At 46.3% G+C, this 71,747-nt stretch overlaps 1 protein-coding gene across 1 annotated transcript; it reads left to right on the top strand.

Moving 5' to 3' along the window:
• The first annotated feature begins 23,328 nt into the window (after window positions 1-23,328).
• Window positions 23,329-70,096, top strand: DHCR24 (24-dehydrocholesterol reductase). Its single transcript, XM_030205636.1, has 9 exons — window positions 23,329-23,410; window positions 26,182-26,413; window positions 47,901-48,056; window positions 50,880-50,985; window positions 56,571-56,689; window positions 56,979-57,242; window positions 65,630-65,773; window positions 69,087-69,284; window positions 70,040-70,096. The coding sequence occupies exons 2-9, from the start codon at window positions 26,183-26,185 to the stop codon at window positions 70,094-70,096; spliced, it is 1,275 nt and encodes a 424-aa protein (XP_030061496.1). The 5' UTR covers window positions 23,329-23,410; window position 26,182.
• Window positions 70,097-71,747: the final 1,651 nt, after the last annotated feature.

Here is a 71,747-nt window from a genome sequence, read left to right as displayed (position 1 = left end):
TGCACGTGAGGTCAGAGAGATGGTTAAATATTATCTCAGCTAGGGTAGGAGTGGATAAACATGTCCTGCTACAGTATGTGCAGCCTGAGTCAATCCTTGTGTGTGTGAGTGAGACTAACAAGTTAGTTACTTCTTCCATCAAAGGCTTGGTTGAAGAGCCAAGCTTTCACCTGTCCCATTCAAGTTCCATTCTCTTTCCCCCCTCTAAAGCGCAGGGCTGCCGAGAGACTGGGCCAGGCCCAGGACAAGGCCGCCGGGCCCCCCCTCCACCCGCCACCGGGCCCTCTCTCCACTCCCGGGCCCTCTGCACTGACCTTAAGCGCCTCCTCACCTTCGAAGGTGCAGCAAGCAGCAGCAAACCACTCCTTCCTTCTGTGTCCCGCCCTCGCAGAAGTTACGTCAGGTGAGGGCGGGACACGGAAGGAAGGAGTGGTCTGCCGCTGCTTGCTTCACCTTCGAAGGTGAGGTGCTTAAATTCAATGCCAGGGAGCGACGGAGGGCGGGCGGGCCCGACTGCGGTGGCGGCGCCGCCCCCCCCCCCCCCCCGGGGAATTTTGTCCCCCCTGTCCCCCCCCCTCTCGGTGGCCCTACTAAAGTGAGATGGGAATCTATTAGAGTGCATTTTACTTCTTGTCCCCAGCACTTTGGAATTCCCTACCTCAGCTGCTCTAGTTTGAAACATTTTACACCTCTCTCTGTGTTCTTTTGAAAACACACCTTTTTCAACAGGCTTTTTCTATATAAGTACAGGTTGATCCTGCAGCGAGAGACCAGGAATGGTAGATGGGAAATGCATGAATAGTTATTTCTTTGGAATTAATTTAAGTATTTTAGTTTCTATGTATGCTTTCATTTTTCTTGTGTGAGTGATTCGTAGTTAGTTTTTCCTGCCATAAATTGACATTCCTATCTGTTTTTATTATATACATTGCTTTAGTGTAAACCACTTAATAAATGATAAACGATAAATGAAAAACTTAAAATTACTTTTATTAAACAAATAACTAAGGGGTCCTTTTACTATGGTGCGCCGAAAAATGGCCTGCGCTGGTGTAGACGCATATATTGGATGCACGCAGGTCCATTTTTCAGAGCGCCTGCAAAAAAGGCCATTTTTGGGGGGGGGGGGGGCCGAAATCGACATGCAGCAAAATAAAAATTGGGGAGTGTCCATTTTGGGTCTGAGAACTTACCGCCAGCCATTGATTTAGCAGTAAGGGCTCACGCTAAACGTGTGGTAATCATCTACATGCATGACGATTACCGCCCTGCCGCGCACCAGAACAAGAACTTTGAAGACCTCGGCGGCTGGCGGGGGTTGGGGTCCCCCGCCAGCTGAAGAATTGTTTTTAAAAGCAGGCGGAAGCGGACCTCGGCTGGCGGGGGTTGGGGTCCCCCGCCAACAAAGGTAAACAACGTCAGCGGGGGAGGGTTGGCGGCGGGAGGGGGGCTTGGGGGCCCTGTGGCCCCACGCAGATACGCCCCTGCTTGTGACTCTGGGTAAGTCACTTAACCCTCCATTGCCCCAGGTACAAATAAGTACCTGTATATAATATGTAAGCCACATTGAGCCTGCTATGAGTGGGAAAGCGCGGGGCACAAATGTAAGAAAAATAAATATTGCAGATTCTAGATGGAATGTTGCTACTATTGAGATTCTACATGGAATGTTAATGTTGCTATTCCACTAGCAACATTCCATGTAGAAGCCTGCCCTTGCAGATCAGCAACGCGGCCGCGCAGGCTTCTGTTTCTGTGAGTCTGATGTCCTGCACGTACGTGCAGGACGTCAGACTCACAGAAACAGAAGCCTACGCAGCAAGGGCAGGCTTCTACATGGAATGTTGCTAGTGGAGGAGTAGCCTATTGGTTAGTGCAGCAGACTTTGATCCTGGGGAACTGGGTTCTATTCCCACTGCAGCTCCCTGTGACTCTGGGCAACTCACTTAACCCTCCATTGCCCCAGGTACAAATAAGTACCTGTACCTACTACATAAACTACTTTGAATGTAGTTCAAAAACAGAAAGGCAGTATATCAAGTCCCCTTCCTGTTTCAAGTTCCAGCACTGCCCATAGCTTCCACACCTGGGGTGCTTCACATGTTCTGCAGCAATCATAGGCCAGGAAACATGCTGCCTGGACATGGTAAGGCTGTGGGGGGAGAAGAACACTTAGGGTAGGGGAAAATGTGAAAGGGGGCGGGGCATGTGTCCTCCTTTTGAGGGATAAAATATGGTAACCCTAACTTAGGGGTCCTTTTACTAAGGTGCGCTGAAAAGTGGCCTGCGCTAGTGAAGGCGCGTGTTTTGGATATGCGCAGATCCATTTTTCAGCGCACCTGTAAAAATGCCTTTGGGGGGGGCAAAAATGGACATGCGGCAAAATGAAAATTAGCACATGTCCATTTTGGGTCTGAGACCTTACTGCCACCTATTCACTTAGCAGTAAGGTCTTACACGTTAACTGGGCGGTAATGGTCAATGTGCGTTCAAATGCCATTTACCGCCCGCAGGCCAGAAAGTAAAAATATTTTCTGATGCATTGTGATAGTCACCTCCAGGATAGTTGGGTTAAGGCAGCTTCAGTCTGAACTACAAGTCCCAGAAGGCATTGCAGGCAAGGAGCCAGGGGGTGAGATGGAAAACCCGGACTGGACTCCTAGCTGCAATGGGGGAGGACATGGGTGTAAGCTAACAGGAGGTGTAGGTTGGCTACCACTAGGGGGAAAGAGAGATAGGAAACCCTGTGTGCAGGAGCTCTTCATTAGGCTCATGCTCAACTCAGCTGGTATGGGTGTGTAGAGAAGCTAATGAGTGGAGAATGATTGGTTGTGAAGGCAGAAGCCAGGGATTGATTAGGCAGGTGGGAAGGAGTCTCATTAGTTCTGTCCAGGAGAGAGAAGGGAGAAGTATTTGCAGGCTGAAAATCCTTGGGCAGGGAGGTCCCTAAAGTACTGAAGCAGGCTGAGATTCCTTGGGTGAGAGGAAGTCCCAAAAGTATTGAATTCATTGTGAAGCTGATGCAGGGGAAAACCCTTGGGTAGAAGGAGTCCCTAAAATATTGAACTCTCCTGAAGGTAAAGAGGATAGAAGGTAGAAACTGCTGCTTGGTGACTGAACTGAAAGAACTGTTTGTCTTGGGAACTGAATTACTGTTTATTGTGAACTGGATAAAGAGCCCAGACTGGAGCCTGTATTGAATCCTGGTATGTGCTATGCTGCTGTTGGAACTGTGTACTAGAAACCTGCATGGAATAAAAGTCCTTAAAATTGAAGTTACTGGTGGACATCTGTTTCTTCATTGTACCGGGAGCCTGTGGCTGGAGGAGATTGTTCTATCCTTGGCTGCACAAGAGAGGCGCCTGGTTACAACATGTAGCCAGGCAGTAATTCCAAATTGACGCGCATTGGGCGCACATAGAGGGGCATAATTGAACGCGAACCCCCATATCCATGGGCGCCTATCTCCGAGGATGGGTACACGAAGGGGCGGGACAGACCGTATTTTCGAAAAAGATGGGCGTCCATCTTTTGTTTCGATAATAAGGTTGGTGCCGGGGAAAATGCATTGGATTTGGGCGGATTTGAGCTGGGCAGTATCAGTTTTCACTGATAATGGAAACCGAAGGCGCCCAGCTCAAAAACGAACAACTCCAAGGCATTTGGTCGTGGGAGAGGCCAGGATTCGTAGTACACTGATCCCCCTCACATGCCAGGGCACCAATCAGGCACCCTAGGGGGCACTTGTAAAAAGAAAAAAAAATGTTAAATACCTCCCAAGTCCATAGCTCCCTTAATTTGGGTGCTGAGCCTACTACTACTACTATAAATAATTTCTATAGCGCTACCAGTCGTATGCAGCGCTTCACAATTGAACATGAAGCCCCCCAAAACCCACTGCCCACAACTCTACACCATTACCATAGCACTTATGGCTGAAGGGGGGCACCTAGATGTGAGTACAGTGGGTTTTGGGGGCGGTTTGGAGGGCTCCCATTTACCACCACAAGTGTAACAGGTAGGGGGGGGATGGGCCTGGGTCCACCTGCCTGAAGTGCACTGTACCCACTAACAACTGCTCCAGGGACCTGCATACTGCTGTGAAGGAGCTGGGTATGACATTTGAGGCTGGCATACAGGCTGGAAAAAAACGTTTTTAAAGTTCTTTTTTTTTGGTGGGAGGGGGTTAGTGACTACTGGGGGAGTCGGGGGGAAGTGATGCCCGATTCCCTCCGGTGGTCATCTGGGCAGTTGGGGCACTTTTTTGGGACTTGTTCGTGAAAAAAAAGGGTTAAAAAACGGCCCAAATTCTCGCTTCTGCCGCCTTTCTTTTTTCCATTATCGGCCGAGCGCGCCCATTTCTCCTCTGCCGACAAACACTCCCCAGCCCTGCCTTCACCACGCCTCCGACACGCCCCCGTCAACTTTGTTTGTTCCCGCGACAGACTGCAGTTGGAGGCGCCCAAAATCGGCTTTCGATTATACCGATTTGGGCGCCCACGGGAGAAAGACGCCCATCTCCCGATTTGGGACGAAATATGGGTGTCTTTCTCTTTCGAAAATAAGCTGGATAGGCACCTACAAGGCTTAGTAAAAGGACCCCTTAATGATGACAGATGCTGTGGTTGTGCCGGAGCTCTGGAATTAAATACCATTAGCCTTGCAGGCAGAGTGCTGTGTATATTGCATTTCAAACATATGTTAAAAGCTCACTTGTTTACATTGGCATATTCCACTTTAAGTTTGGGTTACTGAATGTTCTTGCTTTCTTATTTTTAGTAGTATTTAAAATTTTTTTGGAATGAATGACCTGAGTGCTGCGGGCTTTCCTACTTTATTGATTTATTTATTTAACACATTTATATCCCACATTATCCAGTGGCCTAGTGGTTAGGGTGGTGGACTTTGGTCCTGAGGAACTGAGTTCCATTCCCACTGCAGGCACAGGCAGCTCCTTGTGACTCTGGGCAAGTCACTTAACCCTCCATTGCCCCATGTAAGCCGCATTGAGCCTGCCATGAGTGGGAAAGCGCAGGGTACAAATGTAACAAAAATAAAATAGATACTATTGGAGATTCTACATGTAGAGGAGTGTGGTAGCCGTGTTAGTCCACTCTTAAGGTTATCAATAGAAATCAAACAAAATAAAACATGGAAAAGAAAATAAGATGATACCTTTTTTATTGGACATAACTTAATACATTTCTTGATTAGCTTTCGAAGGTTGCCCTTCTTCCTCAGATCGGAAATAAGCAAATGTGCTAGCTGACAGTGTATATAAGTGAAAACATTCAAGCATTACTATGACAGTCTGACAGGGTGGGAGGAGAGGGGTGGGTAGGAAGTATGCATGGGGACATCAAAGCATATCATTGATATTCTAACAGGGTGGGTGTGGATAGGTGAGGGGAGGGTGATCAACAGAGACATACAGCTTTATGGTTTATAATGGGCTAGGAACCCCAGATCCTTGTTAAGTCCTTTCTGTTGGGTGTTAAAATATTCAATCATTCTGACTTCAAAGGTCTTACGTTCTTGTATGGTTTTAAAGTTACCTTTGAGGATTCTCACTGTGAAGTCACTGGTACAGTGTCCTGGTCCTGTAAAATGTTGACCAACAGGGGTGGGAGCCCTACTGGCACCAGTATTGTTCATGTGATGTCTATGTAAATTGAATCTTGTGTTAAGCATCTGGCCTGTTTCTCCAATATAGCATCCTTCGTTACATTTTTTACACTGAATGATATATACCACATTGGAAGATGAGCAAGTGAAAGATCCCTTTATGTTGAATATCTTTCCTTTGAGGGTAACTGTGGGGTCCTGTGAAATATTTTGGCATAGTTTGCAACTGGATAAATTACAGAGATGTGTGCCCTTCTGTTCCTTTTCAGTCTGTGATGGAAGTTTACTTCTGATTAGCTTGTGTTTTAAGTTGGGTGGCTGTCGGAAGGCCAGTACTGGTGGGGATGGGAATATCTCTTTCAGTAATTCATCCTCCTGGAGTATAGGTTGTAGATCTCTTATGATTTTCCTCAGTTTTTCCAGCTCTGGATTGTATGTCACTACAAGCGGGATTCTGTCTGTGGATTTTTTCTTTTTGTACTGTAGCAGATTCTCCCTGTGTGTTTTGAGGGAGGAGGCAATATTCTTGGAGATTATTTTGGGGTTGTAGCCCTTCTGTTTGAAGGATTCAGTCAGGCTTTTAAGGTGTCTGTCTCTGTCCCCTGGGTCAGAGCAGATACGGTGGTATCTTGTGGCTTGGCTGTAAATGATGGATCTTTTTGTATGTGAAGGATGGAAGCTGGAGTTGTGGAGGTAGCTGCATCTGTCTGTGGGTTTCTTGTATATAGATGTTTGTATACAGCCATCACTGATTGAGACCGTGGTGTCCAAAAAATTGACTTTTTCTGGGGAGTAGTCAATTTTGAATCTGATTGTAGGATGGTATGTATTGAATGCAGAATAAAATTGTTTCAGAGTTTCTTCACCCTCCGTCCAAATCATAAAAATGTCATCGATGTACCGGTAGTATTTTAGAGGTTTGGTCTGGTGTGTATTCAGAAATGTCTCTTCCAGCTCAGCCATAAAAAGGTTGGCATATTGGGGTGCTGTCCTGGTGCCCATCGCAGTGCCCATTATTTGCAGATAGATATCATTGTTAAAGTGGAAGTAGTTGTGAGTTAAAATGAATTTGATTAATTTTGTAATAGTTTCTGGTGAGTATTGATGGTCCAGTGTGAATTTTTTTTAGGAGTCTTCCACATGCAGCTATGCCATCTGCATGTGGAATGTTGCTGTATAGTGATTCTACATCCATCATGACCAGAAGGGTGTTAGGTGGTAGTTGCTTGATATTTTTCAATTTATTCAGAAAGTCTGTGGTGTCTTGTATGAAGCTGTTAGTTTTGTGTACGAGAGGTTTCAGAATTCCCTCTATGAATCCAGATATTTCTTCCATGAGTGTGCCAATACCTGATATGATTGGTCTGCCAGGGTTTCCCGGTTTGTGGATCTTGGGTAGCATGTAAAATGTGCCCACGGAAGGTTGATTTGGTATGAGTTTCTTCAGGTGAGGTTGCGCTTGTGTAGGAAATGTTTTGATAAGGTCTTTCAGCTGTTTTGTGTAATCCTGTGTGGGGTCCTCACAAGACAAGATTCAATTTACATACAGTGGTGGAAATAAGTATTTGATCCCTTGCTGATTTTGTAAGTTTGCCCACTGACAAAGACATGAGCAGCCCATAATTGAAGGGTAGGTTATTGGTAACAGTGAGAGATAGCACATCACAAATTAAATCCGGAAAATCACATTGTGGAAAGTATATGAATTTATTTGCATTCTGCAGAGGGAAATAAGTATTTAATCCCTCTGGCAAACAAGACCTAATACTTGGTGGCAAAACCCTTGTTGGCAAGCACAGCGGTCAGACGTCTTCTGTAGTTGATGATGAGGTTTGCACACATGTCAGGAGGAATTTTGGTCCACTCCTCTTTGCAGATCATCTCTAAATCATTAAGAGTTCTGGGCTGTCGCTTGGCAACTCGCAGCTTCAGCTCCCTCCATAAGTTTTCAATGGGATTAAGGTCTGGTGACTGGCTAGGCCACTCCATGACCCTAATGTGCTTCTTCCTGAGCCACTCCTTTGTTGCCTTGGCTGTATGTTTTGGGTCATTGTCGTGCTGGAAGACCCAGCCACGACCCATTTTTAAGGCCCTGGCGGAGGGAAGGAGGTTGTCACTCAGAATTGTACGGTACATGGCCCCATCCATTCTCCCATTGATGCGGTGAAGTAGTCCTGTGCCCTTAGCAGAGAAACACCCCCAAAACATAACATTTCCACCTCCATGCTTGACAGTGGGGACGGTGTTCTTTGGGTCATAGGCAGCATTTCTCTTCCTCCAAACACGGCGAGTTGAGTTCATGCCAAAGAGCTCAATTTTTGTCTCATCTGACCACAGCACCTTCTCCCAATCACTCTCGGCATCATCCAGGTGTTCACTGGCAAACTTCAGACGGGCCGTCACATGTGCCTTCCGGAGCAGGGGGACCTTGCGGGCACTGCAGGATTGCAATCCGTTATGTCGTAATGTGTTACCAATGGTTTTCGTGGTGACAGTGGTCCCAGCTGCCTTGAGATCATTGACAAGTTCCCCCCTTGTAGTTGTAGGCTGATTTCTAACCTTCCTCATGATCAAGGATACCCCACGAGGTGAGATTTTGCGTGGAGCCCCAGATCTTTGTCGATTGACAGTCATTTTGTACTTCTTCCATTTTCTTACTATGGCACCAACAGTTGTCTCCTTCTCGCCCAGCGTCTTACTGATGGTTTTGTAGCCCATTCCAGCCTTGTGCAGGTGTATGATCTTGTCCCTGACATCCTTAGACAGCTCCTTGCTCTTGGCCATTTTGTAGAGGTTAGAGTCTGACTGATTCACTGAGTCTGTGGACAGGTGTCTTTCATACAGGTGACCATTGCCGACAGCTGTCTGTCATGCAGGTAACGAGTTGATTTGGAGCATCTACCTGGTCTGTAGGGGCCAGATCTCTTACTGGTTGGTGGGGGATCAAATACTTATTTCCCTCTGCAGAATGCAAATAAATTCATATACTTTCCACAATGTGATTTTCCGGATTTAATTTGTGATGTGCTATCTCTCACTGTTACCAATAACCTACCCTTCAATTATGGGCTGCTCATGTCTTTGTCAGTGGGCAAACTTACAAAATCAGCAAGGGATCAAATACTTATTTCCACCACTGTAGACATCATATGAACAATACTGGTGCCAGCAGGGTTCCCACGCCTGTTGGTCAACATTTTACAGGACCAGGACACTGTACCCGTGACTTCACAGTGAGAATCCTCAAAGGTAACTTTAAAACCATACAAGAACGTAAGACCTTTGAAGTCAGAATGATTGAATATTTTAACACCCAACAGAAAGGACTTAACAAGGATCTGGGGTTCCTAGCCCATTATAAACCATAAAGCTGTATGTCTCTGTTGATCACCCTCCCCTCACCTATCCACACCCACCCTGTTAGAATATCAGTGATATGCTTTGATATCCCCATGCATACTTCCTACCCACCCCCCTCCTCCCACCCTGTCAGACTGTCATAGTAATGCTTGAATGTTTTCACTTATATACACTGTCAGCTAGCACATTTGCTTATTTCCGATCTGAGGAAGAAGGGCAACCTTCGAAAGCTAATCAAGAAATGTATTAAGTTATGTCCAATAAAAAAGGTATCATCTTATTTTCTTTTCCAGATTCTACATGGAATGTTGCTACTATTGGAGATTCTACATGGAATGTTGCTATTCCACCAATGTGGCCGCGCAGGCTTCTGTTTCTGTGAGTCTGACGTCAGACTCACAGAAGCAGAAGCCTGCGCGGCCACATTGGTGGAATAGCAACATTCCATGTAGAATCTCAAATAGTAGCAACAGTGGAGGAGTGGCCTAGTGGTTAGGGTGATGGACTTTGGTCCTGAGGAACTGAGTTTGATTCCCACTTCAGGCACAGGCAGCTCCTTGTGACTCTGGGCAAGTCACTTAACCCTCCATTGCCCCATGTAAGCCGCATTGAGCCTGCCATGAGTGGGAAAGCGCGGGGTGCAAATGTAACAAAAAAAAAAAAAAATCCCACTTAGTTGCAGGCTCAATGTGGCTTACACAATACCGGACAGGTAGACTCTGGTTCAATAATATAAATACATAGTACAGTAGAAAGCATGTAACAAACATCAGTATAGAACAACAAGGAAATAAATAAATACCTGTAGCTCCTTTCTTTTATTTCTTTTATAATAACTGTATTGTAAACCGCTTTGATATTGTACTATGTAGAGCAGTATATATTAAATTAAATAAACTATAAACTATGGGGAGAGGGACTAATAGACAGAGGAGAGATGCTGGACACAGAGGTAAATAGCAACATAGAAGGGAAATGGTGGATATGGAGGGACAGGAAAACACTAGATGGAGGAGGGGGGGAAACACTGGATGGGAAAGGGGAAGGGGAGATGCTGACATGAAGAGAGAGAGGTGGTGAGTTAGTGTAAGACTGGGGAAGGAGAGAGATGGGGATCAGTGGCGTACCAAGGGGGGGGCGGTCCACCCCAGGTGCACGCCGCTTGGGGGGGGGGGGGGTACTGCGTTCCTGTCGGCTCTTCGTTTTCATGCTCCCTTTGCCCCGGATCAGGTTACTTCCTGTTCCAGGGCAGAGGGAGCATGAAAACAAAGAGCCGGCAGGCACACGGCACCCCCCCCCCCCTCCAGCGGCGTGCACCCGGGGGGGGGGTTCTTTCGCCGAGGGTGGGTGTCGCGCTGTTCCAGGGGGCGCTGCACCTGGGGGGCGGGGCGCATCGGCGATTCACCCCGGGTGTCAGCCCCCCTAGGAACGCCACTGATGGGGATTAAAAGGATTGGGGTGAGGGTTGAAAAGCTGTAGGTAGATGCAGTAAAAAGAGGGAAACAGAGGAGTGGTTGGTAAGAAGGAGGAGGAGTATTATCTAGATCAGGGCCGCCGAGAGGGGGGCAGGAGGGCAAGATTCCCCCGGGCCTGGCATCCAAGGGGGGCCCGGCGCCGGGGTCTGTCTCTCTCCTGCTCCTGATGGGACCCAGGTGATCGCGTAATGCAATCATCCGGGTCCCGACAGGAGCAGGAGAGAGACAGACTCCAGCGCCGCTGCCCCCCCCCCCCCTTAGAGGCAGGGGAGGAGCAGACACAGGATTGCAAATTGGGTTTGGCTTTGGGGCCTCTGGTTTGGCTGGTGGGGGTCCCCAAGCCGCACCAACAGAAGCCTTCCTCCAGCGCTGTTCTCTGCCGCATTACCCGCCCTGCGGCTGCTTCCCCTCACGTCACCCATGCTGGGTTTTGATGAAATTGAACATGCGTGATATGAGGGGAAGCAGCCGCAGAGCAGGCAATGCAGCGGAGAACAGCGCTGGTGGAAGGCTTCTGCTGGCAGGGATTGGAGACCCCCCTCCAACCAAGGTATGTAGAGTTGCAGTGGGGGGGGCAGGAAGGTATAGCAAAATGTGCCTCCCCCCTACTTTGGGCTCTGCCCCCCCCCCCCCCCCAGGTTTTGAAGTCTGGCTACACGGTATCCTGGGAGGGCGGCAGCAGCGGTCCTGCTTTGGGGGGATGGTGGCGGCAGTGGCAGCCCTGCCCTCTCGGTGGCCCTGATCTGGATATAGAAGCAGGAAAATAAATGGAAGAAATCAGAAAGATCAGTGTTAGAGATCAATGTAAGGGAGGAGATGAAAACAAGAGGCGAGAGAAGAAATAGCAAACGAACAGGACAAGAGACCTGGAAGCTGAGTTAAAAAAAAAAGATGGGTACGGAAACCAGCCCTTGTACTTACCATGCACTCAATTTTGATGTTAAAGTGTGGTAAGTGAAAAAAAAAATATATATATATATAACGCACTTTAGCAAAAGGTCCACGCTCTCATTACCTCTCGCCTTGACTACTGCAACTTACTCCTCACCGGCCTCCCACTTAGCCATCTATCCCCCCTTCAATCCGTTCAGAACGCTGCCACACGTCTTATATTCCGCCAGAACCGATATACTCATATCACTCCTCTCCTCAAGTCACTTCACTGGCTTCCGATCAGTTACCGCATACAATTCAAGCTTCTCCTCCTTACCTACAAATGCACCCGGTCTGCGGCTCCTCACTACCTCTCTACCCTCATCTCCCCCTATGTTCCCGCCCGTAACCTCCGCTTTCAGGACAAATCCCTCCTTTCAGTACCCTTCTCCACCACTGCCAACTCCAGGCTCCGCTCATTCTGCCTTGCCTCACCCTATGCCTGGAACAATCTTCCTCAACCCCTACGCCAAGCCCCCTCCCTACCCATCTTCAAATCTCTGCTTAAAACTCACCTCTTCAATGCTGCCTTCGGCACCTAACCTTTCGAGAAATATAGTATGCCCTATCAGATCGACTCTACACTTGTCTTTAGATTGTACACCTGTCTTTTAGATTGTAAGCTCCTTGAGCAGGGACTGTCCTTCTATGTTAAATTGTACAGCGCTGCGTAACCCTAGTAGCGCTTTAGAAATGTTAAGTAGTAGTAGTAGTAGTAATGTCATTTGTAATTCCAGAGTTCAACTAAAGCACCTTATCATGATGTAACTGCACTGCCGGATTCAATAAACCTCAGACCTAAAACACAAAAGCTTATATGAGTTCCGCAGTCTGTTTATATCTGCAGCTCTGTGAACGTCCTGACCGCAAGGTGACCTCGTTCCCTGACACAATCCTCCAAACCTCTTAATAACATTTACCAACGTACACCACTTGCTTTGCTTCAGCAGCTAATCTGGATTGTGCACTGATAATACATGAACACAAGAACTGACCCATCTTCATCACCTTTATCTGCTGTTTCAACACTGCGGGGCCTGTTTACTAAGCCGCACTAGGGCTACCGCATGGGTAGCGAATGCCAAATCGACCCTACCGCATGGGCACCCAGCAGTAATGCTGAAGTTGGTGCATGCAGTTTCCCACAGTAGAAAATCATTTTCTATTTTCTACCAAGGGGGGGGGGGGGGGGCGTTCACTGGCCGATTACCGCACGAGTAGCGCATGAGCCCTTACTGCCTTCTAAATAAGGGCAGTAAGGGCTCAGGCAGTAAATGGCCACACGCTAATTTTATGTTTCAACGCTTTTATTGATGATTCTGCATAAACAATTCAGATTCCATTTACATGAAATTAAGAACACAACCAGAACATCTGTCACCTCTCGTTTAGACTACTGCAATCTGCTTCTTGCTGGCCTCCCACTTAGTCACCTCTCCCCTCTCCAGTCGGTTCAAAACTCTGCTGCCCGTCTCATCTTCCGCCAGGGTCGCTTTACTCATACTACCCCTCTCCTCAAGACCCTTCACTGGCTCCCTATCCGTTTTCGCATCCTGTTCAAACTTCTTCTACTAACCTATAAATGTACTCACTCTGCTGCTCCCCAGTATCTCTCCACACTCGTCCTTCCCTACACCCCTTCCCGTGCACTCCGCTCCATGGATAAATCCTTCTTATCTGTTCCCTTCTCCACTACTGCCAACTCCAGACTTCGCGCCTTCTGTCTCGCTGCACCCTACGCCTGGAATAAACTTCCTGAGCCCCTACGTCTTGCCCCATCCTTGGCCACCTTTAAATCTAGACTGAAAGCCCACCTCTTTAACATTGCTTTTGACTCGTAACCACTTGTAACCACTCGCCTCCACCTACCCTCCTCTCTTCCTTCCCGTTCACATTAATTGATTTGATTTGATTACTTTATTTTTTTTTCGTCTATTAGATTGTAAGCTCTTTGAGCAGGGACTGTCTTTCTTCTATGTTTGTGCAGCGCTGCGTACGCCTTGTAGCGCTATAGAAATGCTAAATAGTAGTAGTAGTAGTACTGTCTCTAAACAAATGATATTCTCATCATCAACTTTTTAGCCTTTTCTCCCTCCCCATCCCATTCCTATATCTTCCCCCCCCCCCAGCCCCTTCCTATTCGAGATTACAAACATTCTGAAACGCTAGTTCTCTCACAATTTATGCCATTCATAAAGCATTGAGAATAAGACGTCTACTGCTTTGTGTCAAGTAATCCAGAAAATAACCCCAAGTCTTCAGAAAAATTTGTTTTACATCGACATGACCCTCTTGCCTCCCTTGCTTCCCAGGTCATTAATTGATGTATTTGATGATGCCAATGCCAGAACTCAGGCCTCGTCTCTGATGTCCAAGATTGCACAATGCATTTCCTTGCAAGCAGACAAAGTTTACGACATAACAGTATCCCGTCAGCGTTGAGACCTCCAATCCAACACCAGTTGACGTGGACTACCGACGATCCTACAAGACATTAGGGAAGAAAGAAAAGCCGCACGCTAATTTTAATATTAGCGCACAGCCGTTTACTGCGCCATTGTAAAAAAATGCATTTTTTCCCACCACGGTACAAAATGGCCCAGCGCGTGCCAATTTCATACGCCAAAACTAGCTCAGGCCATTTTTTACCACAGCTTAGTAAAAGGGCCCCTATATTACCTAGTTATAGGCGGTACAGACATTTTTTTTTTTTTAATAAATAAATAATCATGGTACAAAAAGCAGGATATCAGTCTGATAGAAAAATCCCTTACTCTGCACATTTCATTCTGCCTGGCTAAGGGCCACGCTGTTCATCCTTCGGGGGCTCATGTGTAGCACCTCGAATATTGTGTTCAATTCTGGTCGCCGCGTCTCAAAAAAGACATAGTGGAATTAGAAAAGGTGCAGATTCCTAAAATGAGCCATTAACGACACACATAGGTTACAGACTACTAGCACTTACATGCGTCGGTGCCAATATATTTACATGCATGCTAGGTGCTATTGCCAAATTTGCTTAATGCGTACCTACAAGGGGGAGACAGAGCATGGACGAGCCATGGGCATGTCCCCATGTGACAAGTGCAACTTATAGAATACTATCCATCGTGTGCATTGCACCGACCCAACATAAAAATACCTGGACACTTGCGACACAATGTAACCAAAGACCGTAACGGACATTATCTGACTCTTCTTCCCCCATTCCCTCTCTAAGTTCCCCCCAATTGTACCTCATTCTACCGCAATATCACTTTGTATTCATTCATACCATGTATTTGTTCAGACTGGAATCGGCTAACGCCATTAACGGTAATATGTAAGTCACATTGAGCCTGCAAAAAGGTGGGAAAATGTGAGAACAAATAATAATAATAATAATAATGGTACATTTAGATGTGCCAGCTTACATCAATCATTGACCTGCCATAGTGGGCGTGCTGAAATTTTAGTGTGCCAATGAGCCTATATGCTAGTAGTCTATAATGGCTTAGGTGCGCCTAAGCACTTATTTGCAGGCTCAATGTGGCTTACATAGTACCGTGAGGTGTTAGCCACCTCCGGTGATGAGACATATACAGAGTGATGTTGTTACAGTCACATTAGAGAATCAAGAGAAGAAGAGTTATATAATGTTCATTGCAAGTTTTGGTTTCGTTGTGTTGCTGAGTTCAGGCACTTAAGTTGGATCAGTAGGGTATGCCTTCTCGAACAGATCGGTCTTTAGTGATTTCCGGAAGTTGAGGTGATCCTGCGTTGTCTTTATGGCTTTCGGTAATGTGTTCCATAGTTGCCTGCTTATATAGGAGAAGCTGGATCCGTAAATTGATTTGTACTTGAGTCCCTTGCAGCTAGGGGTGGTGAAAATTTAGGTATGTTCGTGATGTTCTAATTGTGTTTCTGGTTGGTAGGTCTATGAGATCAGTCATATAACCCAGGGCTTCGTCATAGATAATCTTGTGGACCAGGGTGCAGATTTTGAAAGTAATACATTCTTTGATTGGGAGCCAATGCAGTTTTTCTCGTAGGGGTTTAGCACTGTCGAATCGCGTTTTTCCAAATATAAGCCTGGCTGCTGTGTTTTGAGCAGTCTGTAGTTTCTTTATGAGTAGTCCATTGCAATAGTCAGCATGGCTTAGCAGCATTGATTGTATCAGGTTGCAGAAGGTTGCCCTTGGGAAGAATGGTTTCACGCGTTTAAGTTTCCACATTGAGTGGAACATTTTCTTGATTGTAGAGTTAACTTGGGTCTCGAGTGTAAGGTTTCGGTCGATTGTGACACCAAGGATTTTCAGGCTATCTGAAACAGGGAGGGCGTAGTCCAAGGTGACTAAGTTTGTGGGTATATTCGTGTTGTATTGGGATGAGAGGATATGTGAAGGTTAAATGAAAAGTAATGCCTCCACTTCCATAATTCATCAACAGATGGCTCACTGAAGTGCTACGTGTTCACTTGTTCTATCTATCTATCTATCTATCTATCTATCATTTCTATAGCGCTACAAGGCATACGCAGCGCTGTACACCATACACAAAAGACAGTCCCTGCTCAAAGAGTCAAAGAGCTTATAATCTAGATAATAAGGGTAAGGGAATAAAGAGGTGAGGATAAAGGACAGGGTAAGTGAGTTAGGAGTCAAAAGCAGTGGTAAAGAGGTGGGGTTTGAGTTTGGACTGGGGAGCGGCAGAGTGAATGCACTTATAGGACGTCAGACTAGAACAAAGCCTTGTGCGGGATTGGGAAGAAGAGGACCTCGGCTCAGCTGGCAGGGGCTGGGATCCCCCGCCAGCAAAGGTAGGCGGCGGGGGGAGGGGGGTCATCGGCAGGGGTGTCTAGGGTCAAATCTACGGGGGCCCAGGCCCCCGTGGCCCCATATTGGCTACACCCCTGCTACATGGGTAGCATTTGCTGTTGAACATAAGCAGAAATACAGATCACCAAAGGGGCTTAATTATTAATCTGGGCTACAGTTAAGACATGTTATTTTACCACTAACTCATGCTATTTTAGCCAGGGGCGTAGCCAGCCTTCCGTGGGAGAGGGGTCCAGAGCCCGGGGGGAGGGGGCACATTTTAGCCCTCCCCCCAGCGCCACCCCCCCACCGCCGACATTGCCGCCCCCCCTCCCGCCGCCGCTGCCGCCTACCTTTACTTTTGCTGGCGGGGGATCCCACTCCCCGCCAGCCGACGTCTTCTTCTTAGTCGCTTCCTGCTCTTCAATTTGTTTGCTGACGTCCTGCACGTTGTACGTGCAGGACGTCAGACTCAGAGAACAGAACTGTTCTCTGAGTCTGACGTCCTGCACGTACAATTACGTGCAGGACGTCAGCAAACAAATTGAAGAGCAGGAAGGACTGAGAAGACGTCGGCTGGCGGGGAGTGGGATCCCCCGCCAGCAAAAGTAAAGGTAGGCGGCGGCGGGGGCGGGTTCGCCGGGAGGGGGGTCCTGGGGTGAATCTGCGGGGGCCCCGGCTCCCTCAGGCCCCACGTAGCTACGCCACTGATTTTAGCACATGGCCCATTTTATCAATGACATCTAGTTACTAATAACTAGGGTTAACAGTAAAATAACTCATCTTGATAGCAGTAGCATAGCCACAGGGGGGCCTCAGCAGCCTGGACCCCCCTCCCCCTCTTCACTTCGGGCTCAGGCCCACTCCAACACAACTCCAACACAGTTGCATCCAAAACATGTCTGGTAGAGGTGTTCAATCCCTTCCAGTCGAACAGTTTCCCTGCCAGAGCCCTGTCCATGCATTGGTGGAATGGGGCATTATGACATCACAATATCAGCTCCGGTTACCAGATTCCGAAACTCTTCACACAAAGGGGGGGGGGGGGGGAGTTATCAATGTGGGCTACTGTTAAGACATGTTATTTTATTACTAACTCATGCTATTTTAGCATAGGTCCCATTTTATGCAATGACATCTAGTTACTAATAACTAGGGTTAACAGTAAAATAACTCATCTTGATAGCGGTAGCATAGCCACAGGGGGGCCTCAGCAGCCTGGACCCCCCTCCCCCTCTTCACTTCGGGCTCAGGCCCACTCCAACACAGTTGCATCCAAAACATGTCTGGCAGAGGTGTTCAATCCCTTCCAGTCGAAGAGTTTCCCTGCCAGAGCCCTGTCCATGCATTGCTGGAATGGGGCATTATGACATCACAATATCAGCTCCGGTTACCAGATTCCGAAACTCTTCACACAAAGTGGGGGGGGGGAGTTATCAATGTGGGCTACTGTTAAGACATGTTATTTTATTACTAACTCATGCTATTTTAGCATAGGTCCCATTTTATGCAATGAGACCTAGCTATTAATAACTGGAGCTAAGAGTACATTAACATGTATTAACAGTAGCCCAATATCTGGCTTTTGAACTAATTTAGTACACTTGTGATGAGTTTTCCTTTGATCAGGACAGTGTAAAATAAGCTAAGTATGGTGGTTCCTGATCATACAGGTAAATTACTGTCATCAATCCTGCTGTCTGTATTTGGTTTGAGATCCAGTTTAAACTGGTAGACCTGTACTTTAGTAAAGGAGTCCCAGAATGCCCCCCCTCATAAATAATATTCAGATACATCATATTTTCAGAAGAGTAACTTCCACTATGTGCCGATACATCAACCCAGTGACGTAGGAAGGGTGGGGCGGTCCGCCCCGGGTGCACGCTGCTGGGGGGTGTCGGCGCCTCGCTGGTTCCTTGCTCTCTCTGCCCCGGAACAGGTTACTTCCTGTTCCGGGGCAGAGAGAGCAAGGAACCAGCGAGGCGCCGACACCCCCCAGTGGCATGCACTCGGCGGATTGGCCCTCCCGCCCGCCCCTCGCCGCCTTCCAGGTATGTTCTCATGGGGGGGGGGGGGTGTTGCGCTACGGAGGGGGGAGGGTGCATCGCGCTGCACCCAGGGGGGGGGTGCGCAGCGGCAACCCGCCCCGGTGTCAGCTGCCCTCGCGACGCCACTGCATCAACCCTAAGAATATTTAGGGTATATAAACTATGAGATTGGACAATTCCTCTGCAGTTCCAGGTAGTGATTTATAGAGGGGCATAATCGAACGGCGCCAGCCAAATAGATGGTCGGCCATCTTCGGGGCCTGCTCCGCAAGGGGGCGGAGCCAACCGTATTTTCGAAATACGGTTGGGGCCGGCTAAATCGATCACCAGGTTTAGAGGAGATGACCGGCTTCGTTTTTCAGCCATAATGGAAACTGGGCCCGGCCATCTCAAACCCGGCGAATTGCAAGGCATTTGGTTGTGGGAGGAGCCAGCATTTGTAGTGCACTGGCCCCCCCTCACATGCCAGGACACCAACCGGGCACCCTAGGGGGCACTTCTAGAAATTAAAAAAATAAATAAAAATAGCTCCCAGGTGCATAGCTCCCTTACCTTGGGTACTGAGTCCCCCAAATCCCTGCCAAACCCCACTCCCCACAACTCTACACCATTACCATAGCCCTAAGGGGTGAAGGGAGGCATCTACATGTGGGTACAGTGGTTTTTGGGGGGTTTTGGAGGGCTCAACATTAACCACCACAAGTGAAACAGGTAGGGGGGGGGGGTTGGGCTTGGGTCCACCTGCCTGAAGTGCACTGCACCCACTAAATACTGCTCCAGGGACCTGCATACTGCTGTCAGGGAGCTGGGTATGACATTTCAGGCTGGCAAAAACTTTTTTTTTTAATTTTTTTTGGGTGGGAGGGGGTTGGTGACCACTTGGAGAGTAAGGGGAGGTCATCCCCCTTTCCCTCCGGTGGTCATCTGGTCAATTGGGGCACTTTTTTGTGACTTGGACCTAAAACCAAATGGACCAAGTACAGCTGGCGAAATGCTTGTCAGATCCGGCCATCTTTTTTCCATTATGGGGTGAAGCTGGCTATCTCGTAACCACGCCCCTGTCCCGCCCCCACCCTGCCCCGCCTTCTGTACCCTTCCTTGAAGGTTGGCCGGCTCCGCGATGAAAAGCAATTGGGGTCGGCTAAAATCGGCTTTCGATTATACCGATTTGGCCGGGATAAGGAGATCGCCGGCCATCTCCCGATTTGTGTCGGAAGATGGCTGGCGATCTCTTTCGAAAATAAGCTCAATAGTAAGCTGGCGGAAGAGAAAGACCAACATGGCCTTTGCAGAACAAAGCGAGCACTGGAAATGACTGCATTTTAAATCCACTTCTTTTAAGAAAATGTAGCTAATCCCACATTTTAGCTTAAAAGTCTTCTTTGGTGAATTTGAACCTAGAAGTCGTACAGTCAATAGAAACACTGACATTTATCACCTGGTACGAACAATTCACTGCCTCCATCGTCTGCTCCGATCAAAACTATTTTCTTACTAATCCACCAAATGGTGGAATTCTCTCCCTGAACAGATAAGAGTAGCAACTTAACTATTTGATGTTTCAAAGATTACTTGTTCCCTGGCTGTTTCAAAGATTACTTGTTCCCTGGCTGCTTGGTAGATAGATCTGAAGTCCTTGAACCTAGGAGCACATCCTAACCAAGCATCTCCAAAATGTTCATTGCCAGTGAAGAGAAAATCTCCATCCCCTTTCTTCACTCTGCATTGTAGTAGGGTTTTAATGGGTCCTGTCCACTCAAGGCTGACTTCATCCTGCTGAAATACCCTGTTCTGCCTGTAAACTTGTTTTGCGCTGACTTCTACTTGAGACATTTGATGTTCGGAATCGTGAGTGACATTTATGATGGATCCTCTCACCACTAGACATAATCTTTTTGGCTACTGATGTCAACAGGATACTGGGCTTGATGGACTTTTGATCTGACCCAGTATGGCAATGCTTATGTTCTTACTTTGACTTAGTACTCTGAACACCACTAGTCGAATCCTTCATTTTCTTTCTAAGATGAACAGGTTCCTTTGTATTGGACTGTAGAAGTAGCCCGATTGTCTTGGAGAAGATAAGCCCAGCTTATCTTTATTCTCAGAGAAAGAGAGAAAACTTTAGTTAGGCGATATCTTGATTTGATGTTGCTAAGCATCCAAGTACCTGTTAATTTCCTCCATGCTTTGAGATTTAAGCAATTGACAGTGTTCAGATCATTCAATTAAAAAGGTTAAGCTTGTTAAACTGAATCAGAGCCACTGGTTCAGGCTGCTTTCTCTCTGAGATGGAGCCTATAAGACTGAAACGTCTCCTGCCACCGCCTGCCTTTTTCTTTTTTTTTTTTAAATCTGTGCAGCCACGCAGGCAGCGCTTCGCGTCTGCCCTGCGTGTGCTGTGAAAGAAGTAAATCGCCAGCGCTGGCTTCAGGCCTTCCCTCGATGTCCCGCCCTCTTGTGAGGTAACTTCCTATTTCCTCGAGGGCGGGACATCGAGGGAAGGCTCGATGCCAGCGCCGGTGATTTACTTCTTTCACAGCACACACAGGGCAGACGCGAAGCGCTGCCTGCGTGGCTGCACAGATTTAAAAAAAAAAAAAGAAAAAGGCAGGCGGTGGCAGGAGAAGAGGGCTCTGTGGCTCTCAATGGAGGGGGGACAGGACTGGGTCGGGGGGGGAGCTCAGAGGGGAGAAGGGGATTGGAGAGGGGTGGGGGAGTTCAGAGGAGGGGTGCTCAGAGGGGAGAATGGGGCTTGGGGAGGGGTGGGGGTGCTCAGAGAGGATTGGGGAGGGTGGGGGAGCTCAGAAGGGTACTCAGAGGGGAGAAGGGGATTGGAGAGGGGTGCTCAGAGGTGAGAAGGGGATTGGGGAGGGTGGGGGTGCTCAGAGGGGAGAATGGGGATTGGGGAGGTTGGGGGAGCTCAGAAGGGTACTCAGAGGTGAGAAGGGGATTGGGGAGGGGTGGGGGAGTTCAGAGGAGGGATGCTCAGAGGTGAGAAGGAGATTGGGGTGGGTAGGGGTGCTCAGAGGGGAGAATGGGGATTGGGGAGGGGTGGGGGTGCTCAGAGGGGATAAGGGGACTGGGGAGGGAAGTGCTCATGGGAGAAGGGGTCTGAAACTGGAACTGGGGGCTGAAAAGGGGCAGGGGCTGAAACTGTGGGGGCTGGGGGCTTTAAAGGGGACAGGGAGAACTGGTTGGGGCTGAAGCTCGGGACTGGTGAGAGAAAAGGGCTGGGTTGAAACGAGGGGCTGAAAAGGGGACAGGGAGAAGTGGCTGGGGGCTGAAGCCCAGGACTGATGGGAGAAAAGGGCTTGGGACTGGTGGGATAGTGGGGCTGAAAAGGGTGGCAGGTGGGAGATGTGGGCTGGAACTGGAACTAGGTGCAGGTGGAAAGAGGGGGCAGAGAGAGGGGACAGACCCTGGATGGAAGGGGGGGAGCATGAGGGAGGGCAGACCCTGGATGGATGGGAGAGGGAGGGCAGCGAGAAAGGGCAGATGGTGGGTGGAAGGGAGAGAGAAAGAGGGCAGATGGTGGATGGAAGGGGCAGAGAGAGAGGGCAGACACTGGATGGAAGGGACATTAGAGAGGGCAGACACTGGATTTCAGAGAGAGAGCGAAGACAGATGCTGGATGGAAGGAAGACAGTGAAAAGAAGATGAGGAAAGCAGAAACCAGAGACAACAAACTGTAAATAAAATATATTTTTTTATTTTTTTGCTTTAGGGTATAGTATTGTATCTGTGTTTGTGTTAATAAATGTTTATAAATAGAACATACAAATAAGGTAATCTTTTTATTGGACTAATTTTTAATACATTTTGACTTAACTTTCAGAGAACAAAACCCCCTTCCTCAAGTCAGGATAGGATACTATAACAGCACTATACTGTATTGACCTGAGGAAGGAAGTTTTGGCCTCTGAAAGCTAAATGTATTAGTCCAATAAAATGGTATTTTATTTTCTATATTTGTTTTATTTCTATTTGTTAATTTGTAAAGTGATGATCGGATTTGTTAGTTTTTTCAAATTTACATCCACTGTGTTTATATTTTGCACAGTACTAGGGGACATTTTCTGTTTCTGTGGTGTTGCATTGTATGCAGAGTCTGGCATCGGGGGTTCAGTTTAATTTTTGTCTAAATAGAAAGTTTATGATTACTTATTCTATAGTGGATTAGGGTGTATCTGTGTTTGTGAAAAAGACATGGCTTTCGGTTGGCATTGACTGTGCAGGATCTACGATCTGTACTAATCTGTCTGTTTTCGTTTTACAATAGGTGAATTGATGTTCTAGTGCTCACTGTAGCGTTTAAGATGCTTGTGTGAGTTGTAGAAATGACTGCTTATGGTATGGTAGAATTGCGCTATAGGTCCTGAGTGTTTTGTATTCTCGGCATGCCTAGTACTGGATTTGGGGGGGGGGGGGGGGTGTTAAAAAATGACCACCCCGGGTGTCAACTACCCTAGCTACGCCACTGCTACCAGCTATAATAATTTTAAGCTGTTTTTAGTGATATTCAATTTTTATTTCCTGATATTTATACCTAAATATGGGAAGCTTCCAAATAAATTAAAAAGTTATCAAATAAGTAAAACCAAAATCTTTTGTCCTCCACCTTTTAAGGCACGGCTTTCCGAATGGAACAGTTTTACACTTTTTACAGATGGACCACGCACGCTTTTGTTTTTAATAATCTTTCGCTCTTGTTTTCAATCACGTTTGCTAGCGTTTTGGGTGAACTAAAGCTCCGCCTACTGCCGGCAAGCCCCACCTACTGGCTTCAGCCCGTCTCCTGTTTTCCTCAACCTGCTAGGTGAGAAGTGTGTAGCGCTTAGATCTTGGGGTGACTGACTTCTCGTATTCCGGCACTTACCGCCACTGCTGAAGGGGCGGGAACGTCAAATCCCAGACCCCGCAGCTTGTGGTCCGATCCTTCTCTCGCCTTCCCATTGGGGAGCGCTGCTTTACGCATAATCTGGCCTCACTGATGGCTACAGGCCCTGGCCAATGAGTTCAGGGAATGGGCGGAGCAGGCGGCTGGGAGGTGAGTGGGCGGAGCAGGCGGCTTGGAGGAGGTGTGTGTGAGCGGCGGTTGGCCGGGATTCGGGAAGCTCCTGTAGCAGCCTGCTGTGCTGTGGGACTGGGCTCGAGGTCCGACTCTAGAGAGGTAAGCCGGTGCAGTGTGGGATATATTTGTTTGGTTTTATTGATTTGCTGGGATAGGGACATGTACCTAGGTGCAGGGCTGCCGAGAGACTGGGCCAGGCCCGTTGCATTGAACTCACAGCCTCAGCGCCTCACCTCCGAAAGCGCTGCAAGTTCAACTGCAAGCAACAACAAGAAGCAGTGTTGCCAGGTGGAAAATTTTTTTCCCACCCAATCTAGCACAAAACCCGCCCAAAACCCGCCCAAACTCAAACCCCGCCCCTGACACCCCCACCCCCGCGTCATCACCCCCGCCGTCATCAACCCCGCCCCCGCCGTCACCGGCCCCGCCTCCTACGTCACTAAACCCGCCCAAAAACGTCACTAACCCCCCCCCCCCCGCGGCCGAAAAAGCCGCACAAAAAACCGCCCTGAAGCCCAAAAAACAGCCCAAAAAACCGCAACCCGCCGCGGGCAAAAATTTCCCGCGGCGGGTCGCGGAAAACCGCCCACCTGGCAACACTGAGCAGCGGTAGATCACCTCCCTTCGAGCCCCCCCCCCCTCCTTCCCTCCCTGTGTCCCGCCCTCACGGAAATTACGTCAGGCAAGGGCGGGACACAGGGAGGGAAGGAGGCCCCAAGGGAGGTGATCTGCAGCTGCTTGCTGCGCTTTCGGAGGTGAGGCAATGCAGGGGGCCCGGCCCTTTGACAGTCAGTCGGAGCCGAGGACGGGCGGGACTTGAGCGCCGCCCCCCCCCCCCCCTCGGCGGCCCTGCCTAGGTGTGTGTGGATAAGGGCATGTAGAGTCTGTCTCCCCACCTTTTCTAAGAGTAGTTGCAGGTTCTCCTGCCCCCGGGGGGCACAAGATGCAAAGGAAATAGAAGCAAAACAAATGGAGTGCATCTTTGTGGGATTGCTGAACAAATAGAGGGTTTACAACTACTTAGCTTTTCGTACTTTCATGTTCACGAAATTAGTAATTAAATGTTTGATATCTAACTGGGCACATATATCATTCTCTATAGCAATCATGGCAAGGCTTACAAGCCTTTCTTGTGAAATACTTGATCGCAAATAATCCTATATAATAATTCTCACCTCCAACAGGATGTGCCTGGGACCGTGCCTCCCTCGGAGGTGGTCTGCTAGGCAGGCACGCACTGACGTCAGTGACAGCTGATACCAAAGCAAGGGGAGGCTACCCCTCCCCCTGTGTTACAGCCCACTGCACCCCCTTCCGCGACCCAGTCGACCCCCCCTTCTCGGCGAAAACCGTCCCCCGCCGCCGTCCAGTACCTGTGCTGACGGGGGACCCCAACCCCCGTCAGCCGAAGTCCTGTGCTGGCCTTCGCGCCTTTGCTTCTCCAATGATCTTCGATTCAAGTTCCTCTGCGTGCGTCTGACGTCAGACGCACGCAGAGCAACTTGGACACAAAATCATTGAAGAAGCAATGCCTCGAAGGCCAGCACAGGACTTCTGCTGACGGGGGTTGGGGTCCCCCATCAGCACAGGTACTGGACGGCGGCGGGGGATGTTTTTCGCCGAGAAGGGGGGGGGGGTTGATTGGGTCGCGGAAAGGGGGGTGAAAACGGAGGGACGGCAATGTCTGGAACAGCGAGGGAGGGAGGGTGAGGGATGGCCTTGCTATCACCCGTTTCCTTCCCTTTTGAAATGGGCATTTTTTACTAGTTTTTTTATGATTTTTAACCGTGAAAATGATCGCTCACCATTTGCCACACTGACAGGAATTGTCAGCAATATTCTTAGAAACAAATTGCTATACATTGCAAAATAAGATAGCAGATGTAAATCTCAAAGTGGACATATTCCAAACACTAAAATGAAAATAAAATGATTTTTCTCTACCTTTGTTGTCTGGTGACTTTCTTTTTCTGATCATTGATAAGCCTCTGACTCTAAAGTTTAGCAATTTCATTAAAGCAAAATATATTTTCACATATCACAGACTCTTCCTATCCAAGGAGAATCTTTTATATAAAAACAAACACCAAAAAAAAAAACAATCAGAATTTTCACTTACCAGCTATTATACACTACACGTTAGCTAAACTTCCTCTGGTACTGTTGGAACCACCAGCCAATGAAATGGTTTTCAGCTGTAGCTATCCGGTTACCTGATAATTATGCAGTCAAGCCCTCCTCTGGGTGTACAAGCTCAGAAAAAAACCCCAAAAACTTTGAACCACTTAAAGATTTTAACAATTACACTATTTCGTTTTTATTTCTCCCCAGTCTCAGTTGCACACCTTTCTCCAAACCTGGCTGTTCTCTTTAATTTGAATGTTGTTCAAGCTCACCCTGAATGAGGAGTTCTTTTTACACCAACGCATATATGGCACTGGGTGTATCCTTTCAAACAAGTTCAGCAGAGCCTGCCTGTCTCAGTGAGCACTGCTGTAGGAGAGGGGACAGCAGAGAAGAGAATCACAGCTTCAAGTCAAACATTTTGCAAGTGATCTGACCTCAGGAAAAAGGTGCCGGTAGGCGCCCCCCTGCGGTGCTTACCACGCTTACTGCATTGGCACGGCCCTGGTACTGTGCAGAGATTAAGTAAGGGAACAGAGAAGAAGGAAGGGAGTGATTAGGGTAGTTATAGAGGTGGGCTTTCATAACTGAGTGGGTAGATTTGCATCTGCAGATCTATTTGATGAATATTCATTGTAGATTTAGCTGAAAAAGAAACAGATAACGGGAGGACCCGATTGAGAGTCACTGACGGCCAAGCTGCTACTTGATTTACAGTGTGTGTCTCTCATATCTTTCTGTTGCAGCATGGACACTGCGCTGTACCTGGCAGGGCTCGGGTTCCTTTTCCTGCTCTGGGTGAAGGGGAAGGGCTTGGAGTATGTGATTGTTCACCACCGCTGGATCTTTGTCTGCCTGTTCCTGCTGCCACTGTCCCTTATCTTTGATGTCTATTACTACCTGAGGGCCTGGGTGGTGTTCAAGATGTGCAGCGCCCCAAAACTTCACAATCAGAGGGTGAAGCAAATCCAGAAGCAGGTATGATGGTGTGGCAGATCCTGCGTGAAACAATATTTTCCTAAACCACCTGCATTTTTCCATTTCAGGGTTTCTTTTGATGTCTATATGTGTTTGTGTCAGTGGCAAGCATGTGATACGGTGAACTTGCAGTATTAGCTTCAAAGACAAAAGATCTACATGAAATAATAACCAGATTATGCATAACTAGTGAGGTGTAAGGAACAAACACCAAGAAGATGAGTCATCACAATTGTTGAAAAGACTTTTATAGCTGAATATTAGCTGACAGTCGGAAACGGAAACAAACCAAAGAATACAAATATTTAGGTAGCCAGGGGGCGCTAGAGAGCGGTTGAAGAATGGCAGCATGATAAAGGAGCTCTTCACCTCCCTGGCTTAATAACATGATTTAACCTTCTTTTTCTACAAGTAAGAAGTATATATTTGCTTAATAACACTTCATTAATGGCTACTAGCAAACAATTGAAGAGTGAGTCGACTCTTACTATGGGTTCCAGCTCTAAACGATCAAAACTGGATCTATCATCGCCGGAGAAAGTTACAAGAGACAAGCCTGACGTCATTGCTACTTTTGCGTTAATAACAGCGCAACTTACATCGATAACAGGAATGTTGACTGAGAGTTCTTCAGATGTAAAATTTATCAAGTCAGAGGTGGCTCGCATCAATGTGCGTCTTGATTTGTTTGAAGGAAGAATGGATCAATTAGAACAACGCCTTAGCTGCATGGAAGATCAGGCCCTAGTATTTCAACATGCTACTAAAATGGTGCAGGATATACAACTAGACATGCACGACGCAGGGAATCGACAGCGTCGGAACAATATCCGTCTGCTAGGTCTTCCGGGAGCATTCAGAGGGGAAAAATCCCATTCAATTTCTTGAGGAATTTATCCCAAAGCTACTGAAGATCTCTTTTCAGCATTCTTTTGAAATAGCAGAATTCCATCTGGTAATTTTTCTGGCGGGAAAACGCCAAGCCCTAGTATAATGAAAATCCTTCGTTTTCCTCAAGTCTCCGAAATTCTGCAACTTGCTAAGAGGCAACAGAACATTAAGTGGAATGGTAATCACCTTCAATTTTTACCGGACTTCACCAAAAATTCAGTGGATCTTCGAAGGAAATTTCTAAATCTTTGTCCTTGTCTGAGGGCTTTGAATGCCCGATTTGGTCTTTTAAGCCCTGCTCGCATGAAGGTGACGCGTCTTGAAATCACAAAAAATTTTTTACTGTTATTTTGGAAAAATATATTACTGAACACGAAGGGGCCCGTATGCAAACAACTACGTGACTCATGTAAAGACGTTTTGTAATCTTTTTCATGAGATGGTATATGCGTGTATATCATAGGCGCCCCGTATAAGAGGCTTGGGGAGGCTAAGCCTCCCCAGCCCAACCCTGAGCATCTTGTGTTTCTTCTGCTGCCCGCTGTCTCCATCGTCATTTTTACTGCACTGAAGAGTTCTGCCTCGGCACCGGCAATTCAGTGTCAGCCTTCTGCCAGCATCGGGGCTTTCTCTTCAGGCATGTCTCACTCCCTCCCAGCTCTGCAGAAAAGAGGAAGTTACGTTAGAGTCCTGGACGCCCCTGAGGAGAAGCCCCGACGTTGGCAGAAGGCTGACTCTGAGTCTCTGAAATTGCCGGTGCCGAGGCAGAACTCTTCAGTGCAGTAAAAATGACGACCGGGGAGACAGCAGGCAGCAGAAGAAACGGGGAGAAAGATGCAAGACTCCCAAAACGAGTGGAAGTGAGCCTTTGTAGCCCAGTAAGTAAACAAGGAAGCCAATTTGGTTAATGTGTTTCCCCAGCATGACATCCTCACTGCCTTCAGCCCAAACAAAACAAACAAACTTTTGAGCTGTTGCATCCAGGTTGTTCTTGATTGTTGATCTTAACAAGGCTAAAGCTGGGGCACATGGAATCACATTTTAATGTCATCTCATTTGTAGGAATTAGCATTTTAGATACACAACTGGATTATTCTGTTTTTAGGCATGTTTCAGGGACAAGTGGTTTTATAGGTCAAAATAAAAATAAATATTTTTTTAATGCAGATCTCTTTTGCAGATCTCTTTTGTTTAAACATAACTAAATGGGCTATAAGCCCCTAATGGTGTATTAGGTTCTGCCCAGTGTAATATTTTTGGTACAGTAAAGTTCTGAGTGTGTTTTTCCACAAAGATGTGCATAGTGTTTTGCAGTGGAGCGATTATGGTTAGTATATACTTTGAGCAATCACTTTATTCTTTGACATATGATACATATTTAATATCTAAATTTAATAAAAGTATTGTGACTTTTATTTTTATTTATTTTTTTTCTGTGTGTTATCAGACAATTATGGATTTAAGCTCCACCCCTGGCCCCATCCCTAACTCCACCCCCTTTAGCCTCCCCAAACAGTTGGGCCACCGACCGCCTATGGTGTATATTATATATACCATGAGCTGTAAGTAGTCGTACACTTATATTTGAAGGTTAATAGTAGCTAATATTTCTCTTTTAGGGAGGGGGATGAGTTTTTTTTTTCTTTTTCATCTCCATTCACACTCTCACCTCCGGGAGACTCCTAAGGGAGATTTAGACTATTATGGTATACTCTTTTATTGTTATTTTTACATTTTTATGCCATGACTGTTCTGTTTTGTTTTGTTTTTTTGTGTTAAGGTCAATGTAATATCCTTTCCATATCATCAAGCTGATCAATCCATAGACTGGTGGGTTGTGTCCATCTACCAGCAGGTGGAGATAGAGAGCAAACTTTTGCCTCCCTATATGTGGTCATGTGCTGCCGGAAACTCCTCAGTATGTTCTCTATCTCAGCAGGTGGTGGTCACACACAGCAGCAGCTCTGGCTAGGCCTCCAAGCCTAATTTTTAGGTTTTGTTGAGTGCCTGGGGTTGAGGGCTCTTTTGAGCAAGTGCAAACCTGGTGGTGCCAGGTCCCTCCTTTTCTCCCCCCTCCCGCTGGCTCCGTTAAAAAAAAAAAAAAAAAAATTTTTAAACGTCCTTAAAGGCGTTTATTTCGACGTTTATTTAAACGTTCATTGCAGCTACTCACTGGGACACCAGTTCGTTACAGCTCGGAGCGGACAGCAGGTAATTTTTACCTTTTTATAGCGGGCAGGGGGTTCCCTGATTCTTCTCCTCGTGGCATATGGCGTCGGAGGGCGAGGGCGCAAAGGGTCGCTCCCCGGATCGCTTGAGCGCTTCTAGAGGGGATGCGGGGGTCTTACAGCCTGATTCGCCCTTGTTGGGTGACAGTTTCGTGACCGATGAATGTCCCGGTCCTTCCTCCGGCGTGGCGGTTTTTCCCGCCATAAACGCCCATCCCCCGCTCCTCGCATCCGCCATCTTGGCCGGCCACGCGGCTCGGACGGCTTCTTCGTGGGCCGCCCTTGAGGTTGGAGACATTAATGCCATGAACGCCCTTAATTTGGGCGACGGCACAAAAGCGGCTAAAGTTAAGCGCCGTTCTTCCCGCGCGGCTCCTTCGCGGAGTGTCGCGCCGGATGCCATTTTGGATGCGCAGCATGTCTCTCCCCCGCTCTTGCGAGCGCCGGTTGAGGGTGCGTCTAGGGCTGTTGCCCAGGCTGCGGAAGTGCACAGTCTGGGGGGTTTCTCCCCCGAGTTTGTTTTGCTGCTGCATCAGGCTTTCCTCATGCAAAACGCTGCCCCTGCTCCCTCGTCTGGTAAAGAGGTTGAGGTTCCCAGAGGTAAACGCCCTCGGGTTGATTCCCAGGCCTTGGAGGACTTTGTCTCCTCCGATGTAGATGAGGGCAGCGTGTCTGAGGTCTCCCAACGGTCCTTTGCGGATTCCTTGGAGGAGACGGATCCTCGCTCGGATGGAGCGGATGACCCCTCTGCAGCGCGGCTTTTTAGCCCAGAGGATTTGCCCAACCTGTTGTTACAGGCCATGGACACTTTGAAGATTTCCTCTCCGGAGGACGTCTCTCCCTCAGCCCCTGTTGGCTCTGCCATTATGCTGGGAACGAAGCGCCCGCCTAGAACCTTCCACGTGCATGATGCCATGCACACCTTAATTTCGGCTCAATGGGATGTCCCGGAAGCGAGCCTTAAAGTGGCTAAGGCTATGTCCCGCCTCTATCCTTTGGCTGTGAGTGAACGTGAGGCCTATCTGTGGCCTACCGTGGATTCTTTAATCACTGCGGTGACTAAGAAAACGGCGTTGCCGGTGGAAGGTGGCACGGCCCTAAAGGATTGGAGGCGGCCTTAAGGTCGTCCTTTGAGGCAGCTGCTTTAAGTTTGCAGGCCTCAGTTTGCGGCTCCTATGTGGCCAGGGCGTGCCTGACTATGGTGCAGCGGGCTTCCCCCTCGGATCATTCCTTGAGGGCTGATTGGCCGGCCCTGGAATCGGGCTTAGCCTATTTGGCAGACTTGCTGTATGATGTCTTGAGGGCCTCAGCTAAAGGCATGGCTCAGACAATCTCTGCGCGGCGGTGGCTTTGGCTGAAACATTGGTCTGCTGACCACGCCTCTAAATCCCGCCTGGCTAGATTGCCTTTTAAAGGCAAGCTGCTCTTTGGGGTCGAGCTGGACAAAATCGTGACCGATCTCGGCACGTCTAAGGGCAAGAAATTACCAGAGGTCAGGGCTCGGGCTAGTACTCGTCCCGGTACCTCCAGAGGACGGTTGCAGGAAGCCAGTCGGTACCGCCCGGGCAAGTCGGGTTCCTCTGCCCCCTCTTCCTTCAAGAGGAATTTCTCCCCCAAGCAGCATTCCTTTCGCAGAGACCGCCGTCCCGGAGGTGCTCCCTCCGGTCCTCCCCCAGGGTCTCGTACCCAATGACGGGGTCTTGGTCCACGCCCCAGTGCAGATTGGAGGACGGCTGTCCTCGTTTCTGGGCGAGTGGACCACAATAACTTCAGACGCGTGGGTGCTGGAAGTCATCAGAGACGGCTACAAACTAGAGTTCTGCCGACCCTTAAAAGACGGGTTTGTACTCTCTCCCTGCAAGTCTCCGGTCAAAGCTGTGGCAGTGCAGCAGACCTTGGACAACCTGATCCGCCTGGGCGCGGTCGTTCCGGTGCCAGAAAGTCAGCTTGGCAAGGGACGTTACTCCATTTACTTTGTGGTACCAAAGAAAGGAGGTTCTGTCCGGCCTATCCTCGACCTCAAAGGGGTCAATCGGGCCTTGAAAGTGCGGCACTTTCGCATGGAGACTCTCCGCTCTGTTATAGCGGCAGTGAAGGCAGGAGAGTTCCTGGCATCCTTGGACATCAAGGAAGCGTACCTGCATATTCCCATCTGGCCTCCTCATCAACGCTTTCTGCGTTTTGCAGTCCTGGGACGACACTTCCAGTTCAGAGCCCTCCCTTTCGGGTTGGCTACTGCTCCGCGGACCTTTTCCAAAGTAATGGTGGTCATCGCGGCCTTCCTACGAAAGGAAGGGGTACAAGTCCATCCTTATCTGGACGACTGGTTGATCCGAGCCCCCTCTTATGCAGAGTGCGGCAAAGCTGTGGACCGGGTAGTTGCTCTTTTGAGCTCCCTGGGATGGATCATCAACTGGGAGAAGAGCCAGCTGCGCCCGACTCAGTCCCTGGAGTACCTGGGAGTTCGATTCGACACCCAAGTGGGCAGAGTGTTCCTGCCAGACAATCGGATAGTCAAACTTCAGGCTCAGGTGGACCAGTTCCTAGTAGCCTCTCCCCTTCGGGCTTGGGACTATGTGCAGCTGTTGGGCTCTATGACGGCCACGATGGAAGTTGTGCCCTGGGCCAGGGCTCATATGAGACCACTTCAACTCTCTTTGCTGCAGCGCTGGACTCCGATGTCGGAGGATTATGCTGTGCGCCTTCCCTTGGACCCAGCAGTGCGCAAGGCGCTGAGCTGGTGGATGCAGACAGACAAGTTGTCTGCGGGAATGCCTCTGGTGACCCCAGAGTGGATTGTCGTCACGACGGACGCCTCGTTGTCGGGCTGGGGAGCCCACTGCTTGGGAAGGACAGCGCAGGGGCTCTGGTCTCCTGCAGAGGCAAAGTGGTCTATCAACCTCCTGGAACTCAGAGCCATTCGGTTGGCGCTTTTGGAGTTCATCCCGGTACTGGTGTTGAAGCCTGTACGGGTCCTGTCGGACAATGCCACGGCTGTGGCCTATGTCAACCGCCAGGGAGGTACCAAGAGCGCCCCTCTAGCCAAGGAGGCTATGAATCTTTGCCAGTGGGCGGAAGCGAACCTGGAGCAGCTTTCAGCGGCCCACATTGCCGGAGTCATGAATGTCAAGGCGGACTTTCTCAGTCGCCATACCTTGGAGCCCGGAGAGTGGCAGCTATCTGCTCAGGCGTTCTTGGACATCACGAAGCGCTGGGGCCAGCCGAGCCTAGATCTGATGGCGTCATCGGCCAATTGCCAAGTGCCGCGCTTTTTCAGCAGAGGACGGGACCCTCGATCCCTGGGAGTAGATGCTCTTCTCCAACAGTGGCCGACACAAGAGCTTCTCTATGTGTTCCCGCCCTGGCCCATGTTGGGCAGGGTGCTAGACCGGGTGGCAAAGCATCCCGGCAGGGTAATCCTGGTGGGTCCGGATTGGCCCAGGCGTCCCTGGTATGCGGACTTGATCAGGCTCTCAGTCGACGATCCTCTGCGGCTGCCAGTGGAGCAGGGCCTGTTACATCAGGGTCCCGTGGTGATGGAGGATCCCTCCCCCTTTGGTCTTACGGCCTGGCTATTGAGCGGCAGCGTCTGAGGAAGAAGGGCTTCTCAGACAAGGTCATCGCCACTATGCTGAGAGCGAGGAAGCGCTCTACTTCTACTGCTTACGCCAGGGTTTGGCGTATCTTTGCAGCGTGGTGTGAAGCAGGCTCACTTTCTACCTTCACTGCTCCAATTTCTTCAGTGTTGGCGTTCCTGCAAGAAGGTCTGGAGAAAGGCCTGTCGCTCAGTTCCCTTAAAGTCCAGGTAGCGGCTCTGGCTTGCTTCAGGGGCCGCCTGAAGGGTGCTTCCCTGGCTTCGCAGCCAGATGTGGTGCGCTTTCTCAAGGGAGTTAATCACCTGCGCCCTCCTCTGCACTCAGTGGTGCCTGCGTGGAATCTCAACCTGGTACTAAGAGCATTGCAGAAGCCGCCTTTTGAACCCTTGTCGAGGGCATCTCTGAAAGACCTGACGTTGAAAGCAGTCTTTTTGGTGGCTATCACTTCAGCCAGAAGAGTTTCCGAGCTCCAGGCGCTCTCATGTCGAGAGCCTTTTCTGCAGTTCACTGAGGCAGGAGTGACTATTCGCACAGTGCCTTCCTTCCTGCCCAAGATTGTTTCTCGCTTCCATGTGAATCAGCAGCTCTGTCTCCCTTCCTTTCGTAGGGAGGACTACCCAGAGGAGTACTCTGCTCTTAAATATCTGGATGTGAGACGAGTCATCATCAGATACTTGGAAGTGACCAATGATTTCCGGAAATCGGATCATCTGTTTGTCCTGTTTGCAGGTCCTCGTAAGGGTCTGCAGGCTGCTAAGCCTACAGTGGCAAGATGGGTCAAGGAAGCCATTGCAGCGGCTTATGTGGCCGCGGGGAAGGTGCCGCCTATCCAGCTGAAGGCTCACTCCACGAGAGCTCAGGCGGCCTCGATGGCAGAGGCCGGATCCGTCTCCTTGGAAGAGATATGCAAGGCGGCAACTTGGGCTTCGGCTCATACATTCTCCAAGCATTACCGTTTGACTGTGGCTGCACGGGCGGAGGCCCGGTTTGGAGCTTCAGTGTTCAGGTCATGGATTTCAATGTCCCGCCCTGGGTGAGTACTGCTTCGGTACATCCCACCAGTCTATGGATTGATCAGCTTGATGATATGGAAGGTAAAATTATGTATAATCATACCTGATAATTTTCTTTCCATTAATCATAGCTGATCAATCCATAGCCCCTCCCAGATATCTGTACTGTTTTTATTCTGGTTGCATTTCAGGTTCAAGTTTAGTCTTCAGTTACTTCAGAAAGACTTCGTGTTCAAGTTTTTTCACTTGGATTCTTCAAGAGTTAAGACGAGTTTGTGTTACAGTGAGCTGCTGCATTCCTCTCCCCTCCGTTTTACGGGGCTGGATTGAGACTTAAAATTCTGCCGGCACTCCCTCCCGCTTCGTGCGGCTGTAGGGCAGCTTTGTACCCCTCCCGCTTCGGCGGTGTTAGGGTCAGTCAGCTCCTCCCGCGGTTGCGGTTGCAGGATAAGCCAGATCCCCCCGCATCGGCGGGTGTGGTGTCCCTCCCCCGCTCCGCGGGGATGAGCTGGACGGATTCCCCTCCCCCACTTGTGTGGGGATGAGCTGGGTTAATTCCCCTCCCCCGTTTCGGCGGTGGTGAGCTGGGCAGAGTGTCCCTTCGTGGGTGTAATTCTCTAAGTGCTGAGTCCTGCGGATGGAGCTTTGATATCGACATACTGAGGAGTTTCCGGCAGCACATGACCACATATAGGGAGGCAAAAGTTTGCTCTCTATCTCCACCTGCTGGTAGATGGACACAACCCACCAGTCTATGGATTGATCAGCTATGATTAATGGAAAGAAAATTATCAGGTATGATTATACATAATTTTACCATACAATGCAACAGTGTTTGACGTCATTTGGGTGCCTTAGCGCAAACATATATCCTCTTTCTTACTAAAATGAGTAATCATATGAAGTGTGTCTCTCTTATTGTCAAAGGTATACTGAATCCCATAAAAAGGAAAAAAAAATCTTGTCCTATTTACAATCTTTGACTGCATCAGTTGCTTTTTTTTACAAGAGACACATTTATCTGCTTTAGAATCTGTAAAATTGAAATCTAAATGGTTTACTTCCTGTTTTTTTCTCTCCTAGTCTTAAAAGGAAGAATGGTGTTGCTATTTTATTGGCTAGAGGTTCACTAACCATCACACAGACTCAGAAGGCAGATAGGTTATTTTGGTGTTGAATATTCAAAATGTTACTTTTGCGTTTATTAGTGTGTATGGTCCTAATCTTGATTGTCCACAATTTTTCAAGGACTTATCTCACCAGATTTCACTTCTTACTGTTGATCACATCTTTATAGGGGGAGATATGAATATTCCTATAGACTATGTTCTTGATAGAAAATCAACAGTTAAATATAAAGTTACCAATTCTTACAAAACTCTTCATGATCTAATAGCCCAATATGGCCTGATTGACGCTTGGAGATTGCTTCATCCGGACACATTGGATTGTACGTTTTTCTCCAATCCTCATAAATCTTACTCAAGGTTAGACTATTGGTTTCTCTCTAAATCACTTATTGACACTTTGTCTACCTCATCTATTGAACCAATGCATATTTGTGATCATGCTGCTATTACGTGTACTCTGAATATTAATTCTGTGATGCAGAAATCCACAATGTGGCACTTCAAATTCCTCTCTATTACAGGAAGAAGCCTTTCTTCAGAAAATCACAGATCATACGGCAACGTTCTTTGAATTGAATAATACCACAGATGTTTCTCCCTTAACAATATGGGACTCACATAAGGCGTATATCCGGGGAGTCATTATTGCTCATTCCGCATTTATTCACAAGCAACATAAGAATGAGATACTCCAACTTGAAAAAGGAATATCTTTGTCTGAACATCAGTTATATGTTATCCGGTTTGGCGGAGGATCTTATTAAACTTCAGAAACTCAAATTTAACTTTAATAAAATACTAAGCTTAAAGGCGGGCATTCAACTCTCTGCTCAATCTGCTGTTTACTTTGCGGGAATGAATAGAATTGGTAGAATCTTGGCCAGCTATCTGAAAGGAGCAAAGAAGAAAACTATGATTCATTCTATTAAACAGCAAGGTATTGTATTGACGAAGCAAAAAGACATCTTCAACCATTTCTTGGATTTTTATAAGGACATATATTCTTCTCAACATAAAGTCTCTTCTGAACAAATGAGCTCTTTTTAACACTGTTTGCAAAGCCCAAAACTTGATACGCAATCTCTCTCCAATCTGGATGCTGAGGTCTCCATACAGGAACTCAAAAAAGCAATTTCTTCATTGAAACTCAGAAAATCCCCTGGTAATGATGGCTTTACTATAGAATATTATCAAACATTTTCGTCTATATTAAGGCCTAGGTTATTACATTTATATAATCATTGTATTAATAACAAAGAGTGTTCTCCCTCTATGTCAGAAGCTGTAATTATTCTCTTAGAAAAACTAGGAAGGGATCCTCTTTTGGCCGGTAATTACTGTCCTATATCTTTGTTAAATTATGACTGTAAAATATTTGCAAAAGTATTGGCTAACAGGTTAACATCAGTAATTGGTCATTTAATTGCTCCTGAACAATAGATATGGATCAGACAATTCTAGAGTTTTTAGTCATATCAAAGAGCGCTTCACGTTCAAAGTATGCACCCTAGTACACAAAATCATCCATGGCGAAGCCCCAGCATACATGTCAGACTTGATAGATCTACCATCTAGGAATGCTAAAAAATCTTCTCGCACATTCCTCAATCTTCATTTCCCCAACTGCAAAGGTCTAAAGTACAAACTAATGCACGCATCAACCTTCACTTACATGAGCGCACAGCTCTGGAACGCATTACCACGTAACCTGAAAGCCGTCCATGAACTAACCAACTTCCGGAAGCTACTAAAAACCCATCTCTTTGACAAGACCTATCACAAAGACCAAGTCATGTGAAATTCTACGACAAGACCTATCACAAAGACCAAGTCATGCGAAACTCACACTTATACCATGAATGTAAATCAAGACCTCTTGTGTCTTACTCTTAACGCTTTCCATCACCATCCAACACAAACCCTGCTGTAACTCCAAATGCTTAACCTCTTCTCATTTCCATTATCCATGATGTATTGTAAGCCACATTGAACCTGCAAAGAGGTGGGATAATGTGGGATACAAATGCAATAAAATAAATATATTACACCTGTCTAAACACCTTGACATTCCAACTTGTGTAATTTCTTTAGACGCTGAAAAGGCATTTGATCATGTTGAATGGCCATTCTTATTCCAAGTTTTGAAATGGTTTAACTTTGGTAACCATTTTATTTATATGGTATCTGCTTTGTATTCATCACTGACTGCTAAACGTTTGATAAATTCTTCACTTTCAGACTCGTTTCCTCTCTATAGAGGCACTAGGCAAGGATGCCCCTTATCACCTTTACTATTCCTCCTGGCATTAGAACCTCTTCTCATAGCTATTAAAAGTCAGCCAGAACTCCAGGGTGTTCCTGTTGGGAATACTTCAATTAAACTTCCTTCGTATGCAGATGATATCCTGTTGTATATCTCTAATCCAGAAACATCCCTTCTTTTCTGTCCAATTTGTTGGAACACTCTGGTTCTCTTTCTGGATATAAAGTTAATTGATCAAAAACTGAATTAATGCCCTTGAACATACATTGTAATAAATCACAAATAACAGCCTTCCCTATAAGATGGTGTCCAACTCAAATACCAAGGAGCCTTTTTTTGGGTCTCTTGGGACGACACAATCAAAATCAATATGGATTTACTTTTGAAAAATACTCGAGACACCTGTACTATATGGTCTCCCTTGCATCTTAGTTGTGGGGGAGAATTGAGACTATAAAAATGGCCATTGCTCCACGTATTCTGAATATAATGAGTATGCTTCCATTCCGATTTCCTAAGTCCTTTTTTAAGGTTTTAGATAATATTATTTCTTCTTTTCTATGGAAAAATAAGCCTGCTAGAATTTCATTATCTGAATTACGTATGCCACGCCATTGAGGAGGTCTGAAATTGCCAGACTTCTTTTTATATCAACAGGTATTTTTACTAAAAGGAGTAGTAGCATGGCTTAATTGTTCTAGTGTGCCTGCTCCTGCATGGCTTCGTTTGGAACAAAAGATGGCTCATCAGACAAGATGGCGGCGATAACGGTTGTGTGATCCCGGAGCTCCTCAGAATCTTCTCTGTACGACCTCGAGAATTTCTTTCCCCGACTGCCTAGATGGGGAAAAGAAAGGCGAAAATGCTGGTACCTACCTCCGTGGCACCAACGTCGACACCAATCTCCAGGCAATCGACATTGGAGAACTTTGGTATCGGGATCCTTGGCGAGCTGACCTCTACTTCGACGGTCTCAACCCCTCCGGGAGATGAGTGCAGCGCTGAGGGAGCGATGTTGAGTCCTCTCGTTCTCACCGCGCCTCCACAATCCGGAAGTGAATTGCTGGCGGTGGCGTCACTGCAGCTGGAAGCGTGTGCTCCGTTGTCCGTGGTAGGAGGACCCACCGCCGGATTAACCTCGAGTTTGGAAACAGCAAAGCAGGGGCAGATGCAGGTCGTCACCCCTGTTACCCGAGGTCCGACTTCCGAGAGCAGTGGAGGAAGAAAAAGACCAGTATCGGTGACTATGGATAGTCTGTGGGACGCAATACAGGAGGTAAATGGAATGTTACTGCAGATGAATGCTTCTATCAAGGGTGAGATAGTTGAACTGAAACAGACTACTCAAGATCTATCTTTAAATGTTCAAGAACATAAGGAAAAGAATTCTGAGATGGAAAATGAGATTAAACAACTAAAGAATTTAACTGTAACTTTGGTTAAGGAAAAAGAAATTCAGGAAAGAAAGTTAGAATATTTGGAAAATAACAATCGGAAGAATAACCTGAGACTGTTGAATTTCCCCCAAATCTCCTTTAGTACCAGCAGGTGAAATGCTTAAAAAATATCTTGGTGAGGTATTGGGGATTCCGAAGGAGGGGTTCCCCCTATAACACGGCTCCAGTATATTACTAGAACTGTGAAACAATCCAAGGAATAATCTCAGGCCACTTCAAGTTTGAACTTGACTGAATTTCTTGCAAACTCTCTGGACTGTATTACAGAGAGAACAACATTGCTTGTGACTTTTGCTCTTGAACTAGATAGACATAATATTCTAAGATTATATTTTCGCCATTTAAATGATTTATTTTGGGGGCAAAATATACAGATTTTCCCCGACTTAGCAAGGAACACGCAAAAGAGGAGAGAGGAATTTTTGCTTTAAAATTGGGTGCTACTTTTTTGCTGAAGTTCCCAATCAAATGTCATATAACGTTTGGTTCAAATAATTACATATTTTTTACCCCTCAAAAACTATTACAATTCATTTCATCTAAGGAAAATGTTCAAGTACCTAATGTGTTGCCTCCCTAATTAAAGCGTTGTTACGTTGGCTGTAGAAATCAGCTATGTCCCTACTGTTATAAATAATTGGCTTATTTTTATAGGCATGTTTTTCCTTTCAATTTCCTAGTACCTTGTCTCAATTTATTGGGGACTAATAATAATTTGATATTCTTTACTTGGAACCAAATTTGGTAATAAGTAATTTCGTTTTTCTTGTTAAGTTGTATTTCTGATATTTCCTGTGTTTATGTCATGAGATGTAAATGTGAAAATTTATAAAGAATTAAAAAAAAAAAAAAAGATGGCTCATCCTCTTCATTAGACTTTCTACCTTTATTGTCATCTTCTGCCATAGTTACCTCATGGCCCATTATTTATGACACTCTTAAGGCTGATATTATTTTTAGATTCTACTTGTGAAATATCCTTGTCCTCTTCTCAGATGGCATCACTTTGGAGCCGTGCTCACATCAAAATTGGTTCTTCTTCTTTTATTTGGAAGGAGTGGATTTCCTGTGGAACATCTCTATATATAAAAGGCACCACCAACGTTCTAAATGAAGCCTCCAGCCGGAAGTGTGAAGCGGTGTAGATATCCGGTTTCCCCAGGAGTGTCTGCCCGCCCTTGCTCTCTCTTTAACACAGCTCCTGGGTCCTGACAAATATAAACAGTGAAGGAAAACACAGCAGGAATCCTGTATAATTACCAAACACTGCTCTCCGAAACTGGGAGGGGGAGGGAGGGGAGAGAGGGCAGAGGGGAAGGGGGGAGACTCTCACTCTCTCTCTGTCACACACACACTCGCACATTCGCTCTCTCTCAAACGTGCACACTCTGATAAAAACCTTGCTAGTGCCCGTTTCATTTGCATCAGAAATGGGCCTTTTTTACTAGTATTGTATAATTGATTTATGTTCGGGCACTAATATTATCTCTTTTAAAGAGCTAATGCAAAAATTTCACCTGCCTAATACTCAATATTTTAGGTATTTACAATTGAAGTCTGCACTTGCCAAATGGCTGAGGAAGTATTATAATGCACAGTTAAACCCTGGCATTTTTTCATATATTTGACTCTATAACTAAAACAAAGGGAATAGCCTCACAATTTTATTCTGTACTCCTACCATCTAGTCGCTCGAAAATTGTGGCTCTTCAAGATATATGGACAAGGGACACTAATCATGCCATGTCTGATAAGTTATGGAAATGGTTTTGGATTAAATCTATGAAACCTGTTGCTTCCGCCCCTATTTTGCAATCTCTTTTCTTACTTTCACATAAAGCATGATGGACCCCAGTTAAACAACATAAGGTGGATTCTACATCTTCAATTTTGTGCTGGTGTTGTAATGGAGATATGGGTACATTAGAGCATATGTGTTTTTCGTGCCCGGATCTTCAGGATTTCTGGTCATCAGTTTGGGACAGAATTTGTGCTATCTTTCATTTGAATCTCCCTCTTTCATTCCATATTATAGTTTTTCGTTCTGCAGAGTTGAAACAAGCAGGAGTTAAGTGTAACTATAAATTATTTGATGCACTATTAGCGGTAGCAATCTCTACTATTATAAAAAAATTGGAAAAATCATAAACTGGTTTCTTTTGCTTTCGGTGGGCTACTGTATGTATGACTTTTAAATATGAAAAAATACTAGCTGAACGTACCCATTCTTTGCCGGTACTTCATAAAACGTGGGAACAAGTAGCCAAATGTTGTCAAATTTCAACTGTGAATTCATTCCTTGCTAAGTAAACCTGTCCATTTTGGTCTTTAACCGTCTGTAATGGAATTCTATATTTAAGGATATTGCATTGTTTAGAACTTTTTATGACATGCTGGTTAGGACTGTGTTTCTTTTGTTTATTTGTATATTTTTTTGTAGAGGAGTGTGGTAGCCGTGTTAGTCCACTCTTAAGGTTATCAATAGAAATCAAACAAAATAAAACATGGAAAAGAAAATAAGATGATACCTTTTTTATTGGACATAACTTAATACATTTCTTGATTAGCTTTCGAAAGTTGCCCTTCTTCCTCAGATTGCTTATTTCCGATCTGAGGAAGAAGGGCAACCTTCGAAAGCTAATCAAGAAATGTATTAAGTTATGTCCAATAAAAAAGGTATCATCTTATTTTCTTTTCCATGTTTTATTTTGTTTGATTTCTATAGATTCTACATGGAATGTTGCTATTCCACTAGCAACATTCCATGTAGAAGTCGGCCCTTGCAGATCACCAATGTGGCCGCGCAGGCTTCTGCTTTTGTGAGTCTGACGTCCTGCACGTACGTGCAGGACGTCAGACTCACAGAAACAGAAGCCTGCGCAGCCTTCTACATGGAATGTTGCTAGTGGAATAGCAACATTCCATGTAGAATCTCCAATAGTAGCAACATTCCATGTAGAATCTCCAATGGTATCTATTTTACTGTCATAGTAATGCTTGAATGTTTTCACTTATATACACTGTCAGCTAGCACATTTGCTTATTTCCGATCTGAGGAAGAAGGGCAACCTTCGAAAGCTAATCAAGAAATGTATTAAGTTATGTCCAATAAAAAAGGTATCATCTTATTTTCTTTTCCATGTTTTATTTTGTTTGATTTCTATTGATATATTTTTTTGAAAATAAATACATTTGAACTTAAAAAAAAATATTTAGGTAGCCAGATCACAGAAGAAGGCAAATGTTTAACAAAAGATTGGGAAACCTAAAGATGCTTTTTGCCAGTGTCAGGCACTCTTTAGAAGTATCTCTCGTCTTTCCAACATCATTTCTTGTATTTCTAGGATTCGCTCATGGGCTGACAGATTTTGGTTTAAGCTTAATTCTTCTAAGTCCTGTGGTTTGGAACACTGATTCAATCTTTTCCTTCTGTTTCATTCAAGGAAAATATCTCTCTTCCTTTTGAAGGAACCTTGAAAGTTCTGGGAGTTATTTTTGACTCTCGTCTTACTTATTGTCCTCAAATAAAATTATTTATTAGGATTTATTTACCGCCTTTTTGAAAGAATTCACTCAAGGCGGAGTACAGTAAGACTAAATCAAACATAAGCAATAGACAATTACAGCATTAAAATATTCAAATAACAATACAAAGTATGGCATAGTATACTACTTACAATGTCAACACAATACGTAATAGAACATTTTAATAGACAGTGTAAGGTATAAGCAAAGATGGAACATATATTTTGCATGTTTTAAAGTTTGTAAACTGTTTATTGTGTGTGTAGATTGTAAACTGTTGAGAACTTTTAGATTGTATGGTATTGAAGTGATTAAATTGAATAAATAAAATAGGTAAGAGGAGTTCTAAAATAAAAGGTGACTAATTTAAATAAAGTTGCACATGAGGTCAGAGAGATGATTAAATGTTATCTCAGGGTAGGAGTGTGATACCCGCAAGCGAGCCTTCTCCGGAGTAGCCCCCACACTCTGGAATGGACTCCCTGAAAGGCTCCGTTTAACACAAGACTATCTCTATTTCAGGAAGCAGGTGAAAGCTTGGCTCTTCAACCAGGCCCTTCAATGGAAGAAGTAATTAACTTGTTAGTCTCACTCGCACACACAAGGAGTGACTCGGGCTGCACATACTGCAGCAGGACATGTTTAGCCACTCCTACCCTAGCTGAGATAATATTTAATCTGACCTCACGTGCACCTTCTGGAGAAGGCTCGCTTGTGGGTATCACATCGTGTAATGTCTTTTAGAGAGGGTGTGGTTAGGGATACCCATTGGAAGGACCTTAGGGCCCTGTTTACTAAAGTGCATTAGTAATTTTAGCGCGCCTACACTTAGCGCATGCGCTAACCATGTAGGCGCCTTTAGGGATAGTGTAGGCACATACATGGTTCACGTGCGTGCATGGTTAACCTACATTAAAAATGTTAACGCGCCTATAACACTGCTTAGTAAACAGGGCCCTTAGTGTCCTTGGAGGTGTGTACGGGGTCCTTCAAGTACTCTGGGCCATTTCTTTTAAGAGCCTTGAAGATCAGACTTAGTTTTAAATTTAGCCCTGTTCTTCAAAAGTGGTTTTTTTTCAAATTGAGGCCGTTAAGATCTGTGTGGGCACTTTTTGAACAGCAGCATTTTTCAATTCTGACTTGGACGACCTTGCCTTAGTAGATCAAGAAGTAGCTATATTCAAGATGGGCTCTTCTTTTTTATGTGATACCCTATATGATTTTCAAGCTTCGGCTAAGTCCATGGTGCCGAGTGTTGCAGCCAGGAGGCCCTTATGGTTACAGGGAGTCAAAGCTGGGAAAATTTCACTTTAAGGGCTCTTTTACTGTTTGGTGACAGGCAGGTCAAGCTTGTCAAGAGCCTGGGGGAGATTAAGGTTCCCCGGCTCCTGGAGGACAGACCTAGGACGTCAGGCAGAAGCGCTTCAGTTCGGGGACGCATTAGAGATGCTCATAAGTGTAGGCCTGGTAAGGTTGGTTGTGGCCAGCGCAAAAGGTTTTTTTCCAGCAAATGCAGTCCTTTCAGGGGGACCGAGGAGGAGGCTGGGATTCCGGTACCTTCCTGGCCGCTCTTCCCAGTGAAGGTGTCTGGGTCCCGTTCCCGAAAGCGGTAGGGGCAAGGTTGAGAGAGTTTTACTAGAGCTGGACCCTTATCACCGATGATCAGTGGGTGCTGGAGATTGTGCGCAGCGGATATGACTTGGAGTTGGATCAGCCACTGCTGGATGCCTTTCTTGAGTCTCTGTCGAGCCTGTTGGAAAGGGAGGGCCATCAGGGAGAGACTAGACAGATTAATCTGGCTGTGGGCAGTGCTTCCAGTTCCTTGTGGAGCACTGGGTGATTTTGATTTATTTTGTGGTTCTGAAGAAAGAAAGAGGGTTCCTTCTGGCCCATTTTGGATCTGAAAGGGGTGAATCGGGCCCTCAAGGTGCCTTCTTTCCTTATGGAGACCTTGTGGTTGGTCATAGTGGCCGTGCAGCCTGAATAGTTTCTCATATCTTTGGATTTGATGGATGCTTATCTACATATTCCCATCCAGCAGGGGCACCAGGGATTCCTTCGTTTCACAGTTTGAGGGGAAGCATTATCAATTTTGTGTGCTTCCTTTTGGTCTGTCTACTGCCCCTCATGCCTTTTCAAAGGTTATGGTGGTGGTGGTGGCAGCAGCGCTGTGGAAGGAATGTATCTTGGTGCACCTGTATCTGGATGATTGGCTCATTTGCGTGAAGTTGTTTCAGGAGAGCAGTGAGGCCACGGCTCAGGTGGTTTGCATATTGCAGTCCTTGAGCTGGGTGGTCAACCTAGCGAAAAGTCAGTTGTATGTCTCGGTCGTTGGAGTTTCTGGGAGTCCGTTTCGACAGCAGGGTGGGGAGGGTCTTCCTCCCCAAGGTCCGGATTCAGAAGCTTTAGGCCCAAGTTTGGGTCTTGCTCGAGTCCAGATGTCTGCCAGCCAGAGACTTTCTTCAGGTACTGGGCGCCAGCATCCTTGGAAGTGGTTCAGTGGGCCAGGGCACAGATGAGGCTTCTTCAGGAAGCTGTTCTTTCCAAGTGGTCCCTGCAGTCCCACTCTGGAAGTGCAGATCTCTCGGGGGAGGGGGGGGCTGGTGAGACAGTCTAACCTTGTGGTTGTGGCAGTGCAGTCTCTCTAAGGGCAGGAGGTTTGGTACTCCACAGTGGACGATGGTGACCACAGATGCCAGTGTCTGGGGCTTGTGTGGCTCAAGGGCTCTGGACTCAGTGGTCGATCAATGGCCTGGAAACCAGGGCAATACATTGGGCAATTCTCTCCTTCAGGGATCTGCACCAGGGAAATGCTTGTTTGAGTGTTATCGAATGAGTGATAACTTGGTGAGGGAAGCTGCATGGCTCCTGGCCTAGACAGAGCTCCTCCTGGAAGATCTGAAGGGGTGTCAGGTGCTCAGGACTTAAGGCTCATTTCACGAGAGGTCAAGTGATATCATGGGCAGAGGTGTCTCTGGTTCCACCTCTGGATATTTGTAAGGTGGCCATTTGGTCCTCACTGCATACTTTTGCTCATAACTATCAGTTGGATGTTCAGTCATGCCAGGAATGCGGGTTTTGGAAGCCGGCCTCCAAGGGTCCCACCCATGATGGTCACTGCTTTGCTGCTTCCCATCTGTGCTGGTCTGGAGGGACTCTTTGGAAGGGGAAATTTGAGCTTACCTGTTAATTTACTGTTATAAGTACCTGAATATATGTAAGCTGCTTTGAATGTAGTTGCAAAAACCTCAGAAAGGCAGTATATCAAGTCCCCTTTAGTCCCTCCAGACTGGCACAGAGCCTGCCCAGTTCTGTAGGTAGTGGCTCTGCATACCATGTTTGTGGCTGTGAGGGGTTGATAGTGCCGGAATTCACTCTGGGTTAAGTTCAGATTAGTGAACAAATGTTGGTTAGAAAATGACGAGTGTAGAAAGAAACAAAACAGAATCAATGAATAGAGCCCTGGGAACCCAAGTGTGTCGGGGCATCAACCATGGCTTCACATGTGTATTCCGTGCTGCGCGAGTCGGTGGTTCTAGAGGCATCCTAAGCCTGTGTGGTTTATTGCCTAAGAGGGAATTCTGGAGTTTTATAGGGGTTTCCAGTATTTACTGCTTGTCTATTCGATTACTGGCTTTCTGAGGGAGCTGCACAGCAGGCTTATAGCCAAACTCACAAGTTAGTGGTTCTCAGTCGCCACCTGCTGTTTGGAGTACATAACCCATTTGTGTCAGTCTGGAGGGACTAAAGCAAAGTAACTTAGCAGGTAAACTTTAATTTCCCTTACTCTTTGGGATCTTGCCAGGTACTTGTGACCTGGATTAGCCACTGTTGGAAACAGGATACTGGGCTCGATGGACCTTCAGTCTGTCCCAATATGGCAATGCTTATGTTCTTATGCCCTTTGTAACAGGGACAGGAGGAGAAGGCCTGCCACAGGGCCTAAGGAGCATGTCATTTTCGCTGCCTCACTTCCTGCATCTGTTCTGTACGGCACCCCGTTATAAAAGACCGTACCAAAAAAAAAAAAACACTACAAACAAAACAGACTATGACAAAAAAAACCATCCCTAAAAAAAACCCAGAACAAAAGGAACCCAAGACAAAATAGACTCTTAATCAAGCTGGATTATGTTTTCGAGCAGATTTATGATTTTCACTAGATACCAAGTGTGGATAGTGAAGTCAAGCCGTGTGCAGGTGCCAGGACTTTCAAGTGACAAGCCGTGGACTTTCTCACTAATTTACCCTTGAAATTCCTACCATTCAAAAATAAATCTATTTCATCAAGCCCTTTTGTCAGGAGTCTATTTTGTCTGGGACTTTTATGTCGGGAACCTTTTTTTATTTGGAACTTTTTTGTCTGGTTTCTTTTGACCGGGTACCGTTCTGTACCAGTGCAATTTCCAGTAGAAGTTATTTCATTATACCAAGAGGTGTATTTTCAAAGCACTTAGACTTACAATGTTGCATACTAACCTGTGGAACTTTAAGTCTAAGCGCTTTGAAAATGAGCCCCCAAGAGTCCAGTGTTCTCTAGGACAGTTTATCATAAAGCCAAAAATATCTGCAGAATTCTTGGAGTAGGTAGTACACAGGTTTCATGCCAGATGTGTTAAGGATATTTGGATGTAATAATCGCTATGATACAGTACAGTCTCGATTATCTGATGCAAACAGGACCAACCTGTGCAGAAGGAATGGATCCTCAGAAGCTTAGCTGAAATTGGGTGGCGGAGCAGTTGGGGGGAAGAGGGGGTGGTGGTTGGGAGGCGAGGATAGGGGAGGGCAGACTTATACGGTCTGTACCGGAGGCGGGACTGGTGGTTGGGAGGCGGGAAATACTGCTGGGCAGACTTATATGGTCTGTGCCCTGAAAAGGACAGGTACAAATTCAAGGTAAGGTTTACACATATGAGTTTGTCTTGGGCAGACTGGATGGACCATGCAGGTCTTTTTCTGCCGTCATCTACTATGTTACTATGTAACCCTTTGTCAGATAAGTGAAAAGTCAGATAATATGGAAAACACTGCATAAAGCATTCAAACAATGTATAAACAAAAGCATAAGATTTCCGGTTTTCAAAAACTATGGTTAACAACACAATAACACATTCTGCAGCGTGATTGGAGCACTAAGACATAATTACTGTATATGTGCTTGCTCTAAAACAAAGATTTTTAATAGAAACAAAATACGATGATGTCACTGGGGGGGGAGGGGGTCTGTCAGATATGCCGGATGGTCAGATTACAGCAGGTCGGATAATCGAGACTATTGTACTTCAGTAAGGGACTAGTACATTTCAACACAAGTGTTTTGTGATAGGAACCTTGAATTGTTTTTAGCTGCTTCCACATTAACAGAATAAATGTCTTTATAGGTGCAAGACTGGAAGAAAGAGGGAGCTAAAACCTTTATGTGCACTGGTAGACCTGGCTGGTTAACAGTATCGCTACGAGTCGGCAAATATAAGAAAACTCACAAGAATATAATGATCAATCTACTGGATATTCTAGAGGTAGACACCAAAAGACAAGTAAGTATCCCAGTGGTCTATGGCCAAACATAGCATTATTTCACTAAGGGCTCCTTTTACTAAGCTGTGGAAAGCACTAGCTCGTGCTTCCTAGAACTTAAAAAGGGCTTACCACGGGACACGCTGAGGCCTCCTGTGCTAAAAGCCCAATGTGTGCCTGCAAACCACACACTAAAAAAATGTTGTCTTGATTTTTCTTGGAGTAGGTGTGTCAGGAGGGGCGGAGAGTGGACGTGACAGTGCAAATCAGCGCAGCCACATTACCGTACACGAGCCTACAAAATGGGTGGCATTAAGGGCTCACGCAATGAATTTTGGTAATGGGCTGCGCGCTAATGGCAAGTCACTTAGGGTTCCTTTTACAAAAGTGCACGCTAAATGCTAGAGATGCTGATAGGAATATATGGGCGTATCTAGCGTTTAGCGCGTGCTAAAAATGCTAGCGCACCTTTGTAAAAGGACCCCTTAATTCCAAGTAGTAAGTCCCAAAATATTCACCACACACGATACTGTGCTATATAAATATTATTTGGGAAGGAAAGACTTCAGGAACTCTGCCACTTCTTTTAGGATCAGTGCTTGAAACACACTGTTCTGTCACAAAGATTGAACAGTGGAGTGCCGCAGGGATCTGTGCTGGGACCGGTGTTATGTAATATTTATAAATGATCTGGAAATCGGAACGACAAGTGAGGTGATTAAATTTAGAGAAGACGCAAAACTATTCAAAGTTGTTAAAACACCTGCGGACTGTGGAAAAATTGCAGGGTGATCTTCGGAAACTGGAAGACTGAGCATCCAAATGGCAGATTAAATTTAATGTAGACAAATGCAAAGTGATGCACATTGGGAAGAATAATCCAAATCATGGTTACCTGATACTAGGGTTCACCTTAGGAGTCAGCACGCAGGAAAAAGATCTAGGTGTCATTGTAGACAATATGCTTGAAATCTTCTGCCCAGTGTGTGATGGCGGCCAAAACAGCAAACAGGATGCTAGGAATTATTAGGAAAGGGATGCAAAATAAGACCAAGAATATTATAATGCCTCTGTATTTATTGCCCATGGCGTGACCTCACCTTGAGTATCTGGGTGCCATATCTCAAAATAGGTATAGTAGAATTGGAAAAGGTTCAAAGAAGGGCAACCAAAATGATAAAGGGGATGGAACTCCTCTCATATGAGAAAAGGCTAAAGAGGTTAGGGTTCTTCAGCTTGGAAAAGAGACGGCTCGGGATATGATTGAGGTCTACAAAATCCTGAGTGGTGTAGAATGAGTAAAAGTGAATATATATATATATATACATACTAGCCGTTGAGCCCGTGAAAACGGGCTAATTTTGGAATGGGGGGGGTTTCCGAGCCCCCCCCCCCCCCCGGAGTCGCCGCCGCCGCCCCTCCACCCGGCCCAAGCAGCACTGTAAACTTACATCAGCACGCAGCAGCAGGCACATCAGCAAAGCTGCCGTCGGGGTGGGCTTCTTTCTCTGCCTGTGTCCCGCCCTCGTGTGACGTAATGTCGGCGAGGGCGGGACAAAGACAGAGAAGGAAGCCCGACGGCAGCTTTGCTGATGTGCCTGCTGCTGCGTGGTTATGTAAGTTCACAGTGCTCGGGCCAGATGGAGGGGCGGTGGCGACTCCGGGGGAGGGGGAGCGGTTCCGACATCTGCAGCATGCCAGTAGAGATTTCCCTCTCTGTCCCGCCCCCATCATCACGTATTGAAGCGGGGGCGGGGCAGAGAGGGAAGTCTCTACTGCGCATTTGCGAGTGAGTACGGTCACTCGCCGTTTATATGTTTGATATACATTTTATTTTTTTTTACTCACTCGAAAAGTACAAAGACCAGGAGACACTTAGAGGCATATTTTCAAAGCACTTTGGGAGGCTAAGTTCCATAGGTTTCTATGGAACTTTGGGAGGCTAAGTGCTTTGAGAATATGCCTCTTAATGAAGTTACTTGGCAATACATAATCAGAAATCCTTTTTGCCAATAAAATTCATATGATACTCTAGATGAGCTAGATCTTACAACTCCGTTGAGATGATCTGCTTCTGTTTTATAGTGTCTGGGGTTTATTCTTTGTAGTGGTATGATTGGTGTATAGCAGTCATGTTGCTACAGAGAAATAAACCTGAGACACTGGAAAATAGAAGTCGATTATCTCCTTACCCCTCCCAGATCTCTCTTCCTTTTGCTTATCCTACCTTTGCTGCCCCTGACTTGCTCAACTCACCTTCCTCAAAACACCACTTTTAATATGTTTACTACAACTTATAATATCCTCCTTAAAGACTTTGTGATTGTAATTGTATTTACTATGTAAGCCGCATTGAGCCCGCAATGTGTGGGAAAGCGCGGGGTACAAATGTAATAATAAATAAATGTGTATGTGGACTGCATGAATATCTTAGCCCATTATAAAATATTTTATGCTTATCAAATACAGTGAATCTCTTCTGAAATTGTGACTTCATATCCACTAAGCTGCACTCCAGTTCTTCAAAATCATGTGTTCAGTCTAATTAGGTAGTTCTGCTTGTTTGCTAAACATCTCAAGTGGGCCGAATCCCTGAAGCAGATGTGCTGCATGTTGGATGCCAGGGCCTAGATTGTGCACTTTAAATCTAGTCCCAAATAAATAAAGTCATATTACAATTTTTATTTGCATTGATAGCTATTTTTAATATTTTGAAGACATATTCTTCTGTTGTGTGCATGACGGGTTTACCTATTGTATTTGCAAAGCAGTAACCCTTGACCATTTTCTTGGAAGAGTAGTCATTTACTTCTTCAGGTTCACTAGATTTAATTCCTTTTCAGGTTGTTCGGGTGGAGCCCTTGGTGAGCATGGGTCAGCTGACAGCATTGCTTAATTCCATTGGCTGGACTCTGCCGGTTGTACCAGAACTGGATGACCTCACAGTAGGTAAGGAAAAGTGCCGGAGCGAAATCCTGGGCTGCCCATGAGACCACCCAAAGAGGTAGGAAGAGAGGCATCACGTCAGTCTCTTGGAGATCAATATTCAAAACCCTCTGAGGACTAATATCGTATATAATAAAACGCACCTCCAACATTCTGAAGCTGACTGCGTGGACATAAGCCTTGAGGCATTCGTGCTTCTGTATCCATCTCCTGAAATGATGACGTCTCCCACTTCCGGGTGCGTCAGCAGCGACAGTGCCCAATCACAACATAGCAGCGCGAGCCAACTCCGTCGCGTACCTGTGCTGACGGGGGACAGCCGCAGCGTTGCTTGCTGAATGATCTGATCAAGTTTCTGTGCGTGCGTCTGACATCAGACGCACGCACAGAAACTTGATCAGACCATTCAGCAAGCAGCGCAGACGAGAAGAGGACTTCGCCTGTCAGGGGTTGGGGTCCCCCGTCAGCACAGGTACGCGACGGCGGCGGGGGAGGGTTTTCAGCGGAAAGGGGGGGTCCAGAGGGTCGCGGCAGGGGGGTCCAGGGGTCAGTAACGCGGGGGGGTGTTGAAATCGGAGGGAGGGGGGAGTCTGTAACTCGGTGGGAGGGGCGTGAGGGGGCCTTGAACTGGAAGGGAGGGAGGGAGGCGTGGGTCTTGGAGGGGACAGAGCGCGACAACGAGGGAGGGTGGGGGATTACCTTGCTAGCGCCTGTTTCATTGCCTACTGAAACGGGCCTTTTTTACTAGTAACTAGCTAATTTTAGCCATTTATCTGTATGTGAAGTTCAGCTGAACGAAGCAGGCTAGGTTTTCAGTTTAAAATTCTCCTAAATCTAGCCACAAACATTTGACCACTAGATTTGTTTTGGCTGGGTTCCCCTGCCATGCATAGCATACACTTTAGTACTAAAGGAGTGGAGGAGTGGCCTGGTGGTTAGGGTGGTGGACTTTGGTCCTGGGGAACTGAGGAACTGAGTTCGATTCCCACTTCAGGCACAGGCAGCTCCTTGTGACTCTGGGCAAGTCACTTAACCCTCCATTGCCCCAGGTAAGCCGCATTGAGCCTGCCATGAGTGGGAAAGCGCAGGGTACAAATGTAACAAAAATAAAATAAAAATAAATTGTTAAAAAAAAAACCAGAGTCTGCATCTCCCTCCCTGCATTTATTATTTAAATCGTTTTTATTACCACCAAACCAGAATACAGAAAACCAAGTAAACCATAACAACCAGCTTATAAGTCTCTTTTGAACATTTAAAGAACCCCTTCCCCCCCCCCCCCCCTGAATTTATAACCATGTATAGTAACTGGAAACGGCCCCCAATTTCACACATTCCTGATTCCATTAAGTTTTCGATTTAAAAGGTGTCAGGTCTTAACCCACTCATCCACCAATGCCTCTTCCATTGACTGTACTTCTAAAACTGTTTCCTGATATCTTCCATTCCTACAGTCCAAAACAGATGTAGCTCAGTCTTCCTGCCCCGAACCTTCCGTTCACACTTCAGAATTCCTCCCCATCCTACCTCAGTCAGGAGGAAAGAGTCTTACCCCCTCCTGGCTGAGCTGAATGTTATATATGTTCATTGATTCAGTCCATCCAATGAATACACCAAGCTGTGTTCAAAGCTAAATGCAAACAAAACCAAGCTCCTTTGATTTACTAACCATGTGAAATGTATACCAGATGTTATCCAAATAGGACATAATGACCGCTTTAAGGCTGAGCGGTCATCTAGGGTATTAGGAATGTTATTGGACTCATCCTTGGCATTTGAAGCACAGATTGGCTGCATATTTAGGAAGGTTTTTCTGAAGTTAAGACAATTGCGATCCATTCAATCCTATTTTCACGAGCATCATTTTAGGCTCCTGGTACACTACTACTACTACTACTACTTAACATTTCTAGAGCGCTACTAGGGTTACGCAGCGCTGTACAAAATAAACAAAGAAGGACGGTCCCTGCTCAAAGGAGCTTACAATCTAAGTAACGAAATGTCAAGTTGGGCAGTCTAGGTTTCCTGGGCGGAGGTGTAGAGGTTAGGTGCCGAAGGCGACATTGAAGAGGTGGGCTTTAAGCAGAGATTTGAAGATGGGCAGGGAGGGGGCCTGGCGTATGGGCTCGGGGAGTTTGTTCCATGCGTGGGGTGAGGCGAGGCAAAAAGGGCGGAGTCTGGAGTTGGCAGTGGTGGAGAAGGGTACTGAAAGGAGGGACTTGTCTTGAGAGCGGAGGTTACGGGTAGGAACGTAAGGGGAGATGAGGGATGAGAGGTAAGGAGGGGCTGCAGATCGAGTACATTTGTAGGTTAGTAGCAGAAGCTTGAATTGAATGCGGTACCTGATCGGAAGCCAATGAAGTGACTTGAGGAGAGGGTATGAGTGTATCGGTTCAGGCGGAAGATAAGACGTGCGGCAGAGTTCTGAACGGACTGAAGGGGGGATAGATGGCTAAGTGGGAGACCAGTGAGGAGCAGGTTGCAGTAGTCAAGGCGAGAGGTACCATGAGAGTGTACTCTGAAGGTACGATGGGAGAGATAAGAGGAGAACTGTAGTATTGTAATGTTTTATACTTGGATATTTCAGTGAAATTAAGGAATTGTTTACAACTGTTGCAAAATGCAGTGGCTTGTGTGATTTTCAGGAGGAGCAAGTTTGACCATGTGTCTCCCTTGTTGAAGGAATTACATTGACTTGCCTCTGCAAGCATGAATTTTATTTAAAGCTTGTTGTATTATTTTCAAGATTTAGCATGTTTTTTTTTTTTAACTTTAAAGTTTTTATTGCATTTTGTCATATATTTACAATCATAACATTTAACCTTGAATAAACATCAATTTTATGGCTATCTCTCAAGTTTACCTCTACATACAAACTGATTAACTATTTCAAATTACTTCTTTTCCATTTAGTTACATTTACAACCATCAACCCATACCATATTCCATTCTTCTTGTCTTTGTCTTTTAACTTTATTGCAACATGTAAACTTTCTCTTAATTGCTAAATTTCACCCCATGTTCAACTCAGTAATCCCCCCCTGATTCCCTAGTACCCTTCCTCCATCTTTAATGCCCCCCTATGTGTTCCCCCCATTAGTCATGCAAATGTTTTTTACTAATATATGGTTGTCCCTACTCCCCCCTCCCCCTTCCCTGGAATGCGCGTCCAACCCTTTTAGAGATGCTCTATCATGTGTTGTACTCTTGTCCATCCCTTCTTGCGTTTGAGTTCACCCTCCCTTCTATAGACCGTCAGCCGCTCCATGTACCACAATTGTCGTACTTTAACCTTCCAATCCGCTATATCTGGGGGGTCCACTGACTTCAAGCAGCGCGCAATGAGACACTTAGCCGCTGCCAGTCCCCAGCGCAGCATTTTGCTCTCTTCCCACACCTCTCGTTCATTGTACATTCCCAGTAAGCATGCCTGCGGACTACACACCATGGAGGTCCCCATAATCCGGACTAGTACTTTCATCACAGCTTGCCAGAATGGTACCACCCCTGGGCAACTCCACCACACATGAAGAAATGTGCCTATCTGTGTCTTGCATCTCCAACACCCGTCTGATGTCCCTGGATACATTTTTTTCAACCTCTCCGGTGTGTAGTACCACCGCGTAAGGACTTTATAGGCATTTTCTTGTATCAATACACATACTGAGGCTTTGATTTAGCATGGTTTTATACATATTCAGGTTACTCGATTGATTTCACACTCATCTAGACTAAGTTCTTATCATTCATTACATTGGATGGACCTTGTAGGCCCATCATTTAAAGGAGTTACATTTTAAAAAGTCTTAGGCCCCTGTTTACTAAGCTGTGTTAAGGGCGTGCTAGCGTTTTTAGTGTATGCTGAACACTAAAGACACCCATGTGTTTCCTTTCCCATCGACCTAGGCCTGCCTAGAATTTGGCTGGCTCTGTTTATTTATTTGTTACATTTGTATCCCACATTTTCCCACATATTTGCAGGCTCAATGTTTACTTTAGCCGCCCAACCCTTGTCAGGTCGGGCTAGGGCTAGGTCCTTAACCAGGTGGCTCAATTGCTTTTATTCTTCCATGTCTTTTTACTGTGGTTGGCTTTTTTATGTTTGTGTGATTTTTAGGATATCTTATCTTTTTTGTTGTTGTTGTTGTTATGGTTTATGCTTTGTAACTTTTCTGTTAACTTTGTAAACTGCTTTGCTACTGTTTGTATGAAAGATGATAATCAATTGTAATAATCCCGAACCTTTTTGAAATATTGGTCTCTTAATTGACAATTGCCTGAAAACTGCTACTTACACTGTGAATTGCTTATGTATAGAAGTATTTAACAACACTTTACATGTGTTTTGCATACATCGAAGATACCTGTAGCCTCTGAGGACAGCAGGCCATTCATTCTTACATGGGGGTGACGTCATCCACGCCTCCCACTGCGGAGCATTAAAAAGTTAATATTTTTTAATTTTATTATTCACTAGTAAAAAAGGCCCGTTTCTGGAACGAATGAAACGGGCGCTAGCAAGGTTTTCCTGGGAGTGTGTATGTTTGAGAGAGAGAGAGAGAGCCAGAGTGAATGTGCGGGTGTGTGACAGAGTGAGACTGTCTGTGTGACAGTGTGTGTGTGAGAATGAGAGTGTGTGACAGGGCCCCCTCCCCTGTTCCTAATGCCCCTCACCCCGTTCCCTCCCCTCCTTTTCCTCCTCCTTCCCACACTTTGGGTTCCTTAAGGCTTTCAAAAATCTATGTACCCCCGTGGCCCTAACGCCCAGTATCCGGATACCCCACCGCTTTCCTCCTCACCCCTCCCCCAAGATGTAATACTTTCACGTCCTTCATTTAAAAAAAAAAAAGTGTCCTATCTACCCTGTGTACAAATGCTCGGCATTCAGATTGTGTTCCTCGCGTAAATTTTCATTTCTCTCATTCATTCAGAACTTGCCCCCCCCCCCCCCCCCCCCCCCCCGAACACTTTTGGTTCCTTCAGTCTTTTAAAACTGTCCTATGTGTACCCTGTGTGCTAATGGCCAGCATTGAGATTGTTTTCCTGTCCCAAATTTGCATGTCTTTCAGTCATTCACAACTCCCCCCCCCCCCCCCCTTCTCCAGTTTAACACTTTCGTTTCCTTCAGTCTTTTAAAACTCTCCTATCTACCCTGTGTCCTAATGGCCAGCATTCAGATTGTTTTCCTTTCCCAAATGTTCATGTCTTTCAGTCGTTCAGAACTTCCCCCCTCCCCCCATTTAATACTTTCGGTTCCTTCAGTCTTTTAAAACTCTCCTATCAACCCTGTGTCCTAATGGCCAGCACTCAGATTGTTTTGCTTTGCCAAATTGTCTGTCACTGAGGTCAGTGCGTGCCTGCCTAGCAGATCACTTCCGGCAGGCATGGTCCCGAGCACATCCTGTTGGAGGTGAGAATTATTATATAGGATTAGGATTTATTTACCGCCTTTTTGAAAGAATTGCGTGCGTGCCTTTCCACCCGCTGAAATACGATCCAAGCCTGTATATATGCGTGGTCTGTTCTGAGTTATTTTTTTGTGAAAAGACAGATACAGCCATTCTGATTGTAAGCTTGTTTTTGTTCAGGTGGTTTGATCATGGGAACTGGTATCGAGTCTTCGTCCCACAATCACGGATTGTTTCAGCATGTCTGCTTAGCCTTTGAACTCGTTCTCGCCGACGGCAGCTTTGTCAGGTGCACACCAGTAAGAGAACTCTCTGCGTTCATTTCAAATGTTCATTAGGGGCAGAGTCTCCAGATGGCTTATTGTTTTGCATACCGTGACAGTAGTGAACCTCAACCCTGATCCAGGGCATGTGAAATATGATTTCAGTCTCTCAAATTTACTGCTAGTGCTTGCCGAAGTACTTGCACTGTGCCAAAGAGCTTCCTTCTAGAGTTCATAAGATGTTACGTGTATAGGAAATGATTATTAAAAATTCACTAGCTCTGTATGTAGCTCAGCGATTTACTAGATAACAACTTTCTTTCAGACTGAGAACTCGGACCTGTTTTATGCCGTTCCTTGGTCCTGTGGCACTCTGGGCTTCCTGGTTGCGGCAGAAGTCAAGATAATTCCTGCCAAGAAGTATGTGAAGCTACGTTATGAGTCTGTGCGAGGTTTGGCGAAGATTTGCGAAACTTTTTCCCTGGAATCTAGCAAGAAGGAGAATGATTTTGTGGAAGGGTTGATGTACTCGATGGATGAAGCCGTTGTAATGACAGGAGTGCTGACAGATGAAGCGGAGCCAGGCAAGGTAATGAAATGCTTGCCGATAGAAGCTTTTGTGGACTTTCAAAGGTCAGTCATTACTATGTGGACTATTTTCTTTTCTTTTTTTTGTATTCGTAATTAAATGTAGATGGTTTCTGCAAGATTTTAAGGAAAGAACATTGGATTAAATCATCTGAGCTAGTGGAAAACTTAGAACTGTCCATATTTATATAATGGGGGGAAATATTTGAAGGAGTTTCATTCTTACATTTATTTTTGTAACGTTTTAGCAATATCTTGTGTGTTTGGAGACTTTTCTTCTGTTGTTGTTTTTTTTTTTTTTTTTCATTTCTTTTGCATATAAACTTGAAGTTGTTAAAATCCCTGTGTGATATCCTGCACTGGCTGACTTTTGTGTACAGTTTTGAAGGGTGGGTGAAGCTCAACAAAACTGACCAGTCCTGTTGTTGCAGTTAGCATATCGTTGCTGCTCCATCACAGAGGAGCAAGACGAGAAAACGTCCTGCAAAAGAGATCCGGTTACTGCAGAAACTTTGAATTGTAAATAAAAGGGAAATGGGACTTGATATACTGCCTTTCTGTGGTTTTTGCAACTACATTCAAAGTGGTTTACATATTATGTACAGGTACTTATTTGCATCTGCGGCAATGGGGGGTTAAGTGACTTCACAAGGAGCTGCAGTGGGAATAGAACCCAGTTCCCCAGGATCAAAGTCCACTGCACTAACCACTAGGCTACTCCTCCACTAGCAACATTCCATGTAGAAGCCTGCCCTTGCCGCGCAGACGTCAGACTCGCAGAAACAGAAGCCTGCGCAGCCGCGTTGCTGATCTGCAAGGGCAGGCTTCTACATGGAATGTTGCTAGTGGAATAGCAACATTAACATTCCATGTAGAGTCTCAAATAGGAGCAACAGAATCTCAATAGTAGCAACATTCCATGTAGAATCTCAAAGAGGGAAAGGGAAATGGGACTTGATGTACTGCCTTTCTGTGGTATTTTGCAACTACATTCAAAGTGGTTTACATATATACAGGTACTTGGGGCAATGGAGGGTTAAGTGACTTGCCCATAGTCACAAGGAACCCAGTTCCCCAGAATCAAAGTCTGCTGCACTAATCACTAGGCTACTCCTCCACTAGCAGCATTCCATGTAAAGGAATCTCAAATAGTACTACTACTACTATTTATCTATAGCGCTACAAGGCATACGCAGCGCTGTACACCATACACAAAAAGACAGTCCCTGCTCAAAGAGCTTACAATCTAGATAGCAACATTCCATGTAGAATCTCAAATAGAGAAAGGGAAATAGGACTTGATATACCGCCTTTATGTGGTTTTTACATATATTCAGGTACTTATTTTGTATGTGGGCCAGTGGAGGGTTAAGTGACTTACCCAGAGTCACAAAGGAGCTGCAGTGGGAATCAAACCCAGCTCTCCAGGATCAAAGTCCACTGTACTAACCACTAGGCTACTCCTCCAGGTTTGATTTACTACCCTTTGTAAATGCAGGTGATGTTCTTAGGTATTAAATAAGCCTCATTAAGAATAATGGAGCTTGCATCACATAACATGCATTCATAAATCAGGGTAGAAAACAAGCTATAAGTTAACATTTTCATACATTATTTGGAGAAGCCTTATTTAACAGTTATGCTATCATTTCTGTTTTTCTTCTGTGGTGCATTGATATAAGAAAAGGAAATTGTTTCAAAAGGATCAGCCCACATTGCTTAGCAAGTTCCTGATTGATCTATGGCAGAGATATTTGAGTCACCGAGGGGTGTATAATAATGAGTTGCAAAACACGCAAATGCATGTACTATAAAGCAGCTCATTACTGCACATTGCAAGCTTCAGTATAGCTGGTAAAATACCCCCCCTCCCCCCCCAGCTAAAATTTTACTGAACCACGGCCTCATGCTCCTATGCCATCTGTTAAAGGAGCCAATGGGTCTTGCCAAGCACCTGATGCTCACCTCCCCCAGGGTGAGCATCAGGTGCTTGGCATCAGGTGTTGCCATACTGGGACAGACAAAGGTCCATCAAGCCGAGTATCCTGTTTCCAAAAGTGACCAAAGCCAGGTCACAAGTACCTGGCAAGATCCCAAACCAGTACAATACATTTTATGCTGCTTATCCTAGAAATAAGCAGTGGATTTTCCCAAGTCCACCTTAATAATGGCTTATGGACGTTTCTTTTAGGAAGATATCCAAACTTTTTTAAAACCCCACTAAGATAACTGCTTCCTCAGCGACCCTCCAGACCGGTCAAGACGCGTGGGTTATGTCCTCCTACCAGCAGAGGGAGACTGAGAAAACACTAAGCTTTTGAAGCCTGTATATATAACCTGTGCAGAACCTCCACTAGCCAGTATTTTCTCAGTCTCAGCAGAGGTAGCAGTTGACAGCCTGTGCAGTCTCCAATAATCTGGTGAGGTAGTTTGTCATTGGGTCGTAGGATTTTTTCCTTCCAAACTTTATTCTGTTGCAGTACCCTGTACGTGTGTGTAAAAAAAAAAAAAAAAAAAAAAGTGCTTTGGGGCCCTGGGTCTGGTGGGGCCCAGTTTTTCCCCCTGGGGTGTTACACCTATGTTTGGGTCCCTCCCCCTGTTGGCTTGGCAGCTTTGTGCCTCGGCTGCTTTCTCAGTATTGTAGCCTTGAGTGCCTTACAATTTCCAGATGCCAGAGTTAGAGTACGATGCCTTTAAGGTCAGTTATTCTATGTCATTTTGCTTGCCAGCTTTGTGCCTCGGCTGCTTTCTCAGTATTGTAGCCTTGAGTGCCTTACAATTTCCAGATGCCAGAGTTAGAGTACTGTGCCTTTAAGGTCAGTTATTCTATTTCGTTTTGCTTGGCAGCTTTGTGCCTCGGCTGCTTTCTCAGTATTGTAGCCTTGAGTGCCTTACAATTTCCAGCTGCCAGAGTTGGAGTACTGTGCCTTTAAGGGCATTTATTTCTTTATTTTCAGCGGACCGAACGGGGGTTTTGATTCCTTGCTGGAACGAGAGAGCAGCGCTTTCTCCAGTGCTTTTGCAGTGTGAGTGAGTTTTTGGTTTGGCGCGTTTGCGGAACAGCTTTTCCCTTCCCTCGTGGTTTATAGCGGCCCAGCTCCTCCGATGTCGCTCGTGGCGAGGGGTAGAGGCGCCGGGCGCTCAGTGTAGCTTTGCGGTGCACCTATAAAGGTGGCTGCGGCACCCCCCGACTTGACCGCGGAGGGATCGATGGTGTCGGGAGTCTCCGGGTCAGCGGGAGCGTAGGCAGGGCCGCTGTCAGCGGGAACAGTTTCGGCGGGAACAGCCGCCATCTTGAGTCTGACGCGGCCCATGGAGCCGGCTGGTTTTGGGCCTGCGGCCTCCGTTTTTGGCACAAAAGGGCCTAATGACGGTCCAGGAATGGTGGGTTTTCCTCCAGATTTTGTCTGGACGCGGTATCAGGCCTGGAGATCGGGACCCCCCCCCCCCCCCCCCCCCCAATTGGAAGAGGGGGCTATTTCCATCTTGGCTGAGAGACCACGGTTAGAGTGGTCAGAGGACAGGCAATGTTTTTCTCCTGTAGCTGCAGAAGCTGCGCTTAGTGATCTGGGGGAGTCAGATGGAATTGACGGCTCTCAGGAGCAGGATTGTTGGATTCCTGGAGAGGATCCTTCAGTAGTGCGGATTTTCCATAGAGATGAGCTGTCAGAACTCATAGATCAGGTGTCGTCCACCCTTCAGTTTGGTCCTGAGGTGGCGTTGGGGGAAACTGTCCAGGATCCGTTGGTGAAGGGCATTCAGCGTCAGGCGTGATCCTTCCCTATGAACAAGGATCTCCGGGAGATGATTTGTCAGGAATGGGATTTGCCGTGTAAGGTGGCAAAGGCAATGGCGAGGCTTTATCCCCTCCCTCAGGACGATAGGGATTCCTTTAAGGCTCCCACGGTAGATGCAGTAGTGACGGCAGTAATTATAGCTACGGCTATCCCGGTTGATAAAGGAACGGCTCTCCGTGATCCTCAGGATAGGAAGTTGGGATCTTTTCTCAAGCGTAGTTTTGTTTTGTCGGCTCTAGCCCTGCAGGCCTCGGTTTGTGGGGGTCTGGTAGCTCGGGCATGTTTTCGTTGGGCCGAGAAGCTCCTGGATGATTTGGTAGATGTTGGTTCTTCTGGGGGTCAGGAGTTAGCCGACTTGGACATGGGTTCATCCTTTTTGTCTGAGGCTTTTATGATTTGTTGCCTACTTCAGACAAAAAATATGGCTATGGTTGTGGGTCTCTGCCACTTAAGGGAGCTATGCTCTTTGGAGAAGATTTGGACAAGTTAGTGTGAGGTCTTAGTGATACCAAGGTTCTATGGCTTCCAGATTTTCGGTTCAAGGCAGGGGCCAGAACTAGTTCCTCTCGGGGACGGTTTAGGGAGGCTCAGCGGTATAGGCCGGGCAGATCGAGTGGGACCTACCCCTAGCTGTCTGTTTGTCCAATTTAGATTGTAAGCTCTGTTGAGCAGGGACTGTCTTTTCATGTTAATTTGTACAGCGCTGCATAAGTCTAGTAGTGCTATAGAAATGTTTAATAGTAGTAGGACCTCTAGGGGTCGGTTTTTCCTGCGCACACAGTTCTTTCGTGAGAGTCGTCGCGGAGGGCGTGGCTTTTCCGCGGGAGGTTAGTATTCAGGCCACAATTCCCAATGAAGGTGTGCGGGCTCAGGCTCTGGTGCATGTTGGGGCTCGGCTGAGTCTGTTTTACCAGAGTTGGGCCCAAATCAGGTCAGATCAGTGGGTTCTCAAGGTGTTTCAAGGCGGATGTGCGCTGGAATTCGAAAGCTGTTCTCCCGAAGTGTTTCTGGAATCCCTCTGTCGGTCTTGGAGCAAGAGGGCAGCAGTGAGGGACACTCTGCGGTGGCTGCTCGCGTTGGGAGCCGTGGTTCCTGTTCCTTCAGATCAGCAATGCTCAGGGTGCTATTTGATCTATTTTGTGGTCCACAAGAAAGAGGACACTTTTCGTCACATTTTAGATCTCAAAAGGGTCAATGCGGCACTCAAGGTGCCCTCTTTCCGGATGGAGACGTTGCGGTCGGTCACTGGTGCGGTCAGGAAAGGAGAGTTTCTCACTTCCCTGGATTTGACGGAAGCTTATCTTCACTTTCCTTTGTGCAGCCTTTTGGTTCCAAGTTACAGGGTCCGATTCGTCGGTTCCTTGCAGAGAAGGCGCCGACGGCCCGTACTTATCGTCAGGTCCTGGGCCTGATGGCGGCGACCATAGAGGTAGTTCCGTGGGCCAGGGCGCACATGCGTCAGGTACAGTCAGCTCTGCTCAGTCGTTGGTCCCCTCTGTCGCAGGACTTGGAAATGTGTTGTCCGCTGTCGGTGGCCCCTCGTCTCAGTCTCCGCTGGTGGCTCAGTCCGCGCAATTTGGGAAAGGAATGCCGTTGGAGTCCCCACAGGGGCTGGTAATGGTCACGGATGCCAGTCTGCAAGGTTGGGGGGCACATTGTCTCAGTCAGGTAGCTCAAGGCCGGTGGTCTCGGGCAGAAGCAGAGTGGTCCATCAACCGGCTGGAAACTCGGGCCATTCGGGTGGCGCTCCAGGCCTTGACGTCGGTGGTTCGCCACAAGGCAGTCCGAGTGCTCTGTGACAATGCCATGGCAGTAGCATATGTCAACCGTCAAGGGGGGAACAAAGAGCCTTGGCGGCGCAGTTGAACTCATCTTCAGGCTCTCTTGGCAGCGCATGTGGCCGGGGTAGGTCACATAGATGCAGATTATCTCAGCAGGCACACTCTAGATCCCAGAGAGTGGTCTTTTCTTCGGTCAGTGTTCCAGTGAGTTGTGTCGGTCTGGGGACTTTCGGTGATCTTAGGGCAACGGCTCGCTATGCGCAAGTTCAGAGATTTTTTTTTTTTCAGTCGCTGAAGAGACCCTTGAGCGGAGGAAATCGACACTCTTCTGTTGCCTTGGCTTCGGGAGTGACTGTATGTGTTTCCTCTGTGGCTGTTAGTCGGTCGAGTAATATAGCGCATCGAACATCACTCCGGTCGGGTGATTCTGGTAGCTTCGGATTGGCAGCGTCGACCATGGTATGGAGACCTGGTGCGGTTGGCAGGGGCGGCGGCCCTGCCTTTGTTGGGATCAGTTCTGTGTCAAGGCCCGATAATCATGCCGGATCCGGCTCGGTTTTCGCTTATGGCTTGGCTCTTGAGCTGCACAAGTTGAAGAAGAAGGGGCTTTCGTCCAGTGGCTTTGCTACGATGTTGAGTTGCCGTAGACGATCCACTTCCTTGGCGTATGTCCGGGTTTGGAGAATCTTTGAGCACTGGTGTGAAGACCATCGAGTTCGGCCGTTTCACTCTTCGGTGGCGGAAGTTTTGGAATTTTTGCACGATGGTGTTGATAGAGGTCTGGCCTTGTCTACACTGAAGGTTCAGGTGGCAGCTTTGTCATGTTTTCGTGGGAAGCTTCAGTGAAAGTCCTTCGCGTCTGTGCCTGAGGTAGTGCGTTTTTTGAAGGGTGTTAAGTTGCTGCGTCCGCCTCAGTGACGGATGGTGCCTCCGTGGGATTTGAAGCTAGTTTTGGATGCTTTGATCAGGCCTCCGTTTGTGCCTCTGGTATCGGCATCTTGTAAGGATTTATCTTTAAAGGCGGTCTTGTTGGTGGCGATTACTTCAGCACGGAGTGTTTCAGAGCTTCAGGCTTTGTCTTTTAGGGAACCATTTTTGTCCTTTCTGAGGGAAAGGTTTCGTTGCGGACGGTGCTTTCCTTTTTTGCCCAAGGTGGTTTCCGAGTTCCATGTTAATCAGGTCATCTCTCTGCCAGTGTTGGGTGATATGGCTGGAGATTCGGAGCAGCGTGGTATTGCCAAGCTGGATGTCAGGAGAGTTTTGAGTTGTTATCTCTCTGGAACTCAGGACTTCAGAGCCTCTGACCGTTTGTTCGTTCTTCATGGTGGCCCAAAGAAGGGTGCAGCGGCTCCTAAGGTGACCATAGCACGGTGGTTGAAGGAGGCGGTTGCATCTGCTTACTTGGTGAAGGGTCCTGTGGTGCCTAGGGGCTGGTCTGCTCATTCCACTAGGGGAATGGCAGCCTCGTGGCGGAGAATAGTATGATTTCTCTGTTAGATATTTGTCGGGCTGCGGTTTGGTTTTCGTTGCATTCCTTTGTGAAGCATTATAGGATTCCTGTGCATGCAAAGGACGAGGTGCGCTTTGGGGCAGCAATTTTGACCTCTGGCCTTAGTAGGTCCCTCCCATAAGTTAGTTACTGCTCTGGTACGTCCCACGCGTCTTGACCGGTCTGGAGGGTCGCTGAGGAAGGTGAAATTAGATCTTACCTGCTAATTTTCTTTCCTCTAGACCCTCCAGACCGGTCAAGAGCCCGCCCTGTCTGTATTGGAGGCCAGGAGGTGTGTTTGTTGGATAATTCTTGGCTGCTGTAAATTGTTGTTTCTCTAATTGCAGACTGTTTATTTCTGTTTTGTGATAGGAGTCCGGGACAGGTGGGGCTCTTCTTTGATAGTCCACCTGTAGAAGCCCAACTGTTTTATCAAAGGCAAAGGAACATGTTTCCGTAAGAGCAAGCGGAAGATGTTTCTTGTTTTTGCAGTTTACTGTGACCACGTACAGGGTTGCTAGTTGTTGTTAGTGTTTTTTGTTTCTCTGCTTTGTCAGGGGTATACTGGCTAGTGGAGGTTCTGCACAGGTTATATATACAGGCTTCAAAAGCTTAGTGTTTTCTCAGTCTCCCTCTGCTGGTAGGAGGACATAACCCACGCGTCTTGACCGGTCTGGAGGGTCTAGAGGAAAGAAAATTAGCAGGTAAGATCTAATTTCACCTTTTACCACATTATCTGGCAATGAATTCCATAGTTTAATGATGCTGAGTGAAGAAATATGTTCTCCGATTTGTTTTAAATTTACTACTTTGTAACTTCATTGCATGCCCCTAGTCCCAATACCCTTAGAAAGAAGCCAAAATGGTGCCAGTGACCCCTAGCAATGGTCTTGCCATACTACCTCTAGGGGGAGGTCGGGATTCCATATAAGGGCATCATGACTCACAAGCAGCATCATTATTTTACCATGGGAGTCAACAACCTACTGTACTGAGCAGATTGGCGATTCCCCTGACAAATCAAGTTGCAGTAAAAGGTTGCCTTTGATTGTACCTTGATATACCCCCCCCCCCCCCCCCCCCTTTAATGATTTGTTTTACTAGTAGAGAGCTTGGTATAAATTGCCTTGCAGGAATGTTGAGAAATTGTGGGGAATCCCCAGGTCAGCTGTAGTTATTACTGATGGGTGTCCTGGGGTTCATCCAGCAGTTTCCAGCTTTGCAGTCCTGAATGTGTGATGTACCTATGATAAAATACAGGATAGCTGCACTTTTGTTCTCTTTATTGCTCATCTGCTGAATAATTCTTCTCCCTCTGAAGGTAAACAGTATCGGTAGTTACTGGAAGCCCTGGTTTTTCAAGCATGCAGAGACATATCTAAGAGCTAATCACGGTGGAACAGAGTACATTCCCCTAAGGCATTACTACCATCGGCATACACGCAGTATCTTTTGGGAGCTTCAGGTAAGTACAGCTCCAGCTCAATCCAAATGTTTTACTAGCCCAGGGTTCCGTTTTCCATCCCAGCAATAGCCTTGCGTTCACCGGGAGAGGGAACTGGGGAGACTGAAATGTTTCTGTTCAGATATAAAGAGGCAGAAACTGCTACGTAAATACAAAACCAAAATCTCCCCTTTCCAAAACATTAAAAAAAAAAATTAGTCCAGTAATGACCTTTGCTGTGCGGATTAACAAACATGGTTCAATTTGGGGAAGAGAGGGAAATGGGACTTGATATACCGCCTTCCTGTGGTTTTTGCAACTACATTCAAAGTGGTTTACATAATATATAAAGGTAACTATTTGTACCTGGGGCAGTGGAGGGTTAAGTGACTTACCCAGAGTCACAGGGAACTGCAGTGGGAATTGTACCCAGTTCCCCAGGATCAGAGTCCACTGCACTAACCACTAGGCTACTCCTCCACTAGCAACATTCCATGTAGAAGCCTGCCCTTGCCGCGCAGGCTTCTGTTTCTATGAGTCTAACATCTTGCAGGCTTCTACATGGAATGGATGTTAGACTCACAGAAACAGAAGCCTGCGCGGCAAGGGCAGGCTTCTACATGGAATGGATGTTAGACTCACAGAAACAGAAGCCTGCGCGGCAAGGGCAGGCTTCTACATGGAATGTTGCTAGTGGAATAGCAATAGTACCAATAGTAGCAACATTCCATGTAGAATGTCAAATAGTAGCAACAAATCTCAATAGTAGCAACATTCTATCTAGAATCTCCAATATTTATTTTATTTTTCTTACCTTTGTACCCCGCACTTTCCCCACTCATAGCAGGCTCAATGTGGCTTACATATTATATACAGGTATTTATTTGTACCTGGGGCAATGGAGGGTTAAGTGACTTGCCCAGAGTCACAGGGAGCTGCAGTGGGAATTGAACCCAGTTCCCCAGGATCAGAGTCCGCCACACTAACCACTAGGCTACTGGGTAAAGTTGCGCATTAAATGGCTAATACTAATATTCAGCACTTTTAGTTACATTTTACGGCTAAGTTGGGCCAAATTTAACCAGATCCAGTGTAACTTTAGGCAAATTTATTCAGCAGCACACCTTAACCGAATAAGTCATCTGAATATTCCATTAACTTTAATTAGATATTAGGCAGCTGACTATCTGCCCCAGTGAGTTTATAACCAGACTGTCAGGAAGACCGACTCAAGTAAGGACTTGGCTGATGCAAGGAAAGATTGGTTCATGTTGGAGAGGGCAGGCAGGGACTCTTATTGGTCTGCATAATCCAAACTCTCTAAGACTGCTTGCATAGCCAGAGGTACAAGATGTGCTGGGCTCTGTGCCAGTGTCATTCTGTCATTCCCTTGATAGTTACCTGCTATTCCTGCCTTGGATTGTGCATTGCAGATAATACTTAATTAAAAAATGTGCTTAACCCTTGGGGGGGGGGAGTCTAGTTTTGGTTCAAGGGCAAATGCTTTGTATTGTCCTCCAGCGTAACACCGTCATTCACCTCTAGGCAGTAAGCACCAATCCTGCTGATACTGGTACTGTAAAGCAGCTCATTACTGCACATTGCAAGCTGCAGTAGAGCTGGTAAAATACCCCCCCCCCCTCCCCCAAGCTAAAATTTAACTTTTGAGCACTGGGCCGCCAAACCTATGCCGCTTGGGTCGTCAGCAGTCTGAGCAGAGAGGTCAAAGACTGAAGAGGCCTGAGAACCAAATTCACCTTTCCCCTGTAGAACAGGGTTGAGGCATGTTGGGTAGGATCATGTGTGTGAAGCTTGTTCTAGGGATAAATGGAGAACTTTGGGTTTTCAATACTGGCAGTTCAGCACTTTTCATAATGAGCAAATATCTGAGGTAATAAAGAAATCATTTATCAATTGCGCAAATTACGTTCAATTAGAAATTCCTTAAATCTTCATTATGTACATTAACCTATGCTTATATTATATCACGTTTAGACTATTGTAATATAGTTTATGCAGGTCTCTGAAAACTAAATTTAAAACGCTTGCAGATGATCCACAACACCGCAGCTCGCTTTCTCTGTAGAGCTTCAAAATATGACAGAATTACTCCATTGTTATATCAACTGCACTGGCTTCCAATAGAAGCTAGGATAAAGTTTAAAATTCTCATATTGACTCATAAAGCATTTTATTCATCTAGTCCATCATATTTGTCTAATTTTACCATTCCTTATACACCAACTCGGACACTCCGATCATTGACAGACAATAGACTGGTAATTCCACCGCTATCTAAAGCTAGATGGGAGTCAGTGCGAACTTCTGCGTTTTTCTTTTTAGCACCCACACTTTGGAATTGTCTTTCTAAAGAACTCAGACTTGAAGATTCCTATACTCATTTTCGCAAAAACTTAAAAACATGTTTTTTTCGAGATGCATTTGAAAATAATGTTTAAACAACAACAATAAAAATAAAAAAAATCCCCAATTTAGATTTTATGTTTTTATTAAATGTTTTTATAAATATGATTATAGCTTGAGTAATTTATATGATTGTTAAAAGGATGCTTGTTTTTGCTGTGCTTTCCTAGCACAAATAGATTTCAGAATATGTTTATTTACTGTTTTAATGTTATATTTTATTGTAAACCGTTCTGATTGACTTCTGTAATAAGTGACGGTCTAGTAAATGAATAAACGCTAAAGTAGTCTTAAAGATAGAAGGAAAAATAGTGTCAACCTGCTATTAATCGTTAAGAACGTAATTTATTAATACAATTTTAAAAAAATCACATGAATACATATAAAAGATTAGCCCGACACAGCTGCTGTCCTTATCGAATGTTGATTTATTTTAATATATACATGTATTTCCGAAATTTATTTTATTATACCTGTCTGACTGTATATATACATATATATTTATTTACATGTTCTTTTCTTTGTGGGTTTTGGTGCTATATACATGTACATGTGTATATATATAATTTATCGCAAACCTTTATATGCGTTTCATTTTATGTGTAAGTGTCTTTTTAATTATGTATACACGTGATTTTATTATGATTTTAGAAGAGCAACTGTATAATAATTATATTTGTGTTATGATTTCTTGTAGCCCCTGAAGCAGCCCCTGCTGGGCGAAACACGGCCTGTGTCGGGCTAATCTTTTATATGTATTCATGTGATTTTTTAAAATTGTATTAATAAATTACGTTCTTAACGATCTGCTTTGTACATTTTCCATCTTGGAGCTTGCAGACCGTCTGCCTTTGTGCTGTCTTGAACCTGCTATTAATGTCAACTTTTGCTCTTTTAATTTCCTCTGAAGGACATCATTCCATTTGGCAACAATCCCATTTTCCGTTACCTCTTTGGTTGGATGGTACCTCCAAAAATCTCCTTATTAAAACTGACTCAAGGAGAAACAATTCGAAAGTTGTATGAACAGCACCATGTTGTACAAGACATGCTGGTGCCGATGAAATACCTGGAGAAAGCCATCAAAGTCTTCCAGGCTGAAATCAATGTAAGCTCTTATAAATCCAAATTAACAACAGTTACAATAACTCGTCTTTCCGCAACAGAGCACTCAAAGTAAGGAACGGTGACCATTGCTTTGTATTCTTAACTGTTTTCAAGGTCTCCCAGTCTGTTGTATTTTTAGTTTTGTTGGGGTTCAGTTTGCACTGTTGGAGAGTAGTTTTAGAACTGGTCACCACCTATATGTGAAGACCTGTTTTATAAATCACATAGGCATTAATATCTCATTATAAAATACTAGAGCAAAGGCAGCAGAAATTGAAACAGTGGACATTTTATGCTTGTTGAAGAGCCAATGTAAATGTTTACATAGGAACAGATAGACATATAGACAGATAAAGACCATATGGCCCATCCAATCTGCTGAAGAGATTCTCCTCTGATGGCCCAGAATGCTCCTGTACTCCAGCCGGTGACGCACTCTAAGGTCCACTGCCAAGCTAGCTCTCCTCCCTCCTGCGCATGCGCAAATACTGAGCATGCGCAGGATGGAGATGAGCTGGTGCAGCAGTGGCCCATAGGCAGTGCCACCGCCTTCAGCGAGTATGAGAACGTTTTGGGCCACCGGAGCAGGACCTTCTCAGCTGGGTGGGGCTTAGGGATCCCCCGCCAACCTTATCAAGGGTGCCACAATTTTGGATGGGCCTGAGCCCAAAGCGTTTGGGCCCAGGCCCTAAGGCTTTGTAGTTGGCTGTTAAAGGGACAGCAGAGAGTGTGTGATCTTTCTGGCCTTATCTGCAGTTCAGATACTTTGGAGATAATCGTATCGAACAGGCGCTATCATGTACATGTGCATAAAAGTTACATATATGTCTACACGTGTGTGTACATGCCAAACTGCCACCTGAGTGCTGTTCTGTAAATACATGTGTCGTGTGTAGTGTATGTTTGCAAGGGAGGGTGAATACCTGGGCTGGTGTGAGCCTGATTCGCATACACATATGTTCTAGAATGCACTAAGGTGTAGATTCAGTAAATGGACCCCATACTTGGGTGCTGAAAAAGATCAAATACCCATTATAGAATAGCATTCAGTGTAGGGTTACCACATTTTGTCCCCCAAAAAGGAGAACATGTGCCCCCCCCCCGTCACATACCGCATCACCCCCCCTCCCCGTCACCTCCCTCCCCTTACCTTACTACTGCCCTGGTGGTCTAGTGACCTCTTCGGGGCAGGAAAGAGCCCCCTCTTTCCTGCCCGGAGCGCTGCCCTGCATGCATCCTTCCTGTTGGTGATCTTCGGCGCCGATTCAAAATGGCCACCGAGAGTTGAAGTGACCTTGCGAGATTTCAATTCTTGTTGTTGGGGGGGGGGAGGGGTCGGCAATGGCGGGGGGGGGGGGGTCTGCGGCGCCGGGGGGGGGGGCTAAAATGTGCCCCTCACCTCGGGCTCTGGAACCCCCTCCCGCCAAAGTCTGGCTATGCCCCTGCTGCATGTATATCTACCATGTTATGCTAGTCTTCTATAAAGTAAAGCAGGCTCCTATCAGGTACTGGTTATAGCATTGCCCACTGCATGCTAGGAGAGAGAAGAGTTTGAATAAACAGGTTAAACCTTGACCGAAACCAGATCCGTGACCAAAATTGGCCACTTGGTTTCGGCCAAAGAGAAAAACAAAACTGGCCCCCGCACAACCTCCCAACCAAAAAGTGCTCCCCTTGCGACCTCCACTCCCAGCAGTAGCCCCCTTGTGAACCCACCACTCTCCGGCAGCAGCTCCTTCCTGGTTTTCTGTTCTGTTGGTAAGTAATGGGCACAGGAACAATCCCCAACTCACTCCTGTGCATGGCCAGCTTCTCCTTCAGAATGGCTTCGGGCAGGGTCACCGAGGGGAGGTGGGGGGGGCAAAAATCCATGTGCCCAGCCTCCAAGGGGAGGCTCGGGCCTGGCTCCGGCAAGCTTCTTCCTGCCAGCTTCTGGGTCTGTCCCCTCCTGCGTGCCGCCCAAGACCCGGTTGATTGCATTAATGCAATATCACATTAATGCAGTCGGCACACACAGGAGCAGCGCAGGAGAGGTCAGAGCAAGGGAGCAAACAGAAAGGTGCTGGGGTGGCGGCCTGAGTGTGGGGAAGCGGGGACGTGGTACGATGGTAGCAGCCCAGATGGGGGTGAGGGCGCACTCGGTGGTCCAGTCCTGTCCCAGGCCCAGCCGTGTCTGTCGGTGGCCCTGGCTTCCGCGACGTCCAGAGGCATATTGAGATTGGAACCATCTCTGGCCATCTTCAAATCTAAGCTAAAAGCCCACCTTTTTGATGCTGCTTTTAACTCCTAACCCTTGTTCACTTGTTCAGAACCCTTATTTTATCATCTTCACTTTAATATTCCCTTATCTTTTGTTTGTCCCGTTTGTCTGTCCTAATTAGATTGTAAGCTCTGTCGAGCAGGGACTGTCTCTTCATGTTCAAGTGTACAGCGCTGCGTACGTCCAGTAGCGCTATAGAAATGA

This window comes from Microcaecilia unicolor, chromosome 6 (genome assembly GCF_901765095.1).
Source record: "Microcaecilia unicolor chromosome 6, aMicUni1.1, whole genome shotgun sequence".
NCBI classification, from domain to species: Eukaryota; Metazoa; Chordata; class Amphibia; order Gymnophiona; family Siphonopidae; genus Microcaecilia; species Microcaecilia unicolor.
The sequence above is the reverse complement of the archived record's forward strand: the minus strand, read 5'-3'. Positions and strand labels throughout refer to the sequence as shown.

Excerpts from the sequence above, each read along its gene's own strand:
- DHCR24 (XM_030205636.1), top strand. The coding sequence starts at position 26,183 with ATGGACACTGCGCTGTACCTGGCAGGGCTCGGGTTCCTTTTCCTGCTC. Across the intron at positions 48,057-50,879 it reads AGGTAGACACCAAAAGACAA|GTTGTTCGGGTGGAGCCCTT; the intron begins GTAAGTATCCCA and ends ATTCCTTTTCAG. Across the intron at positions 57,243-65,629 it reads ATGAAGCGGAGCCAGGCAAG|GTAAACAGTATCGGTAGTTA; the intron begins GTAATGAAATGC and ends CTCCCTCTGAAG.